Source organism: Hesperophylax consimilis, chromosome 30 (genome assembly GCF_061612785.1).
Source record: "Hesperophylax consimilis isolate HC1 chromosome 30, BYU_Hcon_1.0, whole genome shotgun sequence".
Classification (NCBI taxonomy): domain Eukaryota; kingdom Metazoa; phylum Arthropoda; class Insecta; order Trichoptera; family Limnephilidae; genus Hesperophylax; species Hesperophylax consimilis.
The window spans coordinates 16863801-16935889 of NC_142865.1; the positions used below are offsets into that span (position 1 = coordinate 16863801).

The window sequence follows — 72089 nt, forward strand, 5'->3', positions numbered from 1 at the left end:
CGGGACTAATGTTGCCAACGTAAAAACATAGAAACTGCTATCTAACATTTAATATTACAGCGTCATGGCCCCATGTTCAATATTTGAATCAGTATTTTTTGTATGGTATCACTCAATTGCCAGGGCTCCTACCAGGGAGCAACTTGACAAATGTAAATTATCTCTCATAGCGAGGTTGAGGACCGACTGATATTTGGGGCTTATGAAAAAAAGATGAGTGGAGATGGTAGGAAGAATGTTGCAAAAAAGCACTTAAAATGGAAAATACATTGAGAAAGGCGTTTAAAATGAAAAATGCAAAATGGTTTTTAGAAAAGCATTTCCATTTGAAATGGATTTATTTGAAATAAAGCACATCTCTGGTTCATATGTGTGTATAAATTGATGCATGATGCGTAATGGCGTAATCACTCTATGACCAACGGTAAGTTGTGTGTAAAAAAATGGAAATACATTTAATAAGGAACTACAGTGAAAAATGATATGGCTTTAAAAATATACGTTGATTCTGAATAAATAAGTTTTATTATATACTAGTGAACCCCGCAGTGGTTCGCTATTGCTAATGTATCTCTCGGGCGTCACTGACTTCTTTTAGCATTCAAACCACTATCTAAACATTTCTGACACTAATAAGAACAAATTATGAAATTTTCAGCGCTATTAATCGATTACTTTTGAAGTTTTGCGAGCACACACACACGCTGGTTGAATTTTTACACATATATTAAGTTTATTTATAAGTAGAATAGGTATGTAAATCGTCATTTAAAAACAAAAAAGACACCATGACATTAAAACACACGGCATAGTTGATAGTTGATACGGCTTAATCTGCTAACCCTGACACGTTCTGACATCACAACCAGTCTACATGAGTAGTATATCTATGGTCTACAATGTATTTTCTTTCGTAGTATTGTAGGATTTTAAACATCAATAAATTATGTATCAGGTGTGATCATGGATTTATTTTTGCACTTTGGTTCAATACAATAACATTAATGACGAGATGCTTACATTTTACCTAGTGTTCTTCAATGTTAAAAGCAGTAATCTTAAGAATAAATAATCGTCTCAACTACCATATAAAATACAGCGCTGGTTGAAATAAAACCTATATTTTTTGGTTTGATTTTGGGAGACCCGAAAAATTAAAATCTTACTATAATAACTGGATTATTCAGGTTGACACGACTCTTGTTCCCCGGGCAGTTGATCCCCCAGACGGTAAGTTGATCCCTCTTCCAGTTGATACCTCAGACACTTGTCTTAATCCCCCAAAGATTATTTCTGTTGTTTCGTATAATACGGGGGCTCAGAATCACAGCGGTCTAACTAAGAAACTGGTGTTTTGAGTTAAGGTTGATTTCGGTAATCCTATAATCATATTTATAAGTGACACAAAGGTATATCTAGTACATACAGCCTATTAAGAAATGTAGTTGGGAATATCAGCCGACCATGTAGTTGGGCAAATGAGCATTCCAATATAAAACATTAATTACAATTACCTCCTAGATAAAATGTCTCTATTGAAACTATCAGAAAGAAGAAAAAGCACAGATTTAATACTGTTACAAAGAATACTACATTTTAAAATTGACTGTCCCGAATTACTTCAATGTATCAATTTCCATGTTCCCAAAAAATCATGCCGATATTTCTCACCTTTTTACTTCAATAACACCAGGACACTAGCTTACCAAAATTCTCCGATTCCGAGACTTCACAGTCTTTCTGACCTGGGTGATATATTTCAACTAATCAGTATAAATGTTGTATATTCTATCACTTTTATTCTTCTAGATACAAATAGACCTATGTACCCATTTAACTTCTTCTATTTTGTTTTATTGAATCTTTTGAATTCAATTATGTGCGTGAGGATTTTAAGTTCCCTTTTTAACTAGGAATTTTGTTCTGTGTTTTTTTTTTGCATTAAACAACCTTTGCAACCTTTTTTGTCATTATTCTGTGTGTTTTTCATTGTTCATATGTATTTTGTTCTGTGTTTTTTTGCAACCTTTTTGTCATTATCTTTACATATTTCTTGATTGTATTAATTTTGAAGTGTTTACTCTGATACAAATTGCTTGTATTTTTTTTAAAGAAAAGCCCACTAGGGTGCGTAATAAATAAATAAATATTTGCAGGCGTATTGAGTGGAAATCCCCTTCGGTGACAATTGAGTTATGTTATATTTTGGTAGGTGTAGCGTACTTTCCTTAAACCTCCTTTTCTGCTTACTCCTTCGGGATACGGTATTATTGTTAGTAAAAACATGTGTGTAGCAGATTTCTACTCAAGACGCCTGTACTCTAGACAAGTATCCGGGGATCAACTGTCGAGATTTAACTGTCGGGGGTCAAATGTCTGGGGGATTAACAGTTAAGGTGATCAAGTGTCAGGGGGAACAACTGTCCGTGGGATCGAATGCCAGAGGGATGAACTTTCCGGGGAGTCATCCATCCGGGTGCTAAAATTTGAGGAATAAAATGTCAGATGGATCAAATGTGAGGGGGATCAACTGTCAGAGGGATCAAATGTCCGGGAATCAATTTTCAGCGGGTCAACTACCGGGGGATCAAATGTCATAAGGATCAACCGTCCGGGGGTTTAACTGTCTAGGGCAGGGCTTCCCTAACTGTGAGTCGCGACGCCCCGGGGCGCCGCGGGATCATCCCAGGGGCGTCGTGAGGCAATCTTTATAGCGAGAATATCGTTCCATCAGCACTGCAGCGTTGAGGGTTTTATTACCGCTTGCGACATCATACTTGTGTGAGACAGGTTTCTCTGCAGTTGCAGTAATTAAGAATAAGTACAGATCAAAAATAAATTTAGAGGCACAGACGAGAGAACGATTTCGAAACTTCATCCTCGTTTTTAGAAACTATGCTCAGAAAAGCAAGCACATCCTTCTCATTAATACCAAAGAAAAAAATTGCTTTTTATCTTTTTTGTTTGCTTCCATTTTTGTTTTTATGTTGTGTTCTTTATTTTCTAATAAAAAATTTAGATACTATTTGGAGTTTTTCTGACAAATTGTTATTAGGTAACGTACCCATACTACGTGACCCGTTCAGGGGGGGGGGGGGCTTCAAAATACTACGCTTGGTACAAATGAGCGGCGGGGGGCTTAGATTTTTAGTCACCGGGGGGGGGGGGGGGCGTCGCAAAATTATGGCAACTTCCCAAGGGCGTCACAGTTGAAAAAAGTTTGGGAAGCCCTGGTCTAGGGGATAAACTGTCAGGGTGAAGAACTGTCTGAGGGATCAACTGTCAGAGGGGTCAACTGTCAGAGGGGTCAACTGTCAGAGGGATCAACTGTCCGACAGTTTAATTGTCAGGGGGTTCAACTACCAGGGAGATCAACTGTCAGAGGGATCAACTGTCAGAGGGATCAACTGTCAGAGGGGTCAACTGTCAGAGAGATCAACTGTCCGACAGTTTAATTGTCAGGGGGTCAACTTCCCGGGAGATCAACTGTCAGAGGGATCAACTGTCCGGAGGATCTAATATTAAGGAATAACTCTCGAGAGATCAACTGTAACTGAAATATTTTTTAAACCATTTTTAAGGTAGGCACAGCTTCTCAGTCTTTATGGAGTGCACGTCACTGACTTCTACTAAGGACCGTTTATCTTGAATAATAAATACCTTTTAAAAACCGCTTTATCTGGCTTAACGTTGGGAAATCCTAAATACGGACTTTTCTTTCCAACTCTGTTTTTTAACGTTTCGAGTATTATTTTTAATGTCTGAACGTTATGAATAAGTACTATGTTTTGTGGGGTTATGAATAAGTTGAATTGTGATTTTGACGTTATGAATTATGTTGGATTGTGGATTTTGACGTTATGAATTATGTTGAATTGTGATTTTTGACGTTATCAATGATGTTGAATTTGATTTTTGAAGTTATGAATACTATTAAATAGTGATTTTTCGTATTATGAGTTATGTTATACCGTGATTTTTGACGTTATGAATTATGTAGTATTATGATTTTTGACGTTATGAATTATGTTGGACTGTGATTTTTGACGTAATGAATTGTTTTGGACTATGATTTGTGACGTTATGAATATTAATTATGTTGAACTGTGACTTTTGACATTATGAATTATGTTCGACTGTGGTTTGAACCGTTATAAATTATGTTGTACTATGATTATTAAAGTTATGAATAATAGTAGAAATTATAGAAATGTAATCTTAGATGTGGAAACTAACCCACTTCCCGACATCCGATGGAGCTGAAACTCGGCAAATATACTCGATGTCGATGACAATACATTCTATCAACTTTTTTGGCACTATTGCAGACAGAAGCGCGCACACCCGCATTTGGATTGGATGATATTATATATCTTTAAAATTGTGCGGTACAATACACAAAATAAATTTCGGTACTATCCAATTGGGATTTGACACAGGTGTTAGCGGTGTTGTCTTCAGTCCCTGGGGAGGAAGTCTTAATCCTCAGTCAAACCAAAAAAAGTCTGAATTTGACTATTAGCCGGCCCAAGAGATGGCGCAACTTTGTTGAAAATTTAAATACTTTGTTTTTTTCGGGTTGATTTTTAAAAGCAATCACTTACGTCGGTGTTATATATATTTTATATTATTTAACACGTTGACATTTCATATATTCAATAACAATACAATATCTCGTCAACCCCTTAATCCGTATCCACATTAATTAACTTTAACATTGAAACTTGGATTAAATCTTAGATACTTTCAAGTTACTTAGGGCTGGATCCTAAATAACCAAAGTTATTCTTAATTCCAGGTAATTCCAGACATTTTCAGACAATCCCGAGTATTGACTGCCCAAACTTCCAGAGGCTGCATTTCGTTCCAGAAAAGGAGCTCGCGATAATACCGTAGAATAGGGTTGACAAACATCGTTGTCTTAGAAATATCCATGTTTTTATTTTCTTAAATTTTTGAGCCACATCTTCGATGGAGCCCCAAAATGCTTGTTTAAGGCGAAGCTTTATAACTAATTGGTGTACATTATGAATACCAAAAAATATGCTTTAGATAAATTGAAGGTTTTCCTAACGCTTTTGTTTGAGTAGAATACAAATAAAAAAATAAATTACTCAACAAAAAATATAAATTCAAACTATTAAAAAAAATATTTTTTCAATAGAAATGTATGAACGCATAAAGGAAACAACTTAAAAAATACAATATTATAGCTAAGATTATCTGTGACAGTTTCACTTGATTAACTTTATGCTTTCTTATAAAATTATTTACAAAATAAATAAAAAACAGTTTTTTGCTTGCTATCGAACGTTTTTAGACTGTCAAGCGATTTTAATGCCTATTACCTACGATATAAGGTATAACAAGAATATACACATTTTTGGCTTGTAGCTTCCTCTTAATTGATTTTTTATCTACCGGAATTACAATGGAAGATGCTTCGAGGAAATAGCAGCATTGATCTCTTCGGCACAACATTATGTACCCGGTTGACATTGTCACGTGAGAACGGGTAGCTTCTACGATTCGTTCTTGAGTTCAACAGCTGGGCTGTCGAACAATTTGTCGGCCTCTGTATTTCCTCATTCCTCTACACATCTTCACTCTTTCATTTCTTCAAGAAGACCCTTCACACATCATCCCCAAAGATGACATATGAGTAGAATAATTAATGTTAAAAAAATATATTACTTCACAATAGTATGGAATCAGTGGAACTATCGTGTCTCAATAAGGGAGTGTGTTGGGAGACCAACGGGAGTGGAGAAGAGAAGGAGATGGGGAAGAGAAAGGTTGTGAAGTAGGGGGTACCGGGCTTCTCAGATCTGGTAACCAAACACGGCTAAAGCCATACAAAGCAACGTTTTAATTTTGAAAGGTCATCTATCACCTGGGCGTTTCTGAGAATATACATTCTACAACATTTGGACAATATTTAGTTACTTTCATTTTTGCCCAGTTGTACAGTATTTTGACTGAGCGTAACAAAGCCCTGTTTTAACTCGACCATTTTGCATTTATTCTGTATGTACGTTATGTTTCCGGTTCAAGATAATGGCCGTTTTAATGTATTGTCTCCCCAGATACTGCAGCGCTTCCCGTATGTTCACGGAGGGGCGAGTTCCCGGATATGCAGCCCTTATTAGATCCAGGGTGGCAGGAATGAGGGAAAGGATAAGAAGCTCTGGAAATATCCTCACTATGGAAGCCCGCCTCACTCCATCCTCCAGCATTGACGCACACTGGAGAAAAATACTAGCGCCTAATATAGTCACGGCTCCCTAAAGGCTTCATCTTACTATTATTCTATTTATTTTATTATTTTATTCTATTTTATTTTCAATTAATTCTGTTCTGAATGAATGAATGAATGTGTGGGACTGCACTAACCTCCCCACATACCGGAATAAACACTTAAATTATCATTATTATTAATGATTCAGCATTTATATATTTTTTCAAACGTGAAATCGTCGTGTTTATTTTTGCATTCCTATTCGCATTTTTTCAATGTTATGGTACCTACCTACCTAACTGAATAAAGTTTGAAAAATAAATTGTCATTGAGATAGTGACGTTTTTGGACAAATTGTATGATTCCTTGCTAAAAAATTATATAAAGTAATTAAAAGCGATTAAAAAAATCTTAACTTTTAACCTAGTTTTTTTCTTCACTTTTCGTGACTTGATATCGTTTTTAAAAGTTTTGTTGAATTGGGCAGCTCGGTGTAAACCATGTTAACTGACATTTTTGCAAAAATTGTTTTTTTCGTGTAAACTGAGTTTTTAATGTCTTCTTTGTACTGTATCTGACATACTGTTTCAAGTAAAAAATGGTAAGTGATGCAAGATTACGGAAAACCAACACATACCATGTTCTGTGTCATCACAAATAACGGATGAAGTGATTGCAAACATTATGAGTTCTTTTGACAATGATGACAGTTTAGCACATCTCACATTTTCTGCCGAAATCAATAACCAAAACTCTTCAAGAAGACAAGATGTGATCACGATAAGATTTTGATGCATTTCTAACCGGTTATGTGTAAAGCATGCATGTTTTCATTAAACGTGTTTTACACGCTACAATTTTAATTGATTTATGTTTTAATGGTATCTAGATGCACATGTCACTGTTTACCTGAAAATGTTATTATTTCAGGGCATGTCATGTTATCAATCGATTACATCTACTGTGATTCACGAGGATCCAAATGATTAACCGTGGATGCAAAATTATATCGTTTTTTAACTAACATTAAATTCTCTTTCATTATACTACAGTATATTTCGCACTGGTAATTTTTCCTTTTTGTATTTATTAGATTTGGAACATTATAAATATGTTAAATATCATAAAAAGACAAGTGGAGTGCCGCAAGGCTCTCATCTAGGGCCCATTTTGTTCAACTCTATAACAAAATCCCGAAGGAAATTGCTGTGATAGAAAATATTAATAAGTTCAAAAATGAATTAAGAAAATATGTCTATCTCAATTATTAATGTTTCTTTTTTTTGTGACTTTATTGAAATATTTAAAGAAAGATTATGTTTGCCAAACAATGTACATGTTTATATGTTTATAAAACTATTAGCACACACGAAGATGTGAGCTAACTTAAGATTAATAAATGCAAAATTTTGACTTTTTCCAGAAAAAAAACATCACAATTTTTTGGCTATTCAATAAATAAAACAAATTTAGAAAGAGTAAAGGAAATGCGAGATCTTGGCATAATAATGGATGAGAAATTAGACTTTACGGCCCACATTCAACAAACTGTGAATAAGGGTATGAAAACATTAGGTTTTATATTAAGAACAATTAAAAACTTTAAATCTTTACAAATCATAAAACTATTGTACATATCCCTTGTTAGAAGCCTGATAGAACATAACTCCATAGTTTGGTCACCCTTCTACAATGTACATATTCATAATGTTGAAAGAATTCAAAGAAAATTTCTACGCTTCGTCAATTTTAAACTTAACATCCCTTTAGAACACATAAATTACCAGTCATTATTGAATCATTTAAATATTCCGACATTAGAAAACAGAAGAAAAATAAACGACCTAACCTTTTTATTAAAATTATTGAACTCTAAATTCGATTGTTGTGAACTCCTGCATTTAATAAATCTACACATACCTACACGAACAACTAGGCAAATATCAACATTTTACATACATACATCTCATTCCAACTATAGTTTTCACTCTCCAATACAACGTTTACACAGTCTTGGTAACAAATACTTAAATAATATAAATGTATTTGACAATAATTTGAACTTGGCCAACTTTAAACGGAGTATGTGCGAACTATTTTTACATACTTTGTAAACTATTGTTATCAACTAATTTTATACCTTCTTATTAACATTATCGTTGATTTGGAGGATTTTGGCAAATTTTATATTTTTTGTCGCACTTATTTGCACTCTATCATACCTAATTTGTTAAACTCTTATATTTTATGTAACCTATATTTTGCTAAATCTGACATTTTTATATGTAATCTATACTTTTTTTTTTTTTTATTATTTTAATATACATCATATGGGTTACATTAATACATACATATTTTGCAAAATATAATATTAAGGTTCATATATGGTCATGTATACCTTATCAGAAAAGAGGAGCTCTTGTGCCTGATAAGGGAGCCACGATTCTTACTTAGATTCATAATTCATAATGAGATATAATAATAAAAATATAATAATATATATTATAATAATAATATATATATATTTTTATTTTTGTTTAATATAAGTTTTTTTGGAAAAAAAGTTTGATTTTATTTATTTGTTCTTGTTGGTTCGTAATACAGCGCAATTCGGAAGGGAGATTATTGTAGTTTTTTATGGCTTGGTAAATATAATGGTTTTGCATTTGAGTTGTTTTAAAGATTGGCGTAATAAATTGATTTCCATTTCTCATGAGTTTATAAAATTCTTGATATTCTGTGTTATTTTTTTCTTTACACATTTTTATAATGGAAGTTTGCTTAAATATATAAAATGTATAACTAAAAAAATAAAGATGTACATTATTATATGTAAAAGCCCTATGGGCGTTTAAATGAAATAATAAAAAAAAAAAAAAAAAAAAAAAAAATAATAAATAAATAAATTAATAATATTATTTGGATGATTTGTATAGCGCCGTTTTTGTGCAAAATCACCTCAAGGGCGCTGTACAAATATATAATACACTTCTACAATGATGTTTTTACTAACTATATAAGGAGATAATATACAGTACAATACTTACCTGGTAGGTCACTTGAGATTAACACTTAATTAACATTATCTAATTGTTTACTAGCGAAATTTAGATACAGGATTTAGGACATGGACTTTAAGATTTTTTTTTTATTAAAACACAAATAACTTAGTTTACATCACTTTATTTCGATACAAAATCTCAACATGTTTCGTGAACCAAGTTCACATTGTAATGGACCTGTTTGGGGTAAAATAATGTAAAGAATTTTTTTTTTCATAAATTAAAATACGTTCAGAGAATAGGGAGGAACGAACAGACTATGGACATCTTTGGGACATACTAGAAGCTTTATTATAGAAACCTACGTCGGTAATAGGTGTTAACCACGTAATAATTGAAAAGAGGCGTGATGGAGCTCAACGAATCAGATCATTCCCAAAATCAATTAAATAATTTTTCGACAATCACGGAGACTAAGGGCGGTCTGAAGACACGAAACACTCTAGGTTGATTTACTGTTGAGCTAACCTTGGGATCCGGTCTCACGATGCGTGTAAGGGCACTTGGAGAACGACGATAAATTTGCATTCTAAGGTAGAAACGAAGCGATACCCAACCATCGATAACGAAACAGGGGGGTGACGGTTTGGCGAAAGAAGATGGTTTTTTAGAATGTTTTGGTCCAGAAGACATATTACGAGGTGATCCTCATAGAGAGAATTGTTTACGTTCGCTGAAGTCCTGAGTGCTATTTCAAGTGTTGACAATGGACACGAATTTTAACTTAAGATGGGATGTTTGGCCGAAATTGCCTAATTATATTAACACGGGGGAGATGCAAGTGGGGTAATTAAGAAAAGACATAAAAGTTAATGGGTCACGAAGTCTTTGATTAACGATCAAAATTTTACGACCTTTTGCGCGTAAACAAAGTTACGAGGATAATATATTGAAATTCCTAGATGAAGCGAGAAAAGAGTATATGGGTTGGGCTAAAACTAGACGCAAAAAACTGTAAAAACAGGGATGTACTGGACGTAGGTCGCCGAAAAGAAAGGACCGGAAATCGAAAAGAAACCCGAAAAGTAGTTTAGCTCATGATGGAAGGGGCTTCAACGACTCGGGTAGTGGACAGCGTTGGGTTACGAAAGATTACCAGAAGATATGCGGCGGATATCACGAAAAGAGTCAAAACAGGTAGGCGAGATTACAAAAACGTGTCGGATCAAATTTTGGAACGAATGCCTACGTATGTCATCACCGAGGGGAAGGTATATGTGTCCTGGGATCACCCACGGATCGTGTAGACACCAATCAAATGCTAGAAGGCAGCACACAAGGAAGGATACTGTATTGCGCAAGCGCTGGACATAATAGGTGAAAAGCTTCCGTTAGTTGGGATAATTTATCGATTATATTATCGATATCAATAGCGAATTTCTCGGAAAGATTTCGAAAACAACGATATAGAAATGAGCTACACCTAGTCTATAGGCCGGAAATCAACCAATATTACGGACACAACACGTGTACGAAATAAAAATGGGTGTGTCAAGCCTACGCAAGACAGAAGTGAAACTTCTAGTATTCTTCTCTCTCTCTCTTTTCATTTCATTCTCTCTTTTTTTCTGTCTATTGACATATTTATAAGTAGCATGTGATAAAAAAAATTAAAAGTTATAAAAAAAGAAAAAAAAAATTAGTTAAAGCGGGGATCGAACCTCGGTTCTTCACGACCACAGTCGTGCGCTCTGCCTGTAGACAGCGAAGATGAGTTAGGAGAGTGAGTTAAACTAGGTATATAATATTAGCTAGGCTCCTATAGCGAAATGATCCCTTTTTTTCGTCACGGTCATGAGTCGGTTTTACTCCGGTCCTCGAAATTGCATGACGCGCGTAAAGAAGTTTCACTTCAAAAAATTCCTCCAAATTTATGGATATAATTACGATCTTTTTCAAGCGCGTATGTAATGATTATTTTTATCAACGTCGCATACACCTTGCTAATGTTTTCAGTATTATTAGGGCTTTTTTATACTAATTTTCATATATTTATTGGCAGGTAGAGTAGAAATTAATATTTTTTAGCGTTTGCCAACGACCATACCATGTTGAACACACCGGTTCTCGTCCGATCACCGAAGTTAAGCAACATTGGGCGCGGTCAGTACTTGGATGGGTGACCGCTTGGGAACGCCGCGTGCCGTTGGCCCATTTTTTATGGTAATTTCATGTTTTTTTTAATTTTTTTATCGTTACTATAATTAATAATATCATAAAATTCTTTAACTTTTCAAGTATGCTACAGGCCTAAAATATTACTTAGTGGATTGATATTATGGTCAACCATTGAAAAAAAAAATTCCTACAAAGTTATGGATGTAATTACGATCTTTTTCAAGCGCGTATGTAATGATTATTTTTATCAACGTCGCACACACCTTGCTAATGTTTTCAGTATTATTAGGGCTTTTTTATACTAATTTTCATATATTTATTTGCAGGTAGAATAGAAATTAATATTGTTTAGCGTTTGCCAACGACCATACCATGTTGAACACACCGGTTCTCGTCCGATCACCGAAGTTAAGCAACATTGGGCGCGGTCAGTACTTGGATGGGTGACCGCTTGGGAACACCGCGTGCCGTTGGCCCATTTTTTATGGTAATTTTATGTTTTTTTTTATTTTTTTATCGTTAACATCATAAAAAATTTTATATCATTCTTTAACTTTTCAATTATTCTACAGGCCTAAAATATTACTTAGTGGATTGATATTATCGTCAACCATTGAAAAAAAAAAAGGCGTTAAAAACAAAAAAATAATTTGCCATAGCCGAGAATCGAACTCGGATCAACTGCTTGGAAAGCAACTATGCTGACCATTACACCACCAACGCCAGTTGTCGAGATGAGCTAAGAAGCATTTATATTTTACTTCAAAACTTTGACTAGATCAAATGAACTTTAATCGGTCCCGCATTTTCGTTTCGGTCATGAGTTGGTTTTACTCCGGTCCACGAAATTGCATGACGCGCGTAAAGAAGTTTCACTTCAAAAAAATAATCAAATAATTTTACGCAATAATCTACATCGCCGTATATCATTAACGGGAGGGCGCCCAAAAGTCAGGTCACCGAGTGCACGCCTGTACCCGTCTCGGCAGAGGGTAGGTGTTTACCTCAACTCGGAAGGCGAGAACAAAAAAAAATCTGAAACGGGATTATGCAATTCTAAACTTAACGGGGAGTGAAACCTCGAATTCATAAAGACGAAAGTCGCACAAATTTTAAGTCGATTTATTCGAAAGAAAACATTATTAAATAGCGTTGTTTGGAGGAAATCGGGGCTTTTTTCGTTTTAACTTGGTTGGAGTCGGTCTTCGAGATCCTTACGTCGTGACATCTTTTGTGTGCCATTTTAAACTAAACTTATAGAGTTTTAAATGTAGTGAAGTTGTGAGTTTAGAAAATCAAGGTATTTTCATGAAGTTAGAGTGCTTTTAATATTAATTGAAATAATTGGAGTGTTTTAAAATTTAATTAGATTCAACCAAAGAAAAAGGGGTGACTCATAATTAGACAATACCAAATTCACGGGTTGGAGTCTCTTGGTTTGGACTAATATAGAACGATGAAACTCAACTGCAGTAATGTTTAATAATAACGCGTGTGCCATTAGAGGAGAAAAAAATAGAGAACCATAATAACTATTAAATGACCTGACGAAAACGGCTAAGACAAAGTTCTAAAAATTTTGTGAAATTGAAGAGACAGCGTACATTAATCAAAAAATAATAATAAAAATCGTGTAGAAACGCGGCGAATGAATTTACTCGGAGAGAAGAATTTAATAAGAGCTAAATACCTCATTCGTAAATCACATGTGGACCTTCTGGTCAAAATTAATAATAATTAATTTCCAATATATAAAACGTAGAGTAAATTGCTCACTTGAATTGGGGGTATAGACAGTGTTTTCCTTGCGAACACGGGAAGGATTTTAACGGTTTACACGATATAAGAATTTAGTGAAAAAATCGAAGTGAACGTGGCAAATAATATATGAAAGGTTCTAGGGAGGGGGAGGGAGTTTGGGTAGATCTCGGCAAATACTTACTTAGATACTCTAAAATAGTCGTTAGGGGGAGATATCTAGATTAGGTACAGTGGAGGCCAACAGATACCGATGCATGTCAACTATCAATTTACGGTTAGGGAGGAAGAGATATTCTATTGAAAGAAATGATCCGCTTAAACAGTCCGAAATCTAGTATTCGGTAAATTGTGTGCTATCTACGGGGCGGCGTATGAAAATAGAAATTTTAGCTAGAAAAATTAGATACAATATGGTTATAGTTCCTACTGGCGAGTAGACGGGTGACATAGATAATCGATTTCGAATTTAATACGAACCCTTAACGGCTTAGGGGCTTCTACATCCTACCTACAGCCCCTGGACGTGGATTAATGTACATGTCGTCGATATCCCGACTGGACTGGTAATATAACGATTTTGGGTGAGTGATCTTGCATGAATATATATTTCCAGAACGTTAAAATTGCGACGAAGATGGGGCTGCAACTGATAAAATAGTATCACATTTAGAACTGTTTGCTTGCTTCTAACAGCTGTGCTTAGCACGAGGCCAATGACCTACTTATTTGTAAGTAGTTAGTGGCGACACACGACCCAAAAGGAAGAAAAGGGACCCCATAAATCACTCGACGTCCGTGCCTGACGACAAAAGTCGTACACTCTACCGAGTTGGCGGCCGCGCAGAGGCACCTCAAATCAACATGGAAGCGACTAGCTGCAACCAACTCATGCTCAAAACAAATAAAAAAATAAAATTAATAATATTTGTATAACCTTATATGTTCACTAACAAATTCCTAAGTACCTTTGGCCTCGGCTTAGAACTCACCGTTGGAGTATGTTGTCCGTAAGCTGTCTTGGGAAAGCACACAACTTCCTCGGCTCAGAAGATTTTCTACTTTCCTCATCACGCGATTTCGGGGCGTCAACGTTGTATGGAGAATCACGAAGAGTTCGGAAGGTCATCCCTTTTTGCGGGACCGGGTCGGATGAGAGGACACGAGAGGCAGTATGAAAATTAATGTCAAGTTGGAATGTTTGGGCCTTGGTTCGCTGCGAAGGCGTTTAATTGAACGGGCTCCAAGTCTTTCAAAATCGCGTGGAGGGGACGTCGGCGTGATGAACGAGGGTTCAAAATCGGAGGACGAACACATACTCGACTGGAAAACCCTCGAGATCCTTTGCAGCAACCTTCGTGAGGTGGATAGTAGGCCTGGCGGCTAGTGGACGTTGAAAGCCTCACCAGAACAAACCTATTTGAAACATGCACGCGTTTAGCATCATGATAAGGGACGCAATGAAAAATTCCCCTTTTACAGTCAGTAAAGTAGTCCGTTGGAGGAAGCGGGGCGGGGTGACTTGGGATATTCCAACAGGTGCATTACCTCTCCCTATGACGTGAGCGGTCCGGAGGTGTCAAGGCGACTATAAGAAGAAGTTAGACCAGACCTCGGGGAAAGCCAGACACGTATTGGTTCTTGGGGTTTTGCATTTGGAAGAATAGCGACCATTTCATTTGGGGCAGTGAGGTGCCGACCCAGTTTGCAAAAAAAAACCTTTTTTTCTCGTCATTTAATCCGTTCCCATCTCCTTTTCTCTCGTTTCCACTTCCATCCGCAACACCCAAAGTTTACTAACCACAGCTAAATCCATTTATCTAGTTTCAGTACATCGTTACAGAGGTCGACGAGAGAGTCCCAGTACTTATGCGGAAACAACACACTATTCAACGAAGGGTTTAATAGCCCGTACACAAGAGGGGGGGGGGGTACGGTTCTATGTCACAATCTAGAATTTATAAACACGGGGACATTAGGTAAGGGCGGGGATACAAGGAAATTGTAAAGATATGATATAAGCTGTTAGGTCGATTAGTAATAGGGTCCAGTATTCGAAAGTTAGGTGAGACACGTACTCGTTCCTTGTAGAACTCGCTGAGGGTCGATGGACGTTTTCCCCACGCTTTGGCTAAAAAGAACCGGGAGTTACCACAGAAAGGAGACATTAAATACCTACCACCCCATAGCGGGGGGGCTTCGAATTAACAAATCACACAACGTGAAGTTAAGGGATTTATTGTAGATCAACCCCAAAGCGTACCTTATTTTACTGTGTGCGATACCACAGGGGCGGGGAATATTCAGAGTTAGCTAGGCCCAGCACGATATCGTTTTGCAAAAGCGAAACTGAACGCTGGAGAGAAGGAGGTATAAAAACCTCATTCAAGCGAGTTAGGACAATTAGGAGGTCGAGTCAACACAACATCATCAGGAGCACAAGTATACTAAAGTTATAATTAAAATTAGGTCCAGAAAGAAGAGGTAGAAGGAGCGGGGAGGGGTAAGAGTGGGGGAGGGTTATTCAAAGTAGGAATTAAAATGTCATTAGACAGGAAAAACTGGGCAATTGGGAAAATATTTAAAATGGGGTTTAAAAAAATTTTTTGTTTATTAATAATATCTGCTTTCATATTCACGTGTTTTCTTATTTCTAAGATTATTGATTTGAGATACCTTGTAACCAGAATGTAGTATTTTAAAACCTGAATTAATATCGAAAGTATGGTCGTTATTTAATAAATGATCCGCAAATTCTGATTCACAGTTTCCCTTTAAAGCCCTAAGATGTTCTTTAATTCTGATCTCAAAGTTTCTATTAGTTTTTCCTATATAAAAGGTATATACAAGGTATATACCTTTATAAACCCCATTTTAAATATTTTCCCAATTGCCCGGTCTTTCCTGTCTAATGACATTTTAATTCCGACTTTGAATAACCCTCCCCCACTCTTACCCCTCCCCGCTCCTTCTACCTCTTCTTTCTAGACCTAATCTTAATTATAACTTTAGTATACTTGTGCTCCTGATGATGTGAACTTGGTTCACGAAACATGTTGAGATTTTGTATCGAAATAAAGTGATGTAAACTAAGTTATTTGTGTTTTAATAAAAATGGGTGTGTCAAGCCTACGCAAGACAGAAGTGAAACTTCTAGTATTCTTCTCTCTCTCTCTTTTCATTTCATTCTCTCTTTTTTTCTGTCTATTGACATATTTATAAGTAGCATGTGATAAAAAAAATTAAAAGTTATAAAAAAAGAAAAAAAAAATTAGTTAAAGCGGGGATCGAACCTCGGTTCTTCACGACCACAGTCGTGCGCTCTGCCTGTAGACAGCGAAGATGAGTTAGGAGAGTGAGTTAAACTAGGTATATAATATTAGCTAGGCTCCTATAGCGAAATGATCCCTTTTTTTCGTCACGGTCATGAGTCGGTTTTACTCCGGTCCTCGAAATTGCATGACGCGCGTAAAGAAGTTTCACTTCAAAAAATTCCTCCAAATTTATGGATATAATTACGATCTTTTTCAAGCGCGTATGTAATGATTATTTTTATCAACGTCGCATACACCTTGCTAATGTTTTCAGTATTATTAGGGCTTTTTTATACTAATTTTCATATATTTATTGGCAGGTAGAGTAGAAATTAATATTTTTTAGCGTTTGCCAACGACCATACCATGTTGAACACACCGGTTCTCGTCCGATCACCGAAGTTAAGCAACATTGGGCGCGGTCAGTACTTGGATGGGTGACCGCTTGGGAACACCGCGTGCCGTTGGCCCATTTTTTATGGTAATTTCATGTTTTTTTTTATTTTTTTATCGTTACTATAATTAATAATATCATAAAATTCTTTAACTTTTCAAGTATGCTACAGGCCTAAAATATTACTTAGTGGATTGATATTATGGTCAACCATTGAAAAAAAAAATTCCTACAAAGTTATGGATGTAATTACGATCTTTTTCAAGCGCGTATGTAATGATTATTTTTATCAACGTCGCACACACCTTGCTAATGTTTTCAGTATTATTAGGGCTTTTTTATACTAATTTTCATATATTTATTTGCAGGTAGAATAGAAATTAATATTGTTTAGCGTTTGCCAACGACCATACCATGTTGAACACACCGGTTCTCGTCCGATCACCGAAGTTAAGCAACATTGGGCGCGGTCAGTACTTGGATGGGTGACCGCTTGGGAACACCGCGTGCCGTTGGCCCATTTTTTATGGTAATTTTATGTTTTTTTTTATTTTTTTATCGTTAACATCATAAAAAATTTTATATCATTCTTTAACTTTTCAATTATTCTACAGGCCTAAAATATTACTTAGTGGATTGATATTATCGTCAACCATTGAAAAAAAAAAAGGCGTTAAAAACAAAAAAATAATTTGCCATAGCCGAGAATCGAACTCGGATCAACTGCTTGGAAAGCAACTATGCTGACCATTACACCACCAACGCCAGTTGTCGAGATGAGCTAAGAAGCATTTATATTTTACTTCAAAACTTTGACTAGATCAAATGAACTTTAATCGGTCCCGCATTTTCGTTTCGGTCATGAGTTGGTTTTACTCCGGTCCACGAAATTGCATGACGCGCGTAAAGAAGTTTCACTTCAAAAACCAAAAAGAAAAAAATGCAATTCCTCAAATAACCAAAATTTTGAACGAAAGTTTGCAATTGCAAAAAGATAACAAGGATAAGGATGAAAAGGGAAATCGTGCATTTCTTATGTCGTTTGTACCCATTATGAATTCGATGACACCAGATTTGGCTATGGAAACCAGATATCAAATCACCAGTTTATTCAGAAATATACAAAGAAAGCAAACAACCTACGCAAATAATGAAAATACAAATCCCGATATTCCCAGCAACTTGTCTGAATTTATTTACCGCAGAAACCAGGATGGGAGCTCAGGCTCAAGAACATATGCTGAAGCATTTTCTCCAATAAGCAGAGTAGCATCGCCACAAAATGAGACTGCTTCTGACACATCACAAGAAAATGATGATTATTATAATATTATATCTTACCTACCTCTTCAATAAATTACTCTGGTCTACTTTTTATTAATAATTTTTTTTAAATAAAATAATAAATAATATTATGTGATTTTATTTACCTGAGTGTGATAGCCAAGCGTTCTGCAGGTTTGATGGATCGTCGCATGTTTGTATCTTGTTTGTTAATACTATGGCTCACAATTGATAGAAGTTCATCAAACGAGTTCACAGACATTCTGTAGTATGTGAAGAACTTTTGAGGATTATCTCGGTGTACACTAAACATTATATGAAATATTCCGGAATTTAAACGATTACTTAATATTGGTGCCACCCAAACACTTCGTCGTTTTTTTTTTTAATAACTCTATTAAAATAAGCGCTGCGAGAGCAGTGATCATTGGCGGATCCATTTTGAAGAATGAACCAAATAATGTCCGCGGTCGCTTTCTCGAGCGGTTTCCCGCGGCGGGAGAACCGCTCGTGTAGCCTGGGCCCGTCTGTAGCGGTTTACAAGCGGTTCTCCCGCGGCGGGAGAACCGCTCGTGTAGCCTGGGCCTAAATGTTGAACGTCATTATTACCCTGGAAGTTTTTCAAAAACAAGTTGGGGGAATAGAAAAATTCGCGGCTTCAAATGTGCAATGTTTTGCTTGAATATATTAATTCTGATGAGAAAAGGAACGTAGACTCTATTTATATACCTCAATTAACAATTTTAAGAAATATAAAAATACAAATATCAAATAAGTAATTTCTCAGTCTATTATATTTGTGCTAGGTCTATTGTGTCATTTACGGAACTCCTAAATGTTGACTTGAGGTAAATGGGGGTCCGCTCGTATGTACCCTATTTGAATCTCGTGGACCCCCAAATTTTTTTCTCGCTGACATAGACCCCCAGCATGCCGATATCGACCCCTGGGGGTCCATATAGACTACTTTGGGAACCTCTGGTTTAAACCTTTGATCAGTCTTAAAGAAAAACAACAAAATCGTGTTTGAGATACCCCAAGCTTAATTCATTCAATTTCAATTTGGGAGGCGGGTTTGTGTACCGCCGTCCTTTGAACCATTTACTGGATAACCAGCACCTCTACCATGAGTCACCCCAAGTGACGAAGAGTCGGATCGGGAGAGGCTGGTTTGTGGAGATTCTTTAACCTCTCGCCTACCCAGCGCCTTGCGTCACAGCGGGAAGGATAGATCATTCGTTTGTCTGATCAAGGATTCCATTGATATACCTTTCTCGTACCTAGATCTTCCTCTCTTTCATTTCCATAAAAAGATACTCCACACAGCACTAACCGTTATATCTTCTTCTTTCAGATTGCGAGCTATAATTCCAGCGAAACTGGCAAACAGCTGTCCGGCAGTAATCCCAAGAGCGATTCTGACCATACAAGGATTTCTCCAAAAAACATCCAGAATTTAACCAGTGGAATTCCAGCTAATCAGGTAAACATAAAACAAACATAAACGTTAAACAAACATAAGATAGATTCCCCTATCTTAACAAACGGATTGCAATCTTTACAGCACAGGTATCAGGTTAGAATGCTGACCTTGTTCCACCGGTCAATGGAAAATGCTCCGAGGAACTACAAATTGATCTCTTCCTATTAATATTTATTACTTTACGTCATTTGATTATTTATTATCCCTTTTTTGTTTTTTTGAATTTATGAATGCCAAAAAATATGATTTAGATAAATTGAAGGTTTTCCTATCGTTTCGCTTGAGTAAAATACAAATAAAAAATAAATTACTCAATAAAAAATATAAATGTAAGCTACTAAAAAATATTTTTTTTCAATATAAATGTATTAACGCGTAAAGGAAACAAGTAAAAAAATACAGTATTAAAGCTAAAGATTATCTGTGACAGTTTCACTTGATTAACTTTTTTGCTTTTTTATAAAACTATTTACAAAATAAATAAAAACAAGTTTTGTGCTTGAAATCGAACGATTTTAGACTCCGTTTGTCAAGCGATTTTAGTGTCTATTACCTACAATATAAGGTATACCAAGAATATACACATTTTAGGCTTGTAGTTTCCTCTTAACTTGTCATAAGTACCGAGTAGGTACAAAGACAATGCATCATCGACTTCTGAAATCGTTACCACTGGATAATGAAGCCGATATACTAAAATACCCTTTTTGCAAACATATGTCCAGGGAGTTAAAAGGTCTACTAGAACAAGATCATTCCTTTGTCCCAAATACAGCCCGCGGCCCAATTTTACATCAAATGGATCAGCGCATCCTTGGATTAGTGACTAACTGTAATGAACGTATGTGTAAAGGTATTTATTTATTTATTTAAACGCCATATAATGGCTTTTAAAATACAGTAATAATCGAATTACAAGCGTACAGTGGTAAACAGGATAATAATAGCAATAAATTAAAGAACAATTAATGTGTACACAAAAACACTATTGCAAGTGACGCAGTTACATATTGATATAAGTGCAGTAAGACAATGCATAATTCAAAAGAAATATATACCAGTGTAACAATAGTTGAACTAATTTATACTAGGCTTGTATAAGACCTGTCACAAGTGGAAGTACGAGGTGATTATGATAATAGTCAGTAGTGAGTTTATTGTTACTCACAAAGTTAATAGTACCTACTTGGAATAGCTGAGTAGGCATCAACATTAACAATTCAGGGCTGTCAGCGATTCAATGATATTTATGAAAAAGAAATAATAATTTTTAATAAAATAATACATATGCTAGCCAACACTATTAGATATCTGAAGTAAATAGTTAAGATGTGAAATATACATGTGTGGAGTCAATGTAAAAAAATCCTCTTCCCAATCGCTCCAGAAATATTTCAATATCACTCCTTCTTCTTCTGGTGCCCTCTCCTATCTGAGGTTGGCTATCATCGGGGCCGTCTTCCCTGCAAGCTGTAGCTCGGAACAACTCTGCGGAACTGAACTCTTACCAGTCACATAGCTTACTAAGCCACGAAGTTTGGCATCTTATCTGCTTCGTATTCCATCAATCAATTCCTCTCTCACTCTAAAATTTTTAAATTACTAAATCTCCTCACGTGTCCTAAAGACGCACCTAAAATGATGTTCTTTGTTACGGTTTGCATACTTTGACACACAGTCTAGTCCCTTTAAGTGAAACTTTAGTATATAAAAATACATTAAAAAATATGTAGTAATAAATTACAATAATTTTTCAGCTCGATAAACAGTTTGCAAGTATTACAAAGTAATTTTTTTATCCCTTAAATCCGGCTTATACTATAACTAACAGATAAACCTTTTTCAGATTGCGATGAATTCAAACGGCGAATTGGACCTTAAACTCCTTTCTCCGGAAAATCTGGAGAATTTGGCAAACATGAGTGAAGCTGACCAGGTAAAGATCGCAAGACAGGCCGATCGTTCCAGGAATTTTGGAGCCATCTGCAGTATTTTCAGATCCCAGAGTAAAATAGCCATTCCAGTCGCTTTAAGAGCTAAGTGGTTCTTCGAAGGAGCCATGTTTAGCAAACCAGGCGCGATTGACGAATTTTTAAACCAAGTTCTCAAGGCTGCGAACCATGGCACCGTTTGCAGAATCATCGCTCTTTATGCCAAATACCTTCAAAATGAAAGATTTGCAGAAGAACTATTCACCAAAACTCTACCAGTGTACAAGATGAATGTGGTCGTCAAATTGCTGCCCGCCTGTGGGGTCGAGTTCCTCTGGTGTCAGATAAAGAAGAACAAAGTCATCTTACCTTGTCGACAGCTCATTTCAATGTACAAGAAATTCCCGAAAGACGCCTTGAGTTACGTGTTGATTCTTTTTGAAACCGGACTTATAAAAGACAGCAAGCAAAGCTACAATAAGCTGTTTCAACTCCTGCCTCAACAGCATCCAAAGATGTTTATAGAGATCTTTGACCAGCATGAAGAAAAGATTAAAGTTAAATATGGAGAGAGAACAACTCTATCTATCCTCAAAGTGGGCATTGAGAAGGTTCGCCAGAAGTCTTCCGCTTATCTCAAAATTTTGCACATTCCAACTCTGAGGCGTTACTTGAAGGAAAGCGCGTTTGAATCACTAGTTTTGGACTCCATGCCCGCAGAAAAAGATAAATTCGATTTCAACGCATTCCGTTCAACAGTGTTGAAAGCTTATAAACATTCCCGCAAAACTGAATTTCTGATGAAGGTGTATGCTGCAAAATACAACGGTGCCTCTATCTTGGAGATATCTGACTTCTCCGAAATGGAAATGATAAAACATTTACCTGTGGAAGTCCGGAACAACTGGGCCCTTGGTAAAATTGGCACGTTTGAAAAATCTGTAGTTACAGAAGAAGTGAGCTACCTGAAGTTTGTCTCTCCGAATAAATCCATTCCCAAACTTAAGGATCTCACTAAATCCACATCTGACCCGGAGCACAAGATCACTTTGCTTGAAATAATGATAGATTGCTGTCAAGTCAATAACGACAGAGATTATTTGCTAACCGTGATGTCTTTCCAGGTTTCCGCGCATAGGAACGAACCAGAAAACCTCCATTACAGGTTCCTGTGTCGTTTAAAATCCGCATTTCAGCTCCATACTCTCACAGCACAGCACTGGCTAATAATAAATAAGCTATTAGATCTTCCTTGCATTGAAAAAGATCAAGAAAGTCGATTGAAACTCATGAATTGTATCCTCGAACATAATCTCCGTTTTTGCCTTGACAACAATCAACCCATAGACCAAATCATCGACAAGTTAATGAAGTACAATATTGGCAATATCAACTATTTGGTCGGAGTTCCCAAGCACGAGTTTGTAGTCCTCGAAGCGTTTTTTGCAAAATATAGAGCTCTGATTGAAGAGAATATTTCTGATTTAAAGGCAATCACCGACAAGATAAATGTACTGATAGTTTCATACAAGAAAAGAAGTGACAGTGCAAAACGTTCAGTGACAGAATGTACGTGGTTAATGGACGTCTTGAATCAAATTATAAAGCAAAACAATTTAAACGATCTGAAACCCATTTTGACCCTTCTGAGAGATGATGCAAAAGCCAGTATTATGTTCGCAGATAGCATTTTCCAACTCGACCCTTCAGAAAAGAACTGTCTTTACTATCTAAAACACGATGATGAAGTCATAAAACGAAATGCTTCCCATTTGAGTACAACATCTACAAGCTCTTGGAAATTTGTTCTAAGAGTGGAACAATGTACGCAAAAGAATAAAGAGCTAAAAGAAGTAATATTTTTATACGAAGAAGAAAACAAACAAAAACGGCGCAAAGTTCCAAGTAACTGGTTACCGAAAACAAAGGAGACGAATATTAATATCAACCCTAATATCAATTTAAACATAAATATGGATTATGTTAATGTTGGAAATAATGTCAAGCCTATATTAGACAATGAAGCAAAAGATGGGGAAAAAAAAGGAGCAAAAAGCGAAAAAAATGAGGCAAAAGACGATGCAAAAGGCGGAACAAAAGAGGGAGCAAAAGATGAAGAAGAAAATGGGGCAAAAGACGATGCAAAAGATGGAGAAAAAGAGGGAGCAAAAGATGAAGAAAAAAATGGGGCAAAAGACGATGCAAAAGGCGGAACAAAAGAGGGAGCAACAGATGAAGAAGAAAATGGGGCAAAAGACGACGCAAAAGATGGAGAAAAAGAGGAAGCAAAAGATGAAGAAAAAAATGAGGCAAAAGACGATGCAAAATACGGACCTAAGGAGGGAGCAAAAGATGAAGAAAAAAATGGGGCAAAAGACGATGCAAAAGACGGTCCAAAAGAGGGAGAAAAAGATGAAGGAAAAAATGAGGCGAAAGGCGGACTTTCTGGGGGAAAAGGTAGCGAACCGAAAGTAATTCGTTTGGAAGAAGATGGTGAAGGAGAGGGGGATGTGGAAGGTGAAATTTCCCTGCAAGATGAAGGAAGACTCAACGGAGATGTTGAAGATCCTAGACGAACTAGAGAAGATGTTGGAGATACAGAAAAACCTAAAGGGGATGACGTAGATGGAAAACCCACACTAGATGATGCTGTAAAGAATAGTGAAGAAGATAGTCCAGAAAAATCAGATGGAAAAGGAAATGATGCCGCTATGCTTAACATTTTTACAGATGAAGATGAAGAAGGAGAAGGAGAAGAAGAAGAAGTGCATTACAGGAAAACAGAAAGTCTAAGAATACAAACGGAAGATGGAGAAATTACCTCTATTAATTATGGAAAAAAGGAAAGAGTAAGCATTGAGCGCAGAAAAAGCACACAACTGAATAGTTCTGTAATAGAAGATGGCACCAGTGGACAAGTTAAAAGGGTAGAAGATAAAGAAGTAGAATGCAAGGGAAGTCCTTGGGAAAGATTCGAAGAAGTCGAGAAAAAAGTACGACAAAGAGAAATCAAACCAAAAAGCGTCCAACTAAATGAATCAGAAGACGATATTAGTGGACAAATTGAAACGGTGGAATATCCCGTGGTAGAATTACGAGAAAGTGAAATACAATCAAAAAGCGTGCCACAAAATGTTGATGAAATAGAAGAAGGCACGAGTAAACAAGTTGAAACGGTTGGAGACAACGGTGCTTGGGAGAGATTCGAAGAACTCGAGAGAACAGTACGAACAAAAAAAAGTGTGTCACAAAGTTTTGTTGAAGTAAAAGAACCCGAAATTAGTGGACAAGAAATATATAAAGGAAAAGACAGTGATTGTGATAGCAGTGGGGAAGAAGAAGAATGTGAAGAAGAAGAAGAAGAAGTAGTAGAAATCGAAAATTGTGAAGAAGGAGAAGAAGAAGAAGGAGAAGAAGGAGAAGAAGGGGAAGAAGGGGAAGAAGGAGAAGAAGGAGGAGAAGAAGAAGAAGGAGAAGATGGAGAAGAAGGAGAAGAAGAAGGAGGAAAAGGAGGAGAACGAGAAGAAGATGAAGAAGGAGAAGAAGGAGAAGTAGAAGAAGAAGAAGAAGAAGAAGAAGAAGAAGAAGAAGAAGAAGAAGAAGAAGAAGAAGAAGAAGAAGAAGAAGAAGAAGGAGAAGAAGAATATAGTGAAAGAGACGGAGAAGATTATTGTGATGAATAGGGAGAATAATATTATGAAAAATAGGAAGAAGAATAATGTGAAGAATAGGGAGAAGAATATTGTGAGAAGGAGACGGAGAAGAAAATTATAAAAAATAGTGAAAGGATATTGTGAAGGAGAAGAATATTGTAAAAAATAGTGAAAGGATATTGTGAAAGAGACGGAGAAGAATATTGTAAAAAATAGTGAAAGGATATTGTGAAAGAGACGGAGAAGAATATTGAAAAAAATCTTGAATGGATATTGTGAAAGAGACGGAGAAGAATATTGTAAAAAATAGTAAAAGGATATTGTGAAAGAGACGGAGAAGAATATTATAAAAAAATAGTGAAAGGATATTGTGAAAGAGACGGAGAAGAATATTGTAAAAAATAGTGAAAGGATATTGTGAAAGAGACGGAGAAGAATATTGTAAAAAATAGTGAAAGGATATTGTAAAAGAGACGGAGAAGAATATTGAAAAAAATCTTGAATGGATATTGTGAAAGAGACGGAGAAGAATATTGTAAAAAATAGTAAAAGGATATTGTGAAAGAGACGGAGAAGAATATTGTAAAAAATAGTGAAAGGATATTGTGAAAGAGGCGGAGAAGAATATCGTAAAAAATGGTAAAAGGATACTTTGAAAGAAACAGAGAAGAATATTTTAAAGAATAGTGAGAAGATTATTATAAAGAATAGTGAAAGGATGTTGTGAAAGAGACGGAGAAGAATATTGTAAAGAATATTTTGGTAATTTTTCAAAGACCATTTTATGTTTAAACTTTTTTATTGTTTATCGCTTTGCAAGTACATTTATCACATGGATGGGCGGGTTTAAGGTAATAATGAAAAAAATTACTTACCTATTGAAAAAAATTCTAAAATATTATACCAAGCTGCAACTGTACCTTTTTGGTAAGTTTGTTAATTTTAGAAGTATTGTTGTTTTTAGTTTTAATTATTTAACTCGTCGTTCCTATTATTCGATGGAAGTATTAATTTTAAAATTGATATACTCAAAGAATTTATGCTTAGCTTAGTTTTTACTATTATTGAGTTATGTTAGCATAGCCTTCTTGTAACTGTATTCCATGCAGTTGAACACATCTACAATTTCTGCGAAATTATTATCAACTGCATGCATGTAGGTACAAGCAAGAATCTAAATTACTTATTCCTGATATTGTTGTTGGTATGTTGAAGGTGATTAGGCTTAATAATTCAGTCTTTAATACCATTATAGTCAAGTTGGAAACGAGTTTTAATAATTTTAATTCTTTTATCAAGTGGTTGTAATTTATAGTCATCTTTTGCTAAACCGAGATTAAAGTTAATCTTAGAATTTTACTTTGAATTGTTTCGATTATAAAAAGTTAGAGTGTTTCCTCAATAATTTATACAGTTTCAGAAAAAATGTCCTGTTGTTGCTCAAAATATTTAACAATATTAATTTGTTGGGTGTCTCTTTCAGTATTACGAGTTTTTTTTGTTATTTATTTTTCCCCATTGACTGGGTAAGTTTTTTGTAACAATTTTTCATTTATTTATTAACGCCCTTTTTAGGACTTTTACATACGAATTGTAAAAAATAAACAGCATTTATTATTTGTATAACTTTACTGCCTCAATTTTTCAGTTTGCCTCAGTTTTACTACCTTAATCTTTTGTATTTGATATGTTATAAATTAAAGATGTCCATTGACTTGGTATAATTATTTCCCTTCATTAGTATTCTGGGCAATGAGGAGTACAAATGGTAGTAAGTCCCAAAATTGCTCCACTGAAATAAATCCTGACTTCTAGTATTACGTAGTGGAATACGAAAGTGAATCAATGCAAACAATTTTGGAAATTATTTTTAATTATGTACAAAAACTGTGTTTTTTTAACTGAATTGTTCTCAGGTAAGTTACAAAAAAAACAAGGAATTATTTGTCTATACTCTTGGTATTCATCCATAGGATAATGAATTTTTGATTGATCTCTAAATAGTATAAAATAAAGTCGCTATCCGTATCTGTCTGTTTGTGCGCTTAGTTCTTCTAAACTTTCCACTGGATTTGGATAGGGTTTGCATTATCATTTAGAGAATTTATTCCGGAAGGTTTACATATATGATACATGTATAGTGGAAGCAGCCTACCGTACTGGACAAAAAACCAACAAGGATTTACAACGGCCGATAATCCTCAGATTCAAAACAAACGATAACCGTGACATCTTCTTAAATGACATAAAAACATTTAACAAGCGATCTGCAAATCGGGAGGATAAACTAAACACAAATATCATAGGAATGGCAGGAAAGAGCTCCCAGATTTATATCAATGAACACTTGACATTTCGAGCTAAACATCATTGGTTTCTTGCACGTAAGGCTACACGAGACAATATTTTTAAGTTTGCCTGGACCAGAGGGGGACAAGTGTACGCAAAGACGTTGGGACGCCCGTTATACTTATCAATGAAAAAACCAAAAACCTTTTATCTCCCTCACCAAATAACTTATAATCAATTTTCATCCTTTGGTTTACTTTTATTTTACTTGATTCTCCTGTATATTATTATATATTCATCTATATATTACTTGATACCCTCTGTTACAAAAAACATATTATTGGATTTTTCTAGCCCAAAGACATTTAACAAAAGCATGTACCCCATCATTGTTTTTAAACGATCAAATAACTTAATACAATCACCTCTTTCCAGTAATCTAGTTTTCTTATCATGTAAAAAATGTGTTATTGTAATTGCATCAAAACCATTACAACTTACTATGCTTTATACAAACACTAAAAATGGAAGAAATAGTTGATAAATTGGACAATTTGTCCATAATTCCATGTACAGAGACAAACAGTCCTCTCGAAGTCCAAAAAATATTAACTCAACCTGACCTAAAAATTTTCTCTATGAATATCAGAAGCATAAACCGTAACTTCAACGAACTATTGTTAGTTCTCACAGATCTAAATTCAGACTTTGACATACTCATTTTAAGTGAATGCTGGATCAATGAAAATTACATTCCAAAAAACATAACAAACTACACACACTACAACACACAGAATAACCTAACACAGAACGAGGGAGTTATCGTATTCCTCAAAAATCATATATCTCACTCAGTGAACGAAATCATAATCAACGACTCTAATTGTCTCAAAATTGAAATAGATAACCATGTAACTATATTTTCTATATATCGATCACCAAGCACATCTAACATAACCCCATTTCTAAACTCACTTAATCAATCTCTATCATGTGTGAAAAATTGTGACAATATCCTTATTATCGGTGATCTCAATATAAATATAATTAATTGCACACATCCTCAAGTCAATGAATATATAAACCTACTAACACTACAAGGATTCGTCCCAGCCATTACAGCACCTACCAGGATATCTGGCTCGTCGGTGAGTTGTATTGATCATGTATTTTCAAAATGTAAATTAAAAAACAGATCTCTTGTATACCAATGCACTGTCACAGACCACTACGCTACCATAACATCTCTGTCTCATAAAATACATAAACCACCGCAACACGTAATCACACAAAAGAAAATATCTTACAATACACTTTATGACCTGGTCTCTCAGGAAACTTGGTTAAATGTTTACAAACAGAGTGATCCCAGTCTGGCCTGCAAATCTCTTGTTGACACACTACATATCCATCTAACCAACGCTACATCAGACAAAACTCACAAAACTAAACACCATGATTCTAAACTTAAACCTTGGATAACTTTTGGTATCCTACACTCTATTCGTAAGCGCGATAAACTCCACGCACTCTGCAAAAAAAATCCCAACGACTATGAATCTCACCTGTTCTACAAGAAATACAGAAATGTGTGCAAAAAAATTACTTTAAAGGCCAGAGAAGATTACTACAAAAAACAAATAAATAACGCAGAGAATGACAAGAAAAAAATATGGAATATCATTAAAGACATATCTTACACTAAAGTAACGACAACACCCATAAACAAGATTAACGTTGATGGTCAATTACTAACAAACACAGGTAATGAATCTGAAAAAATCGCAGATCATTTCAATGAGTTTTTCACCACAATTGGTTCTAACCTTTCCAATCTTATCCTGGCAAAAAATAGTGTTTCGGAACATGAACTTGCAAACGAAATATCCCTGACTCCCCTGAGATATAGTCCTTTCCTTTTCACCCCCACCACAGAATTAGAAATTATAGAAATCATATCAACTTTAAAAAATACTCACTCAACAGGAATAGATGAAATCTCTACTAAACTTACAAAACATTTAAAAATACTTATAGCCAAGCCTCTAGAGCATATTATAAACCTTAGCCTCAAATCCGGTATATTCCCAAACTCTCTTAAACATGCCTCAATTATCCCTATTTACAAATCAGGTGACAGTCTGCCCGAAACAGTTACAGACCAATATCTTTACTGAGTACAATCTCCAAAATCATTGAAAAAATAGTAAAACTAAAACTGGTTAAGTTCCTTGAGGAAAATAAAATCCTTTCAAATAACCAGTATGGCTTTCGCAAAAACCGTAGTACTGATGATGCAATTGCAACCTTCACCAAACTGATATCCGATAACCTTGATAAGGGTAATAAACCTCTTGCTGTCTTTCTAGACTTATCTAAGGCCTTTGATACTATTTCCCATCACATTCTCCTAAAAAAACTGCAACAGATTGGGATAGAAGGTACTGCCCTAAATTGGTTTAGAGGCTACCTTACACAAAGATCGCAAACAACTGTTATTCACTCAAACCGAGCATATAGAAGTAAATGTCTATCTATCTCCTACGGTGTGCCCCAAGGAAGTGTTCTAGGTCCGCTCCTATTTCTCATATATATGAACTCACTATTGAAACTGGACATTGATGGCAATATAATATCTTTTGCTGATGATACGGTTATCATATTCACTAGCAAAACATGGAAGACATCAATAGAGAAGGCAAATTATGGTATTAACAAAATTAAAAAATGGCTAGACTCCAACCTCCTCACCCTAAATGTACAAAAAACACAATGCATACACTTTTCAATCCGTAAATTCACACTCCCAGAAAACCTTCCCAAATTAATCATTCACACTTGCTCACAAAATCTAAACACATCTCCACTATCACCCAGTAATTGCTGCTCATGCCCAAATCTTAAACCATCAAATGAAATAAAATACCTAGGAGTCATTATAGATAACCAATTACGCTGGGAGGCCCATATTAACTCCATAACTAAGAGACTCCGTAAGTTATGCCATATTTTTTATTCTCTACGATCAATCCTTGATATAAACACTCTAAGAACTGTATATTTTGCTCTATTCCAATCGATAGCAACGTATGGCATTATAGGATGGGGAGGTTGTGCAGCATCCATCCTCTACCCTCTAGTGACCGTTAAAAAACTTTTGCTAAGGGTCATCTTCAAAGGTTCCCCCTCTCATCCATCAGAGCCACTCTTCAAGAAACTCACAGCCCTTGATATTCGCCAACTGTATATCAAGATAGCTCTTATCCATATCTGGAAAAATGGATTGATAAACTCTACACAAACGGACATACATACGCGCTACTCAAAGCACGGAAAATGCATAATTCCTGTAACAAAAACCACTTTTTCACAAAGGCAATACTCATACATCGCACCTAAAATATTCAACACGTTAAAAAACGACATCAAAACATCAAAAACACTTACTCACTTTGCAACCGGTGTGCATAAATGGATATCTGAAAAGGGGCGAAATTTCTTTAAGGAACATATGAACCTATATCACCAGTAAATAATTTAAATAACTTGTATATTACTAAACAATATATTTCTTTTTCATATTCATCATTAAAAAATATATATATTTACCACCACTGATATGTTTCTTATACTCTAGTATTTATTACGAAAAATATTGTGACAATAATTCCACATTTGTGTACATATCCTTAGCCGTAGCTCAAACGTGGATTTACACAAAAATTGCCGATACATATCTATACACCTATGTTACCATAACACGCACATGCAAATCGCTCATCAAGATATAACTTATCCCTACTTTCTTACCAAATAGTACTTTCTTTGATTTTATATTGTATTTGTATTCTTTTTTTAGAAATACACTTGTACTTAATGTACTTGTATTTTGACTACATTTTTAATTCTATTTTAATCACACAAATGTACTTGTATTTTTTCTTTTTTTTGATACATGCTCCTTGTATTATTTTTAATTCAATAATACGTATTTTCTTTGATATACTTTTTATATTATTTTATTTTTTTCTGTTTTCCACACCTACTTTTTATATTCATATATCTTAAACTTATGTAGATATTTTGCATTATTTTTAATTCCTTTATACTTCATACTAATTTTAGATGTATAAATTATTTTATTTTATTTTTATATTATTTTGTTTTCATTTAACTTATTTTTAATTTGTATTATTATACTTAACATAAAATTGACCACTACAACACGGGCATGTGCCTAGTGTGATGGCCAAAAATTTACCCGTTTACTGTAATATATAAACTTTACTGAATAAAGAACATTTAAAAAAAAAAAAAAAAAATATATTTTTAGAAAGTAGAGAAATGTCGATGTTTTAAGATCAAGTCGTAAAACATATTATCTTGCACCACATTGCTAACGCTGTCTAAATCTCGTGAGATATATCAAAATAATGTACTACGGAATTGTTGCTTTTAAGTCCAACAGATGTCGTTGTATTTCGCAATCGGTGAAGAACTTTTCGAGATTCAAGATTTTGAACAAACGAACAGATACATTTTTATTTATATAGATTTACGTACTGAGGTAAGTAGAGTATGTTTTACACTATATTTTGAACATTTCTGCTGTCATATGATATTTATAATTATTGTTGAAACTGTGAGTATGAAAAATTTTAAATAAACACCAATATATGATTTTACCAAGTTCATTTAATTTTTAAGTAGATCTCGCTATCACAATACATTCTAATTTCCCGGTTTTGATCTTCTTATTTTTGATCTCATAACGTTACTCAAATTGGGTATGCCATAGTCGCACTTGCTTACCACTTAGGAAGCTTACGAAGCAGACTTTGCCAGTTCGAGAGACGGTTATTGAGTAGTATTGACGGTTATTGAGTAGTATTGACGGTTATTGAGTAGTATTGACGGTTATTGAGTAGTATTGACGATTATTGAGTAGTATTGATGGTTATTGAGTAGTATTGACGATTATTGAGTAGTATTGACGGTTATTGAGTAGTATTGACGATTATTGAGTAGTATTGACGGTTATTGAGTAGTATTGACGGTTATTGAGTAGTATTGACGGTTATTGAGTAGTATTGACGATTATTGAGTAGTATTGACGGTTATTGAGTAGTATTGACGGTTATTGAGTATTACTGACGGTTATTGAGTAGTATTGACGGTTATTGAGTAGTATTGACGGTTATTGAGTAGTATTGACGGTTATTGAGTAGTATTGACGATTATTGAGTAGTATTGATGGTTATTGAGTAGTATTGACGATTATTGAGTAGTATTGACGGTTATTGAGTAGTATTGACGGTTATTGAGTAGTATTGACGATTATTGAGTAGTATTGACGGTTATTGAGGATTACTGACGGTTATTGAGTAGTATTGACGGTTATTGAGTAGTATTGACGGTTATTGAGTATTACTGACGGTTATTGAGTAGTATTGACGGTTATTGAGTAGTATTGACGGTTATTGAGTATAACTGACGGTTATTGAGTAGTATTGACGGTTATTGAGTATTACTGACGGTTATTGAGTAGTATTGACGGTTATTGAGTAGTATTGACGGTTATTGAGTAGTATTGACGGTTATTGAGTAGTATTGACGATTATTGAGTAGTATTGACGGTTATTGAGTAGTATTGACGGTTATTGAGTATTACTGACGGTTATTGAGTAGTATTGACGGTTATTGAGTAGTATTGACGGTTATTGAGTAGTATTGACGGTTATTGAGTAGTATTGACGATTATTGAGTAGTATTGATGGTTATTGAGTAGTATTGACGATTATTGAGTAGTATTGACGGTTATTGAGTAGTATTGACGGTTATTGAGTAGTATTGACGATTATTGAGTAGTATTGACGGTTATTGAGGATTACTGACGGTTATTGAGTAGTATTGACGGTTATTGAGTAGTATTGACGGTTATTGAGTATTACTGACGGTTATTGAGTAGTATTGACGGTTATTGAGTAGTATTGACGATTATTGAGTAGTATTGACGATTATTGAGTAGTATTGACGATTATTGAGTATTTTTGACGGTTATTAAGTAGTATTGACGATTATTGAGTAGTATTGACGATTATTTAGTGTTATTGACGGTTATTGAGTAGTATTGACGATTATTGAGTAGTATTGATGGTTATTGAGTAGTATTGACGATTATTGAGTAGTATTGACGGTTATTGAGTAGTATTGACGGTTATTGAGTATTACTGACGGTTATTGAGTAGTATTGACGGTTATTGAGTAGTATTGACGGTTATTGAGTAGTATTGACGGTTATTGAGTAGTATTGACGATTATTGAGTAGTATTGATGGTTATTGAGTAGTATTGACGATTATTGAGTAGTATTGACGGTTATTGAGTAGTATTGACGGTTATTGAGTAGTATTGACGATTATTGAGTAGTATTGACGGTTATTGAGGATTACTGACGGTTATTGAGTAGTATTGACGGTTATTGAGTAGTATTGACGGTTATTGAGTAGTATTGACGATTATTGAGTAGTATTGACGATTATTGAGTAGTATTGACGATTATTGAGTATTTTTGACGGTTATTAAGTAGTATTGACGATTATTGAGTAGTATTGACGATTATTTAGTGTTATTGACGGTTATTGAGTAGTATTGACGATTATTGAGTAGTATTGATGGTTATTGAGTAGTATTGACGATTATTGAGTAGTATTGACGGTTATTGAGTAGTATTGACGGTTATTGAGTATTACTGACGGTTATTGAGTAGTATTGACGGTTATTGAGTAGTATTGACGGTTATTGAGTAGTATTGACGGTTATTGAGTAGTATTGACGGTTATTGAGTATTACTGACGGTTATTGAGTAGTATTGACGGTTATTGAGTAGTATTGACGATTATTGAGTAGTATTGACGATTATTGAGTAGTATTGACGATTATTGAGTATTTTTGACGGTTATTGAGTAGTATTGACGATTATTGAGTAGTATTGACGATTATTTAGTGTTATTGACGATTATTGAGTAGTATTGACGGTTATTGAGTAGTATTGACGGTTATTGAGTATTACTGACGGTTATTGAGTAGTATTGACGGTTATTGAGTAGTATTGACGATTATTGAGTATTTTTGACGGTTATTAAGTAGTATTGACGATTATTGAGTAGTATTGACGATTATTTAGTGTTATTGACGGTTATTGAGTAGTATTGACGATTATTGAGTAGTATTGATGGTTATTGAGTAGTATTGACGATTATTGAGTAGTATTGACGGTTATTGAGTAGTATTGACGGTTATTGAGTATTACTGACGGTTATTGAGTAGTATTGACGGTTATTGAGTAGTATTGACGGTTATTGAGTAGTATTGACGGTTATTGAGTAGTATTGACGATTATTGAGTAGTATTGATGGTTATTGAGTAGTATTGACGATTATTGAGTAGTATTGACGGTTATTGAGTAGTATTGACGGTTATTGAGTAGTATTGACGATTATTGAGTAGTATTGACGGTTATTGAGGATTACTGACGGTTATTGAGTAGTATTGACGGTTATTGAGTAGTATTGACGGTTATTGAGTATTACTGACGGTTATTGAGTAGTATTGACGGTTATTGAGTAGTATTGACGATTATTGAGTAGTATTGACGATTATTGAGTAGTATTGACGATTATTGAGTATTTTTGACGGTTATTAAGTAGTATTGACGATTATTGAGTAGTATTGACGATTATTTAGTGTTATTGACGGTTATTGAGTAGTATTGACGATTATTGAGTAGTATTGATGGTTATTGAGTAGTATTGACGATTATTGAGTAGTATTGACGGTTATTGAGTAGTATTGACGGTTATTGAGTAGTATTGACGATTATTGAGTAGTATTGACGGTTATTGAGGATTACTGACGGTTATTGAGTAGTATTGACGGTTATTGAGTAGTATTGACGGTTATTGAGTATTACTGACGGTTATTGAGTAGTATTGACGGTTATTGAGTAGTATTGACGATTATTGAGTAGTATTGACGATTATTGAGTAGTATTGACGATTATTGAGTATTTTTGACGGTTATTAAGTAGTATTGACGATTATTGAGTAGTATTGACGATTATTTAGTGTTATTGACGGTTATTGAGTAGTATTGACGATTATTGAGTAGTATTGATGGTTATTGAGTAGTATTGACGATTATTGAGTAGTATTGACGGTTATTGAGTAGTATTGACGGTTATTGAGTATTACTGACGGTTATTGAGTAGTATTGACGGTTATTGAGTAGTATTGACGGTTATTGAGTAGTATTGACGGTTATTGAGTAGTATTGACGGTTATTGAGTATTACTGACGGTTATTGAGTAGTATTGACGGTTATTGAGTAGTATTGACGATTATTGAGTAGTATTGACGATTATTGAGTAGTATTGACGATTATTGAGTATTTTTGACGGTTATTGAGTAGTATTGACGATTATTGAGTAGTATTGACGATTATTTAGTGTTATTGACGATTATTGAGTAGTATTGACGGTTATTGAGTAGTATTGACGGTTATTGAGTATTACTGACGGTTATTGAGTAGTATTGACGGTTATTGAGTAGTATTGACGGTTATTGAGTATAACTGACGGTTATTGAGTAGTATTGACGGTTATTGAGTATTACTGACGGTTATTGAGTAGTATTGACGGTTATTGAGTAGTATTGACGGTTATTGAGTAGTATTGACGGTTATTGAGTAGTATTGACGGTTATTGAGTATTACTGACGGTTATTGAGTAGTATTGACGGTTATTGAGTAGTATTGACGATTATTGAGTAGTATTGACGATTATTGAGTAGTATTGACGATTATTGAGTATTTTTGACGGTTATTGAGTAGTATTGACGATTATTGAGTAGTATTGACGATTATTTAGTGTTATTGACGATTATTGAGTAGTATTGACGGTTATTGAGTAGTATTGACGGTTATTGAGTATTACTGACGGTTATTGAGTAGTATTGACGGTTATTGAGTAGTATTGACGATTATTGAGTATTTTTGACGGTTATTAAGTAGTATTGACGATTATTGAGTAGTATTGACGATTATTTAGTGTTATTGACGGTTATTGAGTAGTATTGACGATTATTGAGTAGTATTGATGGTTATTGAGTAGTATTGACGATTATTGAGTAGTATTGACGGTTATTGAGTAGTATTGACGGTTATTGAGTATTACTGACGGTTATTGAGTAGTATTGACGGTTATTGAGTAGTATTGACGGTTATTGAGTAGTATTGACGGTTATTGAGTAGTATTGACGATTATTGAGTAGTATTGATGGTTATTGAGTAGTATTGACGATTATTGAGTAGTATTGACGGTTATTGAGTAGTATTGACGGTTATTGAGTAGTATTGACGATTATTGAGTAGTATTGACGGTTATTGAGGATTACTGACGGTTATTGAGTAGTATTGACGGTTATTGAGTAGTATTGACGGTTATTGAGTATTACTGACGGTTATTGAGTAGTATTGACGGTTATTGAGTAGTATTGACGATTATTGAGTAGTATTGACGATTATTGAGTAGTATTGACGATTATTGAGTATTTTTGACGGTTATTAAGTAGTATTGACGATTATTGAGTAGTATTGACGATTATTTAGTGTTATTGACGGTTATTGAGTAGTATTGACGATTATTGAGTAGTATTGATGGTTATTGAGTAGTATTGACGATTATTGAGTAGTATTGACGGTTATTGAGTAGTATTGACGGTTATTGAGTATTACTGACGGTTATTGAGTAGTATTGACGGTTATTGAGTAGTATTGACGGTTATTGAGTAGTATTGACGGTTATTGAGTAGTATTGACGGTTATTGAGTATTACTGACGGTTATTGAGTAGTATTGACGGTTATTGAGTAGTATTGACGATTATTGAGTAGTATTGACGATTATTGAGTAGTATTGACGATTATTGAGTATTTTTGACGGTTATTGAGTAGTATTGACGATTATTGAGTAGTATTGACGATTATTTAGTGTTATTGACGATTATTGAGTAGTATTGACGGTTATTGAGTAGTATTGACGGTTATTGAGTATTACTGACGGTTATTGAGTAGTATTGACGGTTATTGAGTAGTATTGACGGTTATTGAGTATTACTGACGGTTATTGAGTAGTATTGACGGTTATTTAGTAGTATTGACGATTATTGAGTAGTATTGACGGTTATTGAGTAGTATTGACGGTTATTGAGTAGTATTGACGGTTATTGAGTAGTATTGACGATTATTGAGTAGTATTGACGGTTATTGAGTAGTATTGACGGTTATTGAGTATTACTGACGGTTATTGAGTAGTATTGACGGTTATTGAGTAGTATTGACGGTTATTGAGTAGTATTGACGGTTATTGAGTAGTATTGACGATTATTGAGTAGTATTGATGGTTATTGAGTAGTATTGACGATTATTGAGTAGTATTGACGGTTATTGAGTAGTATTGACGGTTATTGAGTAGTATTGACGATTATTGAGTAGTATTGACGGTTATTGAGGATTACTGACGGTTATTGAGTAGTATTGACGGTTATTGAGTAGTATTGACGGTTATTGAGTATTACTGACGGTTATTGAGTAGTATTGACGGTTATTGAGTAGTATTGACGATTATTGAGTAGTATTGACGATTATTGAGTGTTATTGACGGTTATTGAGTAGTATTGACGATTATTGAGTAGTATTGATGGTTATTGAGTAGTATTGACGGTTATTAAGTAGTATTGACGGTTATTGAGTAGTATTGACGATTATTGAGTAGTATTGACGGTTATTGAGTAGAATTGACGGTTATTGAGTATTACTGACGGTTATTGAGTAGTATTGACGGTTATTGAGTAGTATTGACGGTTATTGAGTAGTATTGACGGTTATTGAGTAGTATTGACGGTTATTGAGTAGTATTGACGATTATTGAGTAGTATTGACGATTATTGAGTAGTATTGATGGTTATTGAGTAGTATTGACGGTTATTAAGTAGTATTGACGGTTATTGAGTAGTATTGACGATTATTGAGTAGTATTGACGGTTATTGAGTATTACTGACGGTTATTGAGTAGTATTGACGGTTATTGAGTAGTATTGACGGTTATTGAGTAGTATTGACGATTATTGAGTAGTATTGACGGTTATTGAGTAGTATTGACGGTTATTGAGTAGTATTGACGATTATTGAGTAGTATTGATGGTTATTGAAGAGTATTGACGATTATTGAGTAGTATTGACGGTTATTGAGTAGTATTGACGATTATTGAGTAGTATTGACGGTTATTGAGTAGTATTGACGGTTATTGAGTAGTATTGACGATTATTGAGTAGTATTGACGGTTATTGAGTATTACTGACGGTTATTGAGTAGTGTTGACGGTTATTGAGTAGTATTGACGGTTATTGAGTATTACTGACGGTTATTGAGTAGTATTGACGGTTATTGAGTAGTATTGACGATTATTGAGTAGTATTGACGGTTATTGAGTATTACTGACGGTTATTGAGTAGTATTGACGGTTATTGAGTAGTATTGACGGTTATTGAGTAGTATTGACGATTATTGAGTAGTATTGACGGTTATTGAGTAGTATTGACGGTTATTGAGTAGTATTGACGATTATTGAGTAGTATTGACGGTTATTGAGTAGTATTGACGGTTATTGAGTATAACTGACGGTTATTGAGTAGTATTGACGGTTATTGAGTAGTATTGACGATTATTGAGTAGTATTGACGATTATTGAGTAGTATTGACGATTATTGAGTATTTTTGACGGTTATTGAGTAGTATTGACGATTATTGAGTAGTATTGACGATTATTTAGTGTTATTGACGGTTATTGAGTAGTATTGACGATTATTGAGTAGTATTGATGGTTATTGAGTAGTATTGACGATTATTGAGTAGTATTGACGGTTATTGAGTAGTATTGACGGTTATTGAGTATTACTGACGGTTATTGAGTAGTATTGACGGTTATTGAGTAGTATTGACGGTTATTGAGTAGTATTGACGGTTATTGAGTAGTATTGACGATTATTGAGTAGTATTGATGGTTATTGAGTAGTATTGATGGTTATTGAGTAGTATTGACGGTTATTGAGTAGTTTTGACGGTTATTGAGTAGTATTGACGATTATTGAGTAGTATTGACGGTTATTGAGTAGTATTGACGGTTATTGAGTAGTATTGACGATTATTGAGTAGTATTGACGGTTATTGAGTAGTATTGACGGTTATTGAGTAGTATTGACGGTTATTGAGTAGTATTGACGGTTATTGAGTATTACTGACGGTTATTGAGTAGTATTGACGGTTATTGAGTAGTATTGACGGTTATTGAGTATAACTGACGGTTATTGAGTAGTATTGACGGTTATTGAGTAGTATTGACGGTTATTGAGTAGTATTGACGATTATTGAGTAGTATTGATGGTTATTGAGTAGTATTGACGGTTATTAAGTAGTATTGACGGTTATTGAGTAGTATTGACGATTATTGAGTAGTATTGACGGTTATTGAGTATTACTGACGGTTATTGAGTAGTATTGACGGTTATTGAGTAGTATTGACGGTTATTGAGTAGTATTGACGATTATTGAGTAGTATTGACGATTATTGAGTATTATTGACGGTTATTGAGTAGTATTGACGGTTATTGAGTAGTATTGACGGTTATTGAGTAGTATTGACGATTATTGAGTAGTATTGACGATTATTGAGTGTTTTGACGGTTATTGAGTAGTATTGACGATTATTGAGTAGTATTGATGGTTATTGAGTAGTATTGACGGTTATTGAGTAGTATTGACGGTTATTGAGTATTACTGACGGTTATTGAGTAGTATTGACGGTTATTGAGTAGTATTGACGATTATTGAGTAGTATTGACGATTATTGAGTAGTATTGACGATTATTGAGTATTTTTGACGGTTATTGAGTAGTATTGACGATTATTGAGTAGTATTGACGATTATTTAGTGTTATTGACGGTTATTGAGTAGTATTGACGATTATTGAGTAGTATTGATGGTTATTGAGTATTACTGACGGTTATTGAGTAGTATTGACGGTTATTGAGTAGTATTGAGGGTTATTGAGTATTACTGACGGTTATTGAGTAGTGTTGACGGTTATTGAGTAGTATTGACGGTTATTGAGTATTACTGACGGTTATTGAGTAGTATTGACGGTTATTGAGTAGTATTGACGGTTATTGAGTAGTATTGACGGTTATTGAGTAGTATTGACGGTTATTGAGTAGTATTGACGATTATTGAGTAGTATTGACGATTATTGAGTAGTATTGATGGTTATTGAGTAGTATTGACGGTTATTAAGTAGTATTGACGGTTATTGAGTAGTATTGACGATTATTGAGTAGTATTGACGGTTATTGAGTATTACTGACGGTTATTGAGTAGTATTGACGATTATTGAGTAGTATTGACGGTTATTGAGTAGTATTGACGGTTATTGAGTAGTATTGACGATTATTGAGTAGTATTGATGGTTATTGAGTAGTATTGACGATTATTGAGTAGTATTGACGGTTATTGAGTAGTATTGACGATTATTGAGTAGTATTGACGGTTATTGAGTAGTATTGACGGTTATTGAGTAGTATTGACGATTATTGAGTAGTATTGACGGTTATTGAGTATTACTGACGGTTATTGAGTAGTTTTGACGGTTATTGAGTAGTATTGACGGTTATTGAGTAGTATTGACGATTATTGAGTAGTATTGACGGTTATTGAGTAGTATTGACGGTTATTGAGTATAACTGACGGTTATTGAGTAGTATTGACGGTTATTGAGTAGTATTGACGATTATTGAGTAGTATTGACGATTATTGAGTAGTATTGACGATTATTGAGTATTTTTGACGGTTATTGAGTAGTATTGACGATTATTGAGTAGTATTGACGATTATTTAGTGTTATTGACGGTTATTGAGTAGTATTGACGATTATTGAGTAGTATTGATGGTTATTGAGTAGTATTGACGATTATTGAGTAGTATTGACGGTTATTGAGTAGTATTGACGGTTATTGAGTATTACTGACGGTTATTGAGTAGTATTGACGGTTATTGAGTAGTATTGACGGTTATTGAGTAGTATTGACGGTTATTGAGTAGTATTGACGATTATTGAGTAGTATTGATGGTTATTGAGTAGTATTGATGGTTATTGAGTAGTATTGACGGTTATTGAGTAGTTTTGACGGTTATTGAGTAGTATTGACGATTATTGAGTAGTATTGACGGTTATTGAGTAGTATTGACGGTTATTGAGTAGTATTGACGATTATTGAGTAGTATTGACGGTTATTGAGTAGTATTGACGGTTATTGAGTAGTATTGACGATTATTGAGTAGTATTGACGGTTATTGAGTATTACTGACGGTTATTGAGTAGTGTTGACGGTTATTGAGTAGTATTGACGGTTATTGAGTATTACTGACGGTTATTGAGTAGTATTGACGGTTATTGAGTAGTATTGACGATTATTGAGTAGTATTGACGATTATTGAGTATTTTTGACGGTTATTGAGTAGTATTGACGATTATTGAGTAGTATTGACGATTATTGAGTGTTATTGACGGTTATTGAGTAGTATTGACGATTATTGAGTAGTATTGATGGTTATTGAGTAGTATTGACGGTTATTAAGTAGTATTGACGGTTATTGAGTAGTATTGACGATTATTGAGTAGTATTGATGGTTATTGAGTAGTATTGACGGTTATTAAGTAGTATTGACGGTTATTGAGTAGTATTGACGATTATTGAGTAGTATTGACGATTATTGAGTAGTATTGACGGTTATTGAGTAGTATTGACGGTTATTGAGTATTACTGACGGTTATTGAGTAGTATTGACGGTTATTGAGTAGTATTGACGGTTATTGAGTAGTATTGACGATTATTGAGTAGTATTGACGATTATTGAGTAGTATTGACGATTATTGAGTATTTTTGACGGTTATTGAGTAGTATTGACGATTGTTGAGTAGCATTGACGATTATTGAGTGTTATTGACGGTTATTGAGTAGTATTGACGGTTATTGAGTAGTATTGACGATTATTGAGTAGTATTGATGGTTATTGAGTAGTATTGACGGTTATTAAGTAGTATTGACGGTTATTGAGTAGTATTGACGGTTATTGAGTATAACTGACGGTTATTGAGTAGTATTGACGGTTATTGAGTAGTATTGACGGTTATTGAGTAGTATTGACGATTATTGAGTAGTATTGACGATTATTGAGTAGTATTGACGATTATTGAGTATTTTTGACGGTTATTGAGTAGTATTGACGATTATTGAGTAGTATTGACGATTATTGAGTGTTATTGACGGTTATTGAGTAGTATTGACGGTTATTGAGTAGTATTGACGATTATTGAGTAGTATTGACGATTATTGAGTAGTATTGACGGTTATTGAGTAGTATTGACGGTTATTGAGTATTACTGACGGTTATTGAGTAGTATTGACGGTTATTGAGTAGTATTGACGGTTATTGAGTAGTATTGACGATTATTGAGTAGTATTGACGATTATTGAGTAGTATTGACGATTATTGAGTATTTTTGACGGTTATTGAGTAGTATTTACGATTGTTGAGTAGCATTGACGATTATTGAGTATTATTGACGGTTATTGAGTAGTATTGACGGTTATTGAGTAGTATTGACGATTATTGAGTAGTATTGACGATTATTGAGTAGTATTGACGGTTATTGAGTATTACTGACGGTTTTTGAGTAGTATTGACGGTTATTGAGTAGTATTGACGGTTATTGAGTAGTATTGACGATTATTGAGTAGTATTGACGATTATTGAGTAGTATTGACGATTATTGAGTATTTTTGACGGTTATTGAGTAGTATTGACGATTATTGAGTAGTATTGACGATTATTGAGTGTTATTGACGGTTATTGAGTAGTATTGACGGTTATTGAGTAGTATTGACGATTATTGAGTAGTATTGACGATTATTGAGTAGTATTGACGGTTATTGAGTAGTATTGACGGTTATTGAGTATTACTGACGGTTATTGAGTAGTATTGACGGTTATTGAGTAGTATTGACGGTTATTGAGTAGTATTGACGATTATTGAGTAGTATTGACGATTATTGAGTAGTATTGACGATTATTGAGTATTTTTGACGGTTATTGAGTAGTATTGACGATTGTTGAGTAGCATTGACGATTATTGAGTGTTATTGACGGTTATTGAGTAGTATTGACGGTTATTGAGTAGTATTGACGATTATTGAGTAGTATTGATGGTTATTGAGTAGTATTGACGGTTATTAAGTAGTATTGACGGTTATTGAGTAGTATTGACGGTTATTGAGTATAACTGACGGTTATTGAGTAGTATTGACGGTTATTGAGTAGTATTGACGGTTATTGAGTAGTATTGACGATTATTGAGTAGTATTGACGATTATTGAGTAGTATTGACGATTATTGAGTATTTTTGACGGTTATTGAGTAGTATTGACGATTATTGAGTAGTATTGACGATTATTGAGTGTTATTGACGGTTATTGAGTAGTATTGACGGTTATTGAGTAGTATTGACGATTATTGAGTAGTATTGACGATTATTGAGTAGTATTGACGGTTATTGAGTAGTATTGACGGTTATTGAGTATTACTGACGGTTATTGAGTAGTATTGACGGTTATTGAGTAGTATTGACGGTTATTGAGTAGTATTGACGATTATTGAGTAGTATTGACGATTATTGAGTAGTATTGACGATTATTGAGTATTTTTGACGGTTATTGAGTAGTATTTACGATTGTTGAGTAGCATTGACGATTATTGAGTATTATTGACGGTTATTGAGTAGTATTGACGGTTATTGAGTAGTATTGACGATTATTGAGTAGTATTGACGATTATTGAGTAGTATTGACGGTTATTGAGTATTACTGACGGTTTTTGAGTAGTATTGACGGTTATTGAGTAGTATTGACGGTTATTGAGTAGTATTGACGATTATTGAGTAGTATTGACGATTATTGAGTAGTATTGACGATTATTGAGTATTTTTGACGGTTATTGAGTAGTATTGACGATTATTGAGTAGTATTGACGATTATTGAGTGTTATTGACGGTTATTGAGTAGTATTGACGGTTATTGAGTAGTATTGACGATTATTGAGTAGTATTGACGATTATTGAGTAGTATTGACGGTTATTGAGTAGTATTGACGGTTATTGAGTATTACTGACGGTTATTGAGTAGTATTGACGGTTATTGAGTAGTATTGACGGTTATTGAGTAGTATTGACGATTATTGAGTAGTATTGACGATTATTGAGTAGTATTGACGATTATTGAGTAGTATTGACGATTATTGAGTATTTTTGACGGTTATTGAGTAGTATTGACGATTATTGAGTAGTATTGACGATTATTTAGTGTTATTGACGGTTATTGAGTAGTATTGACGATTATTGAGTAGTATTGATGGTTATTGAGTAGTATTGACGATTATTGAGTAGTATTGACGGTTATTGAGTAGTATTGACGGTTATTGAGTATTACTGACGGTTATTGAGTAGTATTGACGGTTATTGAGTAGTATTGACGGTTATTGAGTAGTATTGACGGTTATTGAGTAGTATTGACGATTATTGAGTAGTATTGATGGTTATTGAGTAGTATTGATGGTTATTGAGTAGTATTGACGGTTATTGAGTAGTTTTGACGGTTATTGAGTAGTATTGACGATTATTGAGTAGTATTGACGGTTATTGAGTAGTATTGACGGTTATTGAGTAGTATTGACGATTATTGAGTAGTATTGACGGTTATTGAGTAGTATTGACGGTTATTGAGTAGTATTGACGATTATTGAGTAGTATTGACGGTTATTGAGTATTACTGACGGTTATTGAGTAGTGTTGACGGTTATTGAGTAGTATTGACGGTTATTGAGTATTACTGACGGTTATTGAGTAGTATTGACGGTTATTGAGTAGTATTGACGATTATTGAGTAGTATTGACGATTATTGAGTATTTTTGACGGTTATTGAGTAGTATTGACGATTATTGAGTAGTATTGACGATTATTGAGTGTTATTGACGGTTATTGAGTAGTATTGACGATTATTGAGTAGTATTGATGGTTATTGAGTAGTATTGACGGTTATTAAGTAGTATTGACGGTTATTGAGTAGTATTGACGGTTATTGAGTAGTATTGACAGTTATTGAGTAGTATTGACGGTTATTGAGTATTACTGACGGTTATTGAGTAGTATTGACGGTTATTGAGTAGTATTGACGGTTATTGAGTATAACTGACGGTTATTGAGTAGTATTGACGGTTATTGAGTAGTATTGACGGTTATTGAGTAGTATTGACGATTATTGAGTAGTATTGATGGTTATTGAGTAGTATTGACGGTTATTAAGTAGTATTGACGGTTATTGAGTAGTATTGACGATTATTGAGTAGTATTGACGGTTATTGAGTATTACTGACGGTTATTGAGTAGTATTGACGGTTATTGAGTAGTATTGACGGTTATTGAGTAGTATTGACGATTATTGAGTAGTATTGACGATTATTGAGTATTATTGACGGTTATTGAGTAGTATTGACGGTTATTGAGTAGTATTGACGGTTATTGAGTATTACTGACGGTTATTGAGTAGTATTGACGGTTATTGAGTAGTATTGACGATTATTGAGTAGTATTGACGATTATTGAGTAGTATTGACGATTATTGAGTATTTTTGACGGTTATTGAGTAGTATTGACGATTATTGAGTAGTATTGACGATTATTTAGTGTTATTGACGGTTATTGAGTAGTATTGACGATTATTGAGTAGTATTGATGGTTATTGAGTATTACTGACGGTTATTGAGTAGTATTGACGGTTATTGAGTAGTATTGACGGTTATTGAGTATTACTGACGGTTATTGAGTAGTGTTGACGGTTATTGAGTAGTATTGACGGTTATTGAGTATTACTGACGGTTATTGAGTAGTATTGACGGTTATTGAGTAGTATTGACGGTTATTGAGTAGTATTGACGGTTATTGAGTAGTATTGACGGTTATTGAGTAGTATTGACGATTATTGAGTAGTATTGACGATTATTGAGTAGTATTGATGGTTATTGAGTAGTATTGACGGTTATTAAGTAGTATTGACGGTTATTGAGTAGTATTGACGATTATTGAGTAGTATTGACGGTTATTGAGTATTACTGACGGTTATTGAGTAGTATTGACGATTATTGAGTAGTATTGACGGTTATTGAGTAGTATTGACGGTTATTGAGTAGTATTGACGATTATTGAGTAGTATTGATGGTTATTGAGTAGTATTGACGATTATTGAGTAGTATTGACGGTTATTGAGTAGTATTGACGATTATTGAGTAGTATTGACGGTTATTGAGTAGTATTGACGGTTATTGAGTAGTATTGACGATTATTGAGTAGTATTGACGGTTATTGAGTATTACTGACGGTTATTGAGTAGTTTTGACGGTTATTGAGTAGTATTGACGGTTATTGAGTATTACTGACGGTTATTGAGTAGTATTGACGGTTATTGAGTAGTATTGACGATTATTGAGTAGTATTGACGATTATTGAGTATTTTTGACGGTTATTGAGTAGTATTGACGATTATTGAGTAGTATTGACGATTATTGAGTGTTATTGACGGTTATTGAGTAGTATTGACGATTATTGAGTAGTATTGATGGTTATTGAGTAGTATTGACGGTTATTGAGTATTATTGACGGTTATTGAGTAGTATTGACGGTTATTGAGTAGTATTGACGGTTATTGAGTAGTATTGACGATTATTCAGTAGTATTGACGATTATTGAGTGTTATTGACGGTTATTGAGTAGTATTGACGATTATTGAGTAGTATTGATGGTTATTAAGTAGTATTGACGGTTATTGAGTAGTATTGACGATTATTGAGTAGTATTGACGATTATTGAGTAGTATTGACGGTTATTGAGTAGTATTGACGGTTATTGAGTAGTATTGACGATTATTGAGTAGTATTGACGATTATTGAGTAGTATTGATGGTTATTGAGTAGTATTGACGGTTATTAAGTAGTATTGACGGTTATTGAGTAGTATTGACGATTATTGAGTAGTATTGACGATTATTGAGTAGTATTGACGGTTATTGAGTAGTATTGACGGTTATTGAGTATTACTGACGGTTATTGAGTAGTATTGACGGTTATTGAGTAGTATTGACGGTTATTGAGTAGTATTGACGATTATTGAGTAGTATTGACGATTATTGAGTAGTATTGACGATTATTGAGTATTTTTGACGGTTATTGAGTAGTATTGACGATTGTTGAGTAGCATTGACGATTATTGAGTGTTATTGACGGTTATTGAGTAGTATTGACGGTTATTGAGTAGTATTGACGATTATTGAGTAGTATTGATGGTTATTGAGTAGTATTGACGGTTATTAAGTAGTATTGACGGTTATTGAGTAGTATTGACGGTTATTGAGTATAACTGACGGTTATTGAGTAGTATTGACGGTTATTGAGTAGTATTGACGGTTATTGAGTAGTATTGACGATTATTGAGTAGTATTGACGATTATTGAGTAGTATTGACGATTATTGAGTATTTTTGACGGTTATTGAGTAGTATTGACGATTATTGAGTAGTATTGACGATTATTGAGTGTTATTGACGGTTATTGAGTAGTATTGACGGTTATTGAGTAGTATTGACGATTATTGAGTAGTATTGACGATTATTGAGTAGTATTGACGGTTATTGAGTAGTATTGACGGTTATTGAGTATTACTGACGGTTATTGAGTAGTATTGACGGTTATTGAGTAGTATTGACGGTTATTGAGTAGTATTGACGATTATTGAGTAGTATTGACGATTATTGAGTAGTATTGACGATTATTGAGTATTTTTGACGGTTATTGAGTAGTATTTACGATTGTTGAGTAGCATTGACGATTATTGAGTATTATTGACGGTTATTGAGTAGTATTGACGGTTATTGAGTAGTATTGACGATTATTGAGTAGTATTGACGATTATTGAGTAGTATTGACGGTTATTGAGTATTACTGACGGTTTTTGAGTAGTATTGACGGTTATTGAGTAGTATTGACGGTTATTGAGTAGTATTGACGATTATTGAGTAGTATTGACGATTATTGAGTAGTATTGACGATTATTGAGTATTTTTGACGGTTATTGAGTAGTATTGACGATTATTGAGTAGTATTGACGATTATTGAGTGTTATTGACGGTTATTGAGTAGTATTGACGGTTATTGAGTAGTATTGACGATTATTGAGTAGTATTGACGATTATTGAGTAGTATTGACGGTTATTGAGTAGTATTGACGGTTATTGAGTATTACTGACGGTTATTGAGTAGTATTGACGGTTATTGAGTAGTATTGACGGTTATTGAGTAGTATTGACGATTATTGAGTAGTATTGACGATTATTGAGTAGTATTGACGATTATTGAGTATTTTTGACGGTTATTGAGTAGTATTGACGATTGTTGAGTAGCATTGACGATTATTGAGTGTTATTGACGGTTATTGAGTAGTATTGACGGTTATTGAGTAGTATTGACGATTATTGAGTAGTATTGATGGTTATTGAGTAGTATTGACGGTTATTAAGTAGTATTGACGGTTATTGAGTAGTATTGACGGTTATTGAGTATAACTGACGGTTATTGAGTAGTATTGACGGTTATTGAGTAGTATTGACGGTTATTGAGTAGTATTGACGATTATTGAGTAGTATTGACGATTATTGAGTAGTATTGACGATTATTGAGTATTTTTGACGGTTATTGAGTAGTATTGACGATTATTGAGTAGTATTGACGATTATTGAGTGTTATTGACGGTTATTGAGTAGTATTGACGGTTATTGAGTAGTATTGACGATTATTGAGTAGTATTGACGATTATTGAGTAGTATTGACGGTTATTGAGTAGTATTGACGGTTATTGAGTATTACTGACGGTTATTGAGTAGTATTGACGGTTATTGAGTAGTATTGACGGTTATTGAGTAGTATTGACGATTATTGAGTAGTATTGACGATTATTGAGTAGTATTGACGATTATTGAGTATTTTTGACGGTTATTGAGTAGTATTTACGATTGTTGAGTAGCATTGACGATTATTGAGTATTATTGACGGTTATTGAGTAGTATTGACGGTTATTGAGTAGTATTGACGATTATTGAGTAGTATTGACGATTATTGAGTAGTATTGACGGTTATTGAGTATTACTGACGGTTTTTGAGTAGTATTGACGGTTATTGAGTAGTATTGACGGTTATTGAGTAGTATTGACGATTATTGAGTAGTATTGACGATTATTGAGTAGTATTGACGATTATTGAGTATTTTTGACGGTTATTGAGTAGTATTGACGATTATTGAGTAGTATTGACGATTATTGAGTGTTATTGACGGTTATTGAGTAGTATTGACGGTTATTGAGTAGTATTGACGATTATTGAGTAGTATTGACGATTATTGAGTAGTATTGACGGTTATTGAGTAGTATTGACGGTTATTGAGTATTACTGACGGTTATTGAGTAGTATTGACGGTTATTGAGTAGTATTGACGGTTATTGAGTAGTATTGACGATTATTGAGTAGTATTGACGATTATTGAGTAGTATTGACGATTATTGAGTATTTTTGACGGTTATTGAGTAGTATTGACGATTGTTGAGTAGCATTGACGATTATTGAGTGTTATTGACGGTTATTGAGTAGTATTGACGGTTATTGAGTAGTATTGACGATTATTGAGTAGTATTGACGATTATTGAGTAGTATTGACGGTTATTGAGTAGTATTGACGGTTAATGAGTAGTATTGACGGTTATTGAGTAGCATTGACGGTTATTGAGTAGTATACCGATTGTTTTTTTTCTTGTAAGCTGTTGAAATACCACATTATACGAAAATTAAAGACATTATATTACACAAATAAATTATAAAGATTATGGTGACTTTCCTTCTTTCGGTTCATATGAAAATAATAAATAAAACGATCACAAACTTTGACAATCATGTACAAACATGTCTTTCGCAAACATGCACAACTTTGGGATGACTTTTTATTATTTGAAATTGTATGGGAAACTTTTGTATGCACATACAAAGCGCGGTGTTTCCTCTTTCGAATACTGCTTAAATCACATACATCTTACTGTAATACAAAAGGATAGAACGACGTTTATGAATCGGTCTCAGTTTGAGCTGTAAAGTACACAAAAATAGCAGAGGGGTTAACAAAACGGAAAAATCAATCTATTCTGGAAATACCTGTATTTTACATACAGCTATACCTATTCAATAGCAATGGTGACGAGATGCCTGCATTTTACAATGTGTTAGTCAATGAAAAGCGATTTATTTAATTCATACAAAAACATATCGGTACTAACAGAGTAATAACAAGTTATTTAGTTACTAAATTTACCCTGTAGAAAATATAAGTAAGCTCCTTGTTACTTGTGACGTCACACAGACATTCCACCGATTTGGTGTGTTTTGCCGAGACTAGAAAAATTATTTTAACCATTAAAACTAACTGAAACAATAAAAATATACCAGTATTTACTTTAGAAGGTCAATATATTGATTTGAAAAATGGATTGGGGTTCCTTATTCTGTAAATAGAAAGACAAAAAATTCAATATTCGTGTAAATAGAAAAAAATAACATTCAATATTCGTGTAAATAGAAAAAAATAACATTCGATATTCGTAAGTTCCACCCGTTTTACAGTGAGTTTTGCAACTTATCGAGATTGATTTAGCAAGAAAAAAAATTATAAAAATAATGTATTAAATTTAAAATAACTGTAATGTAAAACTATACATTACAGTTATTTTACCGGACATCAGATGGATGTCCAAATTAATATGTATCTGTTATCATACAGTTTACGATTCCGAATCTTTTGAGGCTTATCTCGCACGATGAGTCATCTTGATAAGATTTTAAATCACCGTACGTCTGCCATGTTACCATTTCAAGAATGAATTACTCGCACGACAAAACTGTGGGACCTTCGTTATTAATTCTCGGCGCCATGACGTATTATAATATTTCTGTTTAGATATTAGAATAATTACTCCACATCAACACGTGTAGAAACTGTTGAAATTTAACCCAATAAATACGCAAACAACTGGACCAATCAGTCAGTTGTCCGACGACTTTCGTAAAGTTGTGTTTCATTGCAAATCCTTTCCCAAGGTACCCCCGAGAGAAAACCAGAATTTTACAGTCGATGTCACTGGCGTAGGTGTCCAGTAAAACTATTTTGAATGTAAAAGATTCATTAGTACAAAATATTATGTTTTTTCTATTTTTTGTACTGCTTCGTATGTGAAACTTAAAACTTTGATATCAAAATACCAATGGAAATTGTACCTATTAACTCCCACCTATGTATTTTAAGTTTCTCTCGTCCTACAATGAATTTTGTAACTCATCAGGATTGTTCTAGCCAAAAATAAAAAATATAATAATTGTGGCGAGAGATTAATCTAGATTGTCTTGTAAACAACACGACCTACCTATCTACTTGCTAGTGAACTACCAACACGCGACGTCTAGAGCTACCTACGACAATACGTTGCGAGTTGGTCTGGCACATTACGCCAACTCACTAGAAGGTTCTAGCCTGTTGCCTAGGAACAATAGCAACGCCAACGATAGTTCCAGTAGGACCCAGACTGAGCGAGAGTCTCCGTTTTACCCGTGATCTCGCTTACCTACTAATGCCGTCGGCCGGTTTGTATAAATAGGCCCGACGCAGCGAGTCAGTCAGTCAGTCATCAATCAGCCGTCATTTAACAAGGCACAACGAGTGATAGGACCACATTCCCGGCTCCGCACGGTTCAACCATGGACTCCATCGGGATATCATCATAGCGCCTTGGCTCCGGCCACCGTCCCTGGCCAGTGCTACACCGGATCATAGCGCCCTGGTTCCAGCACGTCTGGCCAGCGCTACATCCGGACCAGCATGCACCTAGACCACGCAGCATCACGGAGAGGGGGTGTGTAGCGAGAGAATAATCCAGATTGTCTCGCTACATAATTATTCGTTAAAAAGAAACTTAAATTTTTTTTTGTGGTTTCATTGGCCTCTATCAAAAGTTTCTACCAAATAAATATACCTCCATTTATTACACAAAAAAGGATAATGGAGGTAACAAACTAAACAGAACGCGACCCAAAACAGCTCAGGGACGGCAAAGAATAAACCCGAAGGGTCGGTACTTTTAAAATCCTTCCCCTAGTCGTCCCTTAAGCTGTGTCTGTAACGTGAAATTTTCCGAGAATTTTACCCTGCATTTCCCCGGGTGTGTAAATTATATTAGAATCTTTTGTTGTGCCAGTGTTTGTGAGAAAAATAGTTTGGGGCGCTTTTCTCCAAACCACATCTCTTTCTTCATAAAGTACAGCCTTTCTTCTCAAATTATAATGTTTAGCGTTATTTTTATAAGCTTGCAAAAGAGCGTTCGTTACTTCCCCATATAACTACCAAATCTTTCTCTATATTAAAGCAAAGCATTCTCTAGATTGTTGTAAATTAACATCATGGATATCTGTTAGAAAGTGTTTATGGAAATCATCATTAATGATTTGTTCCCTTACTTATATCAGGAAAAATGGAGTGTAACCCGGTAGTAAACTCAAAGAAAGTTTGAAAGGGAGATATGTAAATACGAATGTTCGAGGGAGCGCGCGGAGGGAGCTAAAATTGTGAAAATATTAAATACAACACGACTTGTTTTAAATTGAGCAAAAATCTCTAGACAAATGCTTTAGTTGCATTTAAAGATAAACTGTGATTTTTTTCATGCTTATAACATATTAAATAACAGAACAAAACGTGTTTTAATAATTTTCGGAGCTCAATAAACGTTTTGGCCAAATAGTAAAGATTTTATCATAAAAAAAAACATATATTTTTTTGAAACTTAAAAACTTGAGGAGAAAGTTGTAATATATCGGTAGAAAGCTTAAGGCGAAGCACTATTTTGATTAATATTTATAACGAATTGGTGTACATTATGAATACAAAAAAATATGCTTTAGATAAATTGAAGGTTTTCCTATTGCTTCGCATACAAATAAATATATAAATTACTCAATAAAAAATATAAATGCAAACTACTAAAAAAAAATTTTTTTCAGTAGAAATGTATCAACGCGTAAAGGAAACAATTTAAAAAAAAATACAGTATTATAGCTAAGATTATCTGTGACAGTTTCACTTGATTAACTTTTTTGCTTTCTAATAAAATTATTTAGAAAATAAATATAAACCAGTTATTTGCTTGAAATCGAACGTTTCTAGACTCCGTTTGTCAAGCGATTTTAATGCCTATTACATACAATGTAAGGTATATCAAGAATATACACATTTTTGGCTTGTAGCTTCCTCTTAAGGGCTGACTGAAACTGATACCATGTTTGCTGGTCAGCCTCGGCCAAGATGGACAGTGCAGTATAGCATCCCTATATACAACATTATTCTGAGGAGTATATAGTGCATTATAGAAAGGTACATGATAAGTTAGCAACAAATCCCTGAATTCTTTGGCGATGAATTGCTTCCCGTTATCGCAAATTATAGTTTGAGGAACTCTGTGAACTAAACATTTATACTTTTCAATATTAGTAACCAATCCCTTTGCTGTCGCAGTTCTGACAGGAAACAACCAACAGTATTTGGAAAAACCGTCAACTACGGTAAGTATGTAAACATAACCTGCATACGCGGAAAAAGATAATACAAGAATAAGATAAGGATAAGATCAATAAAAATCATTTGCATTGGCCTTTTTACGATTTTAGGATATTTGCAGAAGTGTTTACTTTGTGTGCTTTACAAGTTCTGCAATGGTTGACAATTATTTTACATCTTTATACATTCTGGGCCAGTAATAATGCAGGTGAACTGTCTTATATGTTCTGAACACGCCTGGGTGACAAGATACAGAGAGTACAGGGTTTATTTATTTATTATATTCGTGTTCCTGAGTTAGAATGGCAGTGCGTTGTTCAGAAGGAACTACTAGCTTCCACGCGTTATCAAAGAGAATGCAGGTGAACCTTCTTATGACCATGGGGCTGCGACTGAGGAAAAATCCTTTATGAATCTGCGATAATAGCCACATAATCCAATGAACGATTTCACTTGCATCGAGTTCTTTGGAGTTGAAAACCCCTCCAGCGTCTTAGGGTTATATATGACCGGTCGCCCCTTATAAATGAAATTCTTTTATCTTTCTAATACGTAATTTTCTTGACGTTAGAAAGAGAAATGATAATTATTTCCAGTTTGCCTCAAATATTTATACTGGATGTCATAAAAATAGCCAAATAAATAAATCGGTTCCATGATATTTCATCAAAATTTCAATTTAACACACCTTTAAAAAGTGATATAGAGTCATTAAAAGTGATGAAAAAAAACTAGGTTAAATAGGTTACATTGGTAACTATCTAAGGTAACTTTGTTTCGTCACTTTTCATGACTTTATATCACTTTTTGTAGTTGTGTTGAGCTGTCATTTTGATGAGATACCCGGTCACCGTAAAACACAGCTTGGCGTGAAATTCAAAATATATAAATATTATTTATATTACAGTACACGGCGGGTGGGCCATTCACCTTGTATCAACTAATTTATCCTTCAATAAAAATATTTAGATAAGGAAAACGAAATAAAACGGAGATTATAAATTTCTCGATAAAACTTAATCAAATATTAGTATATCTTAAATTTCGCATGCACTTGATAGCTGATAAATCTCTCTTTCTTAAAAAACGTTACACGTGACGGAAAACGAAGATATGATTGCTAGTGGACAGGCGGCAGCCATTCCCAGGTACCGCAGTGATAAGTGATAAGTTGTAAGTAAATCACTGCCCTCTGAAAAGTTTAAAAATAAGTGCTGTCCACTTGTGCAACTGTAAGTGATTCAGTAAAGACTTATATGTATATATTTGTAGCAAAACTTAATGCGTGACAATAGTCCCCACAACACGATAATTTTCTCAAATTCAAGCTTTATTAAAACACAAGTAACTTTTATTATTTTAATGATAAACTAGCCGACATAGCTCAGTGGTTCAGAGCACCTGACCGGACATCAGAAGGTACTGGTTCAATTCCCGTTGGCGGCATTTTTTTTCACTGATATTTTCAATTTGTATTGATATTTTAGGCGACTAATTATTGCTTATAATTATTTGTTAACCTTTTTTACAAATAACTTTGTTTCCATCACTTTATTATATATAACCTCTACATGTTTCGTGGACGAAGTTCACCTCATACATAGTGTATACTTACTCCTAATGAGGTAAACTACCTTCACGAATATAATAAAGTGATGTAAACAAAGTTATTTGTGTTTTAATAAAATAAATAATGCCATCACAAAGTGATAAGCTTTCAGAAGAAATTTTCTTCGGAAAATTACTTTTAGTTCTTACGATGTTGTGTCGTGCCCCTATTTTTAATGAAATATAAGAATGATGATTTAAATTTCTGCAAAATTATATATTTTGTCATTATTTACGTGAGTTGTTTGTTTATGCCTATCACCCATAAGGATACAATTACAGGCGCTACTGCATGCTACACGATAAACTGTGCACGTAGACAGGAATCAGTAGTTTTAGTTGAGCATTGGGAGAGTTCGAGGTCAAAAAGCGGAACCTATTTTTTCGCTTCATATCTCATCTAAATATTATACATCAATGCCCCCACCTGACTGCAACTGAGGCTAGGCCCTTCGTGCATGGAGATACTTACAAGCTACGCGACTGTGACGCAACCAAAGTAGCCTACCGATATGCTACTCATAAGAGGAAGCTACAAGCCAAAAATGTGTATATTCTTGGTATACCTTATATTGTAGGTAATAGGCATTCAAATCGCTTGACAAACAGAGTCTAGAATCGTTCGATTTCAAGCACAAAACTGTTTTTTTTATTTATTTTGTAAATAACTTTATAAGAAAGCAAAAAAGTTAGTCAAGTGAAACTGTCACAGATAATCTTAGCTATAATACTGTATATTTTTTTTACGTGTTTCCTTTACGCGTTCATACATTTCTATTGAAAATATATATTTATTAGTGGTTTACATTTATATTTTTTATTGAGTATTTTATTATTTTATTTGTATTCTGCTCAAACGAAGCGATAGTATAATCCTCAATTTATCTAAAGCATATTTTTTGGTATTCATAATGTACACCAATCCGTTATAAAGATTAATCAAAATAGTGATTTAGATAAAAGATAAAGATAACCAGCAACGCTGGGTACCTACACATCAGTTTGTATTTTAATATTTTATCTATACAACAAAAACAGACCATTTATAATTTTACAATACCGGTGTTGAGAATTGTTTAAAAAAAGTGGTGTTTCTCAAAGTGTTTTGGAAATAAGGTTTAAAAAATATTTTTGAAATTTCCATATTGTAGATTTTTTTTCCTGTTTATACGAACCCTAATATGTCATCATGTAGGTATTCGACATTACAATGTTTTCGTAGTTGTTATTCTACCCCCTGTATTTTCTGTTGATTTATTTAATGGATATAACTTACTGTAAATAAATTAAAATACAAAAAAAATTATATCGCGTTAAGTAAATACCAATGTTAGAGGGAGCGCGCTAATATTAAAAAAAGGATAACAATCAAGCAAAAATGGTGAAATTATTTACTAAAACGCTTTAAATCAAAATGCTTTTGTTGCATTCAAAGATACACTGTGAATTTTTTTTCATGCTTTTAACATATTAAATTACAAAACAGAACATGTTTTTAATATATTTTGGGAGCTTATTTTGCGATTTTTTCTATTGTGAGAATTTCATATAATTAATGTTTCTGCATAAAAAATGTAGGTATAGATATTATCTTCAATAATATATTTTTTATTCTTTGGAACTTAAAAAATTCTATATATATACATATATAAACCTTCCGGAAGAAATTCTCTAAATGTTATTGAAACCCCTATCAAACTCCGTTGCATAGTTTTGAAGAACTAAGCGCACAAACAGACAGACGCGGATAATGACTTTGTTTTATGCAATTAAGAAATACTAATGTATTGTCACGATTACGAATTTACTAAAAGTTTATCAGGAAACGGCCTGTAATCCCGTTTTTAGTTAAAAATTATCTGGGATATTCCGGGATTTTCCTGAACCTTCCAGACTATTCTCAAACATTCCACAACATTCCCGAATGTTCTGGGATGTTGTGGAATGCTTTCGAATGTTCTGGATTTTTCTAGAAATTTCTAGAGCACCAAACTTCCAGCCTATATATCTTCAAAAGCACGCCCTTCATGTTAAAACGGGAACCTTCTTCGTGGATGTGGGATAGAGTACTACCACACCCTATAACTCCCTTGATTGTAGTTTTAGCGCACATTCATTAGAATACGTTGGTGAAGTATCCATCTTATTTTGGGTATTCATTTTAATTTATTTAAATTATGATTAAAAAGTAAATTGCAGGTTAATAATATTCAATAAGATTCGATTTCAGCTTCAAGCTCAAAGCAAACTGTCAAAGCAGCGCGCGCATACAATCCAATAGATTAGTAATACAGTATACGATTATGTGCATTGTGCATATTTATTTATTTATTTATTTCACGCCTATTAAGGCTTTTACATACATGTATATAAAAAATATTTACGAAATTATACATGAAAATAGTGCAGGCGACTATTTAAAACAATTGCAGAAAAATAACTATAAAGTCAAAATATCACTGAACTTGATCTACACAGCATGCAGGCACAAAACATAAAAAATCCAACATATTTTCTTCTGTTTCAGTTGACAAAATTATTATGTGTTAGTCAAATCAAATTAAATACCTTTATTAAAACATTCCACTACTTGATGAAAAAAACTTCAATAGGGAATGCTTATATATTGAAATTGATGTACTAAATATATCAACAACATCGTAGTATTTGTTTCCTAGCTGTTGAATCCGTCGCATAGGACTGTGATATTGGGACGTTGAAATAGAATTGCTACAACAATATGGTAGGTACTGTCTTGTAACCGACCTGCTTGGAGTATGAAAAGAGATTACATATAATAAATCAGGGGTATCAAACATTGAATTAATAATTTTATGCAAACAGGTTTAATCGGAAATAATTCTGCGATCAGATAATTTTATTAAATTTAATGAACAAAGTACGTTATCGTAATTTAGGTTTTCTCTAGGAATGCCCATTTTAAAATTTACATATCTTAAAAATTTATTTTGGATTCTTTCAATCGCATGTGAATGAACCTCATAATTTGGGGACCAAACCGTGGAATTATATTCTACATGACTCCTTACTAGTGACATATATAATGTTTTAACAGTATTTAGATTATTGAAATCACTAGATACCCTTAAATAAATCCCAACATTTTCAAAGCTTTATTGGTTATTATTTCAATATGCTTGATAAAGTTAAGTTTCGTGTCAAACCAAATGCATTAACTACGGATTTTGTACGTTGGATGCTGTTATTAATATCGTATAAAGTTGACAAAGAGGCTTGAGGGTCTCAGTGCGCATGGGCGGAAAGAACGTACCATGAACGTACGTTCTAGCATTCTTGGATACGGTTTACAGATTGCTTCCACACCACACTATTATTGGTTGTATACGTGTGTTTTACGCATTTCACAGTATTTGAAAATGTATGTGTAGTATTTAGACTTGCCCGCGCTGTTTGTATCGTGTCGTTCGTTGTGCGTACACAAAAAATGGACGATAATAAGCACGATGTCTTATAATAATAATATTTGTATGAATTTTTACAGCACCGTATTTGTAAAAAAAAATCGCATTAAGGTCGCTGTAGAAATAGTAAAATATTTAAATTGCAGTATTGCTGTTAACGGCTAGAAGTCCAAATCTTTTTGTGTATCTATACGTTGCGTAATACGTACATGCCACGCCTAATTTAAACGCATATAATGTAGCGTAATGTTTCTAAAGCTTTACACGTTAGGTTATCTATACAGAGTGTATCGGCACGTACCCGACAAACTTTAACAAGCTATTCCTTAGCATATTTGGAGTAAAAAATCTTATGTGCACTTTGCTGTCCGGTAAAGTTTTTTTTTAATAAAAAAATTATTATTCATATTTTCACCACATGTCACCACTGTTTTATCCTTTGTCAAAGTTTGAATACCCATCTGGCAATATTTTATTCGAATTCCGTTGAATAATGTACATGTGTACCTATATTGGCGCGCTTTTACAATCACAACGAAATGGCACGGCACCATTCGTCTCATTTTTAACTATTATTATTTAGTGTGTACGATAGAGCGAGGACACTTTTTGACACACTTGCTAATAACAGCTGTTGAACACGAGAAACCATGCAAATGACAGTGACGGAGTGTGGATTTTTTTTATTTATTTTTGTTATTAATGGAAAAAAATGTTACCGGACAGCAAAGCGCCCAAAACATTTTTTACTCCAAATGTGCTGAGGAATAGCTGGTTAAAGTTTGTCGGGTACTTGCCGATACACCCTGTATAGTTAGATAACAGTGAATTTTCGGGCCCGATTAGCCGATTGTTATCTATAAGATATACTCCCTACCTACTCCCCGTACCTGTCCTATCACCTTTGTCACCACGAGACGGGAAATACCCAGACAGTACCTTTTCTGCCACGCCACCGGTTACTACTAGTTCCATACAAGTTTGATTCCGGGTTACGTGCAATTTGCTGTGGAGTTTTTGTGCTGGCAGAGAGAGGGAATACTGAGAACACCAAATACAAGGTAGGGTTTTCAATATTCTGGTGGCATCCAAGAAATATACCAAGAGCTTTCGAAACAGTGAATCATTTACATTTCACAAAATTTACAATTAATAACATACATACTTACATTACTGAATTAACCATTTTTAAATGACTTTTGAATTGCGGAAACACAGCATTATCGAAATAACGCCAATTGGAATTTTAACTGTGCATTTGGAACACAAAATTGGTTTTAACTTTGGTGAATCATTAATTGTAAATGTACCCAGAACACGAACATGGTTTACTCCGATTTTTGCAGCACACAGTCTGCAACTAAAAAATTGATATGTTGTAATTCAGCACATGAACCCACAACTGGAATTTTTTCGTTACATTCTGAACTCAAAACTGGTTTTAACTTAAGTATATTACATCCGTGCCAGTGCCATTTTGATGATTCAAATTTGACAGCCTTTGGTCAGTCGTCAAGCAAAACAACATGACCGTATTTGAGATACCGCAAGCTTAATTCATTAAATTTTAATTTAGGAGGCGGGTTTGGGCACGGCCAGGAACCATTTATTGGATAACCAACACCTTTACCATAGGTCACCCCAAGTGGTACGCTACGTTTGGTGATTCAGCAGGGGTGCCCTGGTTTATCGGATGCGTTGTGTTCAGGATGCGCAGGCACACCAGCTGTGTAGCGTGTCGGATCTGGAGAGGCTGGTTTGTGGAGATCCTTTCACCTCTCGCCTACCCAGCGCCTTGCGTCACAGCGGGAAGGATAGATCATTTGTTTGTCTGATCACTAGATTCCATTGATATACCTTTCTCGTACCCAGAACTTCCTAACTTAATTTCCATAAAAAGACCCTCCACACAGCATCCCAACGATGAGGCGCTAAGGGAAATTATTTTCCTCAGGACCTCCTGTGTGGGTTGATGTAAAAAAAATTAAATGCCACCAAATAACCGTTGTATCATATTCTTTCAGATTGAGAGCAATAATTCCAGCTATTGTATATAACATAAAACAAACATAAACGTAAAACTCGTCTGCATAGAAACGGGGGATCCGTTTGATAGGTCCCCCTATCTTAACAAACGGATTGCTATCTTTACAGCACAGGTATCAGGATAGAATGCTGGCCTTGTTCCACCGGTATTTCAATGGAAGATTCTCTGAGGAACTACTAATTGATCCCTTCGGCACCGGTGCAGTCGGGAAACACGCCAAACGCAACACAAGTAGACATTTGTCACTTGTGCACACAAGTCGCTTCTACAACATGTTTGCTCGGCTGTGAAACGATTTTCCAACCTCTGTAATTCCTTCCTCCTACAATATGGGTCTCCTAACTCACTCATGTTCCCTCCTTACATTCCTCAAAACATCCTCAAAGATGATATATGTGTGGAGTCAGTGTAAAAAAAATCCTCTTCCCAATCGCTCCAGAAATATTTCAATCTCACTCCTTCTTCTTCTGGTGCCCTCTCCTATCTGAGGTTGGCTATCATCGGGGCCGTCTACCCCCTGCAAGCTGTAGAACTGCACTCTTACAGTCACGTAGATTACTAAGCCATGAAGTTTAGCATCTTTTCTGATTCGTATTCCATCAATCAATTCCTCTCTCACTCTAAAATTTTGACTACACAAAATCTCCTCACTTGTCCCCAATGACGAACATAAAATGGTTTTCTCTGTTACGGTTTACATACTTTCATCTCAACACAACAAAACAAACATAATAATGTACTAAAAATAAAATATAACTCGTCACAATAGTGTAGTACATACATAGCATGTTCTGTAAATACAGTGTAAACTAGAGGTTCCCAAGCTTTTTTGCCCCGTAGACCACTTACCAAAAAAATTTTTTTTTCGTAGCCTGCCAAATATTGCATTTTTCTAAAACTGTTAACGTCCCATGTGATAATCATTTATTTTCTTCGTAAAAACATTCCCTACCCTTGCCTGCCCAACAACGGGGTGGCGGTATAGTTGCTCTGTCTTTACATTGTGCAGACAGGGGTGCCCTTGTGAGGTATTACACCAAATGAAAATGAAGCAGGATAAGCAACGGAAATTTGGCCCTACAGAACTACCCCTTAAGTTCTTTGTCAGTGCTTATTCCGGTCAGTTCTTCTTGTCACGTGATATCCGATTCGTCAACGTTCCATTTCCATAGTCAAAATGTCCTCATACAAGGACGGGTTGTTTCGGAGAATTTTAACAATTCTTCAAATTTCAACGTTAATTTGCGAGTTCTGTGAAAGATATTTTCTAGTTCTGTTATTATTTCAGTTGTGTCAAGCAACTATCCTATAATGATATAATATCAGAACTTGAATAGGACTTTCACAGAACTCGCAAATTAACGTTGAAATTTGATGAATTGTTTAAATTATCCGAAACAACCGGTTTTGAAGCCTGTGTGAAGTGCATTTAAATGTTAAACGTCATTATTACCCTGGACGTTTATCAAAAACAAGTTGGGGAACTAGGAAAATTCGCGGCTTGAAATGTGCAATATTTTGACGAGAAAAGGAACTAAGAATACGAAATATAAAAATACAAATATCAAATAAGTAATTTCTTAGTCTATTATATTTGTGTTAGGTCTATTGTGTCTGTGTCATTTACGGAACTCCTAAATGTTGACTTGAGGTAAATGGGGGTCCGCTCGTATGTACATTTGATTCTCGTGTACCCCAAATATTTTTCTCGCTGACATAGACCCCCAGCAAGCCGATATCGACCCCTGGGGGTCGATATAGACCACTTTGGAGACCTCTGGTGTAAACCAATGAAATTAATTATTGCACTGCACATAGGTAATAAATTTCTTGAAACTTTACTACCTAAATATAAATTTAAAAAGTATGAAACAAGGAAAAAATAATCAACTACTTACCAATTTATTTTTCAGCTCGTAAACAGTTATAACAGATAAACAGTTTGAAAGTATTTATTTTTATTTTTTAATGTTTACTTATTTTCACAAAGTAATTTTTCGGGCATTCGATAAAATTTTGGATTCTATTGCGATGCGACAGAAAATGTGGAATGGAGCTCGCTTATAAATGGTGCCATGCAATAATGTTTGATTATTTTTATAAGATACTAAAATTACCGCTAATGTGAAATGTATTAGAAGGTTAATAGTTTTACCGGCTCCATAAAGTAACTATTAATTACTAGCTGTACCCCGCCACGCTTTGCTGTGGCTCAGTTTGTCTGTGTAGATAGAGAAACAATAGCTCATATTGCTTTTACGTCCAACAAATGGGTTTGTTTTTAAAAAAAGGATAATTGTTCATCAAATAGCGTGGTTTTTAAAAAAACATGTGTTTTTACCTGTCACAGGTGATATCTATATAAAAACAAACGCGTATTTGAATGAAACGTTTTGTCAAAATTTCAAAGCAATTGGTGAAGAAATTTCGGAGATTTAAGATTTTGTACAAACGAACATTTACATTTTTATCGAAGAAAGCAAACACTTTGTGGCTTGACATTATACAAAATGAAAAACTTTTTTGTTTTAAACCACTTTATTTTATTTTAAAACTTTTTCATTTTGCATTTACATTTTTATTTATAAAGATAGATAAAGTAACAATTATTTGGCTCTTTTGGGGTACGGACAGTCTTTTTCCATTAAAACTGTGGTTTTTTCTAATTCCGATAGCTTTCTCTCATTCCACCCAATGTTTTAACAAAGGGTTTGACCCGCTTATCTCTGGCCTATTCCTTACAGCCGGCTTATACTATAACTAACAGATGAACGTTATTTCAGATGGCGATGACTTCAAACGGCGAATTGGACCTTAAACTCCTTTCTCCAGAAAATCAGGAGAATTTGGCAAACATGAGTGAAGCATCAAGAATAAATAAGCTAATAGAACTTCCTTGCATTGAAAAAGAACAAGAAAGTCGATTGAAAGTCACGAATTGTATCCTCGAACATAATCTCCGTTTTTGCCTTGACAACAATCAACCCATCGACCAAATCATCGACAAGTTAATGAAGTGCGATATTGGCAATATCAACTATTTGGTCGGAGTTCCCAAGCACGAGTTTGTAGTACTCGAAGCGTTTTTTGAAAAGTATAGAGCTCTCATTGAAGTAAATATTTCTGATTTAAAGGCAATCATCGACAAGATAAACGTACTGATAGTTTCATACAAGAAAAGAAGTGACAGTGCAAAACGTTCAGTGACAGAATGTACGTGGTTAATGGACGTCTTGAATCAACTTCTAAAGCAAAACAACTTAAACGATCTGAAACCCATTTTGACCCTTCTGAGAGATGACGCGAAAGCCAGTATTATGTTCGCAGATAGCATTTTCCAACTCGACTCTTCAGAAAAGAACGGTCTTTACTATCTAAAAGACGATGATGAGGTCATAAAACCAAATCCTTCCCATTTGAGTACAACATCTACAAGCTCTAGGAAATATGTTCCGAGAGAGGAACAATGTACGCAAAAGAATGTAGAGCTAAAAGAAGTAATGTTTTTAAAAGAGGAGGAAGAAAACAAAAGAAAATGGCGCATCGGTCCAAGTAACGGGTTGTCGCAAACAACGGAGAAGTATGTTAATATCAACCCTAATATCAATTTAAACATAAACATGGATTATGTTAATGTTAGAAATAATGTCAAGCCTATATTAGATGATGAAGCAAAAGATGGAGAAAAAACGGGAGCAAAGGGCGAAAAAAATGAGGCAAAGGAGGGAGCGAAAGAGGGAGCAAAAGACGAAAAAAATGAGGCAAAGGGGGGAGCAAAAGAGGGAGCAAAAGGCGAAAAAAATGAGGCAAAGGAGGGAGCGAAAGAGGAAGCGAAAGAGGGAGCGAAAGAGGGAGCAAAAGATGATGAAAAAACTCGAGCAAAAGACGATGCAAAAGATGGAACAAAAGAGGGAGCAAAAGATGATGGAAAAAATGGAGCAAAGGGTGGTCTTTCTGGAGGAAAAGGTAGCGAACTTAATTCTTCTGGAAGAACTCTTTTGGATGAAGATGGTGAAGGAGAGGGGGGTGTGGAAGATGAAAGTCCCCTGCAAGATGAAGGAAAACTCAACGGAGATGTTGAAGATCTAAGAGGACCTAAAGAAGATGTTGGAAATACAGAAAAACCTACAAGGGATTACGTAGATGGAAGGCCCAAACTAGATGATGCTGTAAAGAATAGTAAAGAAGATAGTCCAGAAAAATCAAAGGGAAAAGGAAATGATGCCGCTAAGCAAGCCATTTTAATAGATGAAGATGAAGAAGGAGAAGGAGGAGAAGAAGAAGAAGAAGTAGATGACAGGAAAAAAAAGGAAGATGGAAAAATTACCTTTGTCAATTATGGAAAAAGCACAAAACTGAATAGTTCTGTAACAGAACCTAGCACCAGCAAACAAGATAAAATGGTAGAAGACAACGGAAATAATGGACAAGAAAGTCAATGGGTTGATTGTGGTAGCAGTGAGGAAGAGGAAGAAGAAGTAGATTACAGGAAAAAAACGGAAGATAGAAAAATTACCTCTGTCAATTATGGAAAAAGCTCAAAACTGAATAGTTCTATAACAGAACCTGGCACCAGTAAACAAGTTGAAATGGTAGAAGACAACGGAAATAATGGACAAGAAAGTGATTGGCTTGATTGTGGTAGCAGTGAGGAAGAGGAAGAAATTGAAAAAAAGGAAGTAGTAGAAGAAAAGAATTGTGAGGAAGAAAAAGAAGAAGAAAGAGGAGGAAGAGAAGGAGAAGAAGGAGGAGAAGGAGAAGAAGAATATAGTGAAGAAGATGGAGAAGAATAGGGAGAATCATATTGTAAAGAATAATGTGAATATTGTAAAGGATAGTGAAAGGATACTATGAAAGAGACGGAGAAGAATATTGTAAAGAATAGTGAAAGGATATTGTTTATTTATTCATTCAAACGCCATAAAATGGCTTTTACAATACAGTGATAATCGAATTAAAAGCGTACAGTGGTACACAGGATAATAATAGAAATAAATTACAGAACAATTAATGTGTAGACAGTGATACAGTTATATAAGTAAGTGAAGTAAGATAATGCATAATTCAAAAGAAATATATACCAGTGTAACAATAGTTGAACTAATTCTAGGCTTGTATAAGACCTGTCACAATTCGAAGTATGAGGTGTCTATGATAATAGTTAGTAGTTAATAAAAAATAAATTCCATTAAGGTATAGAACGCTATAGTTAACAGAGAATATTCTGTTTGAATAGAGGATTAATGTTTAGAAAAAATAGTGACTTGTTAACGTGTATATATGTATAGTCTAGCAACATATTAAAATAGAGAATTGCAGTGAGTTTATGACTACCCACAAAATTAAATGTACTTGGTATTAAATCATTGGTCCTCGTACATTTAACCTTCTACCACTACAAACTCAAATGATAAATAAAACAATAAAATATGTTAAGGAGGTAAAATTATGGCTGAATGACGCAGATATTGAAACGCTTTTTATATAAATTTATTGATCCTTTCTACAACTCACTTGCTGAAACTTTATAAACTATTGTACATAATGTTTTCTCTTTACTTTTATAATAACTATAAACAAAAAAAAAACTTTTTCTACTTATATATATATTATAATTACTGTGTATACAATTTTGGTAATATATATTATGTTATTATTTACTGTCTATTATTATGTAAAATATATGTAAAGAAATGAAAATAAATAAAGTAAAAAAAAAAAAAAAAAAAATAGCTGGACAGGCATCGCAACTAGGCATTAACAATTCAGGGCTGTCAGCGATTCAATGATACTTATGGATAAGAAATAATATTTTTTATTAACACTATAAGATATTTTTAGTAAATAGTTTAGATATAGTAAAATATGATATAAGAGCCATGAAGAAGAATTGATTATTGTGATTGAGATATGTTATTATAGCCTTCTTATAACTATATTCCGTGCAGTTGAACACATCTACTACTTTTGAGAAATCATTTCCAACTGAATGCAATCTAGGTATAAGCGAGTATCTAAAAGACTCAGTCCTGATATTTTTGTTGCAATTAAAAAGAATTTTTGATCGACGAGTTCGTATAGGTATATGGAAGGTAATTAGACTTAATAAATCAGGGCTCTCTATAATACCATTAACAATTTTATAAATTAAAATCAGGTCGGAAACAAGTCTTCTATCTGAGAGTTTTAATAAGTTTAGTTCTTTCATCAAGTGATTGTAGTTTATTGTTTCAATTGGTAGACCGACTTTATAGAGAATCTTAGGAATTTATGCTGAATTTTTTCAATGGAGTTAGAGTGGATTGTGAAGTGAGGGTACCAGACAAAAGAATTATATTCGACTTGACTACGAACTAAAGAAGAATATAAGATTTTTAATTTTGAAATATTATATATATTATAGTCTCTGCCATTTCGAAGAATGAAACCACGCATTTTTAATCCTTTGTTGGTAACTGAATTTATGTGTGAAAGGAATTTAAAATTTGAATCGAAAATCATGCCAAGATTATCGATTTCACTAACAGAGTTGAGGGGAACATTATTGATTTTATATAGGTAGTTAAAAGGTTGAGTTATTCTGAAAAATCTTATTATGTGGCATTTATTAATGTTAAGATAAAGTTGTGAAAGAGAAGGAGAAGAATATTTTAAAGAATGGTGAGAAGAATATTATAAAGAATAGTGAAAGGATTTTGTGAAAGAGACGGAGAAGAATATTGTAAAGAATAATGCGAAAAATATTGCAAGGAATAGTAAAAGGATACTGTGAAAGAGACAGAGAAGAATATTGTAAGGAATAGTGAAAGGATATTGTGAAAGAGACGGAGAAGAATAGTGAACGATACTGCGAAAGAGACGGGGAAGAATATTGTAAAGAATAGTGAAAGGATACTGCGAAAGAGACGGAGAAGAATATTGTAAAGAATAGTGTAGTTATGTGTCGTGCCTGACGAATTACTCAGATTTATAATTTGTGATAAATCAGACACGTAGGTAGTTTTACGTTCTTTAATTCTATACGGAGTATAATGTAAGGTTGTTCTTCCGAATCTGAGACAAGAGAGAGACAATGGACAACTTACGTACTATTTATACTCCCAGTCATCTGCCTATTTCATATTCGCAAACATACAATCACCACATTCCTCCACACTTACACCAACTGACAGTAACACAACATGATTATCTTATTACTAATTATAATACACTTTTTTAATTACATTCATAAATGTTTCATTATTTACAATTCCCTAATCCTGTTGTTTTGCGAGTTGCCTGCCGCTTGTTTGATTCATCTCTGTGGTCTCGACGTCGATGCTACTGGTTTCCCGAAACTAGAAGGTAAGAGAGAGTCACCCATTAGTCTGTCATTTGGCACAAAGCTGGAGATATCGTAATCATTATACGATAGTCTCCTCGTCTGACGCGATAGAATTATTAGGGTTCAATTCCCATGATACACACAGTTTTGACAACTGATAAAAAAGCCTTTTCCAATACATCAGTTTTCCATTCATGTTAACTTCCGTTAAATAAAGTTTTTTCCCTATAGTTTATGTACTTTCCCTGGTATAACCCACTTATCACTGTTTTGGTTTCTAAAATCTCTAACCATTACTTTTTGATTAATCGAAAACCCTTTGGATTCCTTATAAAATATTCCTTTTATAATAATATTTCTGATGTTCCTGACTTTACGGTTGTACGGGAGGTGCATAGACCAGGGAGGATGCTGCGTGGTCTAGGTGCGCAGATGTTGCGCTGGAACCAGGGCACTGTGATCCGGTGTAGCGCTGGCCAGGGACGGTGGCCGGGGCCAATGCGCTATGATGATATCCCGATGGAGTCGATGGTCGAATCCGTGCGGAGCCGGGAATGTCGTCCTAACGCGCGGGTAAGAGGAGCGTGGGTGATCACTCGTTGAGCCTTGTTAAATAACGGCTGATTGATGACTGACTGACTGCTCGCTGCGTCGGGCCCATTTATACGGAACGACCGACGGCATCAGTAGGTAGGCGAGATCGCAGGTAAAACGGTGACTCTCGCTCAGTCTGGGTCCTACTGGAACTTTCGTTGGCACTGCTATTACGCATATGCGATAGGCTAGAACTTTCTAGTGAGTTCACGTAATGTGCTAGACCAACTTGCAACGTATTGTCGTGGGTAGCTCTAGACGTCGCAAGTAGGTAGTTCACTTGCAAGTAGATAGGTAGGTCGTGTTGTTTACAATTGTCAAGACAATCTAGATTAATCTCTAATCGCCACACATTTTTAATTAAGTTTCTTTATTAATTCTATTTTCCTTATCTCTCCCCCCTCTCGGTACAAAAGTTAGACCTTAATTTTCTACCTAACTGCTAGTTCTAAATTCGTTGTACAGTGTGGTGCATTCCTGTAATCTATTAGAAAACTTTCTAATCTCTTATCATAACCTAACTGAAATTTATTTCTTACCATTATTTTCTTCAAAAAATTGTAACAAGTATAAACTGCATTTTCAGCCCACTCGATTGAGAATTATTAACAGGCGTAGTTAAATGTTTGATGCTATTCATCTCACAAAACTGTTTGAAGTTCACCGACATGAAGGCTGCTCCATTATCTAACACTGTGGTCTGTGCACTCCCGAAATAACTGAATAATCTCTTTAAGAGGAAGCTACAAGCCAAAAATGTGTATATTTTTGGTATACTTTTTATTGTATGTAATGGGCATTCAAATCGCTTGACAAACGGAGTCAAGAAACGTTAAATTTCAAGCACAAAACTGGTATTTATTTATTTTGTAAATAATAAGAAAGCAAAAAAGTTAATCAAATGAAACTGTCAGAGATAATCTTAGCTATAATACTGTATTTTTTAAAAGTTGTTTCCTTTATGCATTCATACATTTCTATTGAAAAAAAAAATAGTTTGCATTTATATTTTTTATTGAGTTATTTATTTTTGATTTGTATTCTAAGCAAGCAAAACGATAGGAAAACCTTCAATTAATCTAAAGCATACTTTTTGGTATTCATAATGTACACCAATTCCTTATAGATGAAATTATTCAAAATAGTGATTTAGCTTTAAGCTTCGCTTTAAGATTTTAATAGTATTATTTGAGTTAGGTGAATTTACTTCCACGCAATCTAACCATTTTGATGTTGAATCTATAATCACTAAAAAATACTTATTTGCAATAGGCCTCACTTAGTCAATATGTACCTACTCCAAATTTCTTCAGTTATAGGCCATGGAGTCAATTCACTCTTAGGTTGTGATGGTTGAATCTCCGAAACAATTTTCGCATCCTCTCGCTAAAAGTTCAATTTTACCATCTGTACCGGGCCACCAAAAATAGCCCCTAGCTAACACTTTCATCATTGCTATACAAATGTGAGATCTATGCAACAAGTTTAAAAATATGTTTTCTCAATCTTTACCTTACTGTGCTAAAAAAATCCACGCGTTCCGGTGCTGTGTAGTCAATACACATCTCAAAATAAGCGATTTAATATGAATATTCATAGCTTATCGCTTATGTTTATTATATTTTATTTCAAAAGTGATAATAATTGTAATTTAATTGCTGAAAACATGAAAAAACCATCGGCAGATGCTACAAAAACGTGCGAGGGGTCCACATCTAACGACGACGGTCCGCTTCCGACCATAAATCAACTTTCTATAATAATAATATCTTTATTTAGGAAAGTTTACACATTACAACTATACATACATATTATGGTGTACATTGATTTGTAACTTTTATATTTAAGGTTATTAAATTAACAAAAATGAATAACTATTAATACAATCTTAATATTGTGAAGGTAAATAGAAAATAAAAGTACAGTTGTGGTTTCTCAAATACCGCCTCACTAGGCTAGCCTGTGTTGAGGCAGAATTTTTCGTGTTAGTTCCTAATACCATTGAACATACCTATACTTGTATTAAGAAGTATTCGCTCAATAATGTGGTGGTAATGTGGTGACTTCAATAACTGCGAATTTGGGTGAATGCACCGGTAAAGGCCCTATTCTTATTTTGAATCCAAATTTTTACATTATCTTTAAATTTTTTTTGTGAATCACATTGTTTTATGTTGTCTGGAAGAATGTTGTAGAGTCTTGTCTCAAAGTATTTAAAGTTTCGTTGACCAAACGTAGTATGTTTTATCGGAATTTGTAGTAAGATTTTGTTGTTGCTTCGTATACATCGTGTATTTGAACTTTTTACGTAGTAATTATGTATATTTGAGCATAGATGAGTTAGGATAGTTTTTGCATATAGCTGCCGAACATCAAACACATTCATAATATTAAAAATTAGATTCGAGTCTGTAATTATAGGTAGGTATGAATGAATTATTTTTAAAATTGTTTTCTTAGCCTTTATGATTGGGTCTAGTACAGATGAAGTGCCGCCTCCCCATGCTATGATACCATACTCAATAATAGATTGGCAGACTGCAAAATAAATCATTTTCAGGCGTTGAAAGCCGAGAGAGTTTGATTAAAAAAAAGTGCATGGTTTTTCTTATTTTGTTTGCAATTATTTGGGTATAAAGGTT

The 72089-nt window shown here is 34.3% G+C and overlaps 4 non-coding genes across 4 annotated transcripts; all 4 read left to right on the forward strand.

Annotated features, from left to right (window-relative positions):
- Positions 1-11333: 11333 nt before the first annotated feature.
- Positions 11334-11452, forward strand: LOC149409695 (5S ribosomal RNA). Its single transcript, XR_016305163.1, has one exon. It is a non-coding gene; the product is annotated as a 5S ribosomal RNA (ribosomal RNA).
- Positions 11453-11775: 323 nt separating this feature from the next.
- Positions 11776-11894, forward strand: LOC149409696 (5S ribosomal RNA). The gene has a single exon (XR_016305156.1). It is a non-coding gene; the product is annotated as a 5S ribosomal RNA (ribosomal RNA).
- Positions 11895-16841: 4947 nt separating this feature from the next.
- LOC149409697 (5S ribosomal RNA) lies at positions 16842-16960 on the forward strand. Its single transcript, XR_016305157.1, has one exon. It is a non-coding gene; the product is annotated as a 5S ribosomal RNA (ribosomal RNA).
- Positions 16961-17283: 323 nt separating this feature from the next.
- Positions 17284-17402, forward strand: LOC149409698 (5S ribosomal RNA). Its single transcript, XR_016305158.1, has one exon. It is a non-coding gene; the product is annotated as a 5S ribosomal RNA (ribosomal RNA).
- The last annotated feature ends 54687 nt before the right edge of the window (positions 17403-72089 follow it).